The sequence below is a fragment of the Canis aureus genome, chromosome 11, assembly GCF_053574225.1.
Source record: "Canis aureus isolate CA01 chromosome 11, VMU_Caureus_v.1.0, whole genome shotgun sequence".
Classification (NCBI taxonomy): Eukaryota; Metazoa; Chordata; class Mammalia; order Carnivora; family Canidae; genus Canis; species Canis aureus.
The window spans coordinates 12,458,349-12,530,437 of NC_135621.1; the positions used below are offsets into that span (position 1 = coordinate 12,458,349).

Below are 72,089 nucleotides of genomic sequence, written 5' to 3' on the forward strand. Positions count from 1 at the left end.
TGAAACCAAAATAAATATTATGTAGCTATTAAAAGTGTTTTCAGGGGATCCCTGGGTGGCTCAGCGGTTTGGCATCTGCCCTTGGCCCAGGGTGTGATCCTGGAGTCCCGGGATCGAGTCCCACATAGGGCTCCCTGCATGGAGCCTGCTTCTCCCTCTGCCTGTGTCTCTCTGCTTCCCTCCCCCCCGTCTTTCTTATGAATAAGTAAAATAAAATAAAATAAAATAAAATAAAATAAAAATGTTTTCAGAGGAGAGAAGAGAATGAAAAGTTATTGTTTAGTTGACACGGCGTTTGAGTTTTGCAAGAGGAAGAGTTCTGGAGACAGAGGGTGGGGATGGTTGCATAATATTATGAAAGTACCTAGTGCCACTGAGCTATACACACTTAAAAGTGGTTAAGTTGGTCAATTTTATATGTATTTTAACCCAAAAATAATTTTTAAAAGATTAAAAGATGTTCATTATTTGAAATTTTGGAACTCTAGGGTAAAGAGTCCTGGTCCATAAAGGTAGATATTTTACGTTTGGCTTGTAGAATTAAAATGGAATTGGTTTTCTAAAAAATTAATGATATGGGAAAATGTTCACGATGTGATCTTAAAGTGGGGTAAAAAGCAAAATACAAAACCATACAAAATAATACCACGGATTTTTTTTTCTTAAAAATTTGTACAGATACTCAATAGAGATTAGGAAAAAAGATACCTAAAAAAATAATGATTGCTTCTGGATCAAGGGTCAGCAGAAGTTTTTCTGTAAAGAGCTAAATGGTAAATATTTTAGGATTTGTGGGCCACATAAGGCCTCTGCTGCATGTTCCTGTGTGTGTGTGTGTGTGTGTGTGTGTGTGCGTGCGTGCGTGTGTGTGTGTGTGTGTGTGTTATGGTGCTGGTAGTGATTTGCAACTCTTTAAATATGTAAAAACCATTCTTAATTCAAGGGGATACAAAAACAGACCCTGAGCAGGATTTAACTCTCCAGTTGACTCCTCTTATATAGATGGAGTTATGGGTAATTTTTATTTACCTCTTCTATGCTTTTCTCCATTTTCAAAATATTACACTATGGGCATGTAATAGGTTTTTATCATTGGAAATTAAAACAGGAAATTATGTTATGATCTTAAAGACCTCCTCATATTCTGCATGTAGTGTTTTTCTTTTTCCTCCTGAGAAGCTCATAAAATTAGCAGGGTCTGACTATCATCTGTCACCCTTAAGGTAATTACCCAAGATCTGAGTGCCTCTTCTGAGAATACGGACCATAACGAGAGAGGAGAAAATAACAAATTCAGACAGAGTGTCTAGTGCAGATCCCTTTTGGAGACTATATTTGTTTGCTTCCTGTGATTCTGTTAGGAAAAGGGGGTGAGAGGGAGTAGTTAGATGTCACCTTTGAACCGGGATGGAAGCAGGAGGCATAACATCTGGCTTTAGCTTAGCATTGCTTTTATAATAAATAAATGGTCAAGGAAATAAGCCAGAAAAACAAACAAATCCTTTAGTTGCTGTTTCATGGTGTCATAAAACTCCCTTTCATTGTGATTACAATACGGAAAATCATTTCTACCTCACAGAAGGGGGTCATCTCTGATTTGGAGGCTATCTTGTGGGTTAAATTTCATGCTCCCTCTGTCCTCACAGAAGTGAGGTTATACCAGGCTATAGGCAACTCAGCCCTAGTTTGTTTGTTTGTTTGTTTTTTGTCTTCCCAAATCTCCTGCACAAATTTCTGATTCCCAAAAACTTTCTTGCTTCTCTAGATTTTCTATTCTCGATCTTTATTTTCTACTTTTCCTAAGTATCCTGAGGTGAGTGGAAATTTCTGTATCCCAGAACTGAAGTTGTGGTGCTTGCTAATTCATTTTACAAAGGGATGATGCCAACCACCTGAGTCCCATGAAAAGAACATTAGATAGGAATGAAACACGGCATCTTAGCCCCCCCACTCCCCACTCTGAGAACATGAGAGTCCCCGTCATGGCTTCGTGGACACACTAACCAAATGGTGTCCAGGCCTCCTTCTGCTTCTTCTGCAGCAGCACAAGCTTTACTGACAACGAAGACTGCATGAGGAGTCATCTGACTTGGAAGATAACTAAGCATCTTACCCATGGGTTCACAGATTTTTTTGTAATCTAATCACTAATAATAGAGAAGGTACTTAACTTGGTGTCACAGGCTTTGGGGTCATGGCTTGTTAATGGTTTAATTCTCATTTTTCAAGGGATATAGAAAGAACAACCTGACATGGCCCTTCTGTCACCACTCCTGTGAGCTAGATGTTTCTGTTCCCTGCTAATTCATATGTTGAAATCTTAGCCCCCAACATGATGGTATTAGGAAGTGGGGCCTTTGAGAGATACTGAATAAGTCTGGCACCTTATGAAAGAGGCTCCAGAGACATCACCCTTTTTCCGCGACGTGAGAGAGCCATAGCCTTTTTCCACACGATGAGAGGGCACCAGCCAGGAACTAGGAAGAGGGCTGACACCAGAAGCCGACCATGCTGGCACCTTGATTTTGGACTTCTGGCCACCAGCACAGTGAGAAATGAATTTCTGTTGTTCATCAATCCATGGTACTTTGTTAGAACAGCCCAATCAGAGTAAGACGATGCCTTTGTGTGCTTTGGTTGTATAGGATCTGCCCTGAGAAATGACTTTTAGAAATGCTACTGTGATCAGAGATTCTGAAGAGGATTATATTAATATGAATGGAATTAAAGCAATGGCCAACCAAAGATGTTCTGATGTGTCCTCTTCCTTGACCATCCCTTTTCATTCTTTTAAAATCAACACATGATGCTTTCAAAACAGCCTGTTCCTGGCCTGTGCTAAGAGAACATTCCCACTGTCGCTGTATTTAAGAAGAGAGGGAGGTGGTGTTGGAGGCTAACTTCAGCAGATGAATCAGATGTGGGCTCCAGCAGGCATGGGGACAGGAAGGCTCCAAAGCTTACTGGCAACAGACTGTCGTCGGATGGACTGTGCTCAGAATTTTACAGCTCACATTTGGAAGTCACTATCTCCAGTACATCTTTGCTGTCATCTCATTACGTAGCAGCCTTTTTCTCTGTGTTCCTTTTTTTTTTTTAACTGTGCTTTAAAGCTTAAAAGGAAGTCAGTTTTGTCGCAGATATACCTACAGAAAACACAGTGCTTTACTGCTCTTCTTTTCAATTAATTTTTGGTGTGCTCGCCTTGTGGGACTGTGCTCTCTGGCCATGTTCCAGAGGACTCCAAGACTGACCCCATCAACCTGTAGTCGTTTCCTTGGTGGTTTGATTATTCAGCCTCTATTTTCCCCTGGCAGTAGCAGCTCTATTAATTGAAGCCACCTGTTAGGTGGCATGTCCTCTATTCCCCAAGAGGAGCTAAAATTCCGTGTGCTGCTCCATTGTTAGCTCCCCACGGTCTGTGTATAAATTTGATTGCAGAAGAGGAGCACGGGGTCAACCTGAATCCAGATTGAATCTGCTGGGGGTTTGCAAAACTTGCAATTGGAGCAAGTGCATATATATTGCTCTGTATCCCAAGTGTGTCTTGATTTAAACAAATTAAAGTGTGGCAAGGCATAATTGAGAAAACTGAGAAATCTGAGGTGATGATTCTTAGAAGCATAATCTCTGAGACTAAAGGAATTCTAGAAGCCATTTAATTAAATATTTTCCTAATATATGATTCCTTCTTACAAAATCTCTTATAAGTGGCTCTCGATATTTGGAGCATCCAAGGATAAGACACATATTCTCTCAAGTAGTTCCTGTCATTTTCAGAGAAAGATAATGAAGGTTCTCCCCTATATTAAACCAAAATCTATTCCTCTATTTATTCAGCCAATTTGCAGGAATACTCACACTTGCAACTATAGATGGTCCTTGACTTACAATTTTTCAACTTTATGATGATGAAAAACAATATATATTCAATAGAAACTGTACTTTGAATTTTGAACTTTTCCCAGGCTAGCAATATATGTAGGGTACAATATTCTCTCATGATGCTAGGCAGTGGTGCCAAGGTGGCTCCCAGTTAGCCACGTGATCATGAGGGTATACAGCCATCATACTTAAACCATCTGTACCCAATCATTCTGTTTTTCATTTTCAGCACAGTATTCAATATTACATGAGATATTCAACACTTCATTATAAAATAAGCTTTGTGCTAGATTATTTTGCCCAATTGTAGACTAATATAAGCATGCTGAGTATGTTTGAGGTAAGCTAGGCTAAGCTGTGGTGTTTGATAGCTTAGATGCATTAAATGCATTTTTGACTTACAGTACATTGAGTTTACAGTGGATTTATTGGGATGTAACTTCATCATAAGTCAGGAAGATCTGTACATAGAAAAATTAAAATTCTATCCCAAATTTCATATATTTGAAGACAACTATAATGGTCTACAAATACTTTTTTCTCCAGGCAAAATATTCACAGGTTTCAACCTTTCCTTATAATATCATGATTTATATAAATCTTTCTTCAATCATATTGAGCTTTTTTTCCCTCACTGACAAAATTGCTTCTCCTAAGATGTGAATCCCAGAACTAGACTGGTGATCTGAAGGTTAGGTACAGAAGTGAGTTATCACATCCCTTAATCAGAAACTAGAAGAGGGGCAGAAAATAATTTTTTAAATATCTATAATCAGTTATTCCTGTCCACAATTACTTGAAATGTAAATGGATTGAACTCCCCAATCAAAAGACAGAGTGGCTGGCTGGATTTTTTTTTTAAAGCAAAACTATCTGTTATCCATAAGAAACTCATCTTAGATTTAAGGACACACAAAGGCTGAAAGTAAAGAATGGAAAAAGATATTCCATTCAAATACTAACCAAAAAAGAGAAGGGGTGGTCGACAAAATATACTTTAAGTCAAAAACTGTCACAAGAGACAAATATATAATGATAAAAGACTCAAATCACAAGGAAGATGTAACAATTATAAATATATATGCACCCAACATAAGAGCACCTAAATCTATAAAGCTAATTTTGACAAAAGTGAAAGGAGAAATAGCAATGCCATAAGAGTAAATTTCAACACCCTACTTTCAATAATGGATAAAAATCCATATGGAAGGTCAATGAAGAAGCAGAGCACATGAACAACACTATAGACCAAATGGATTTAGCAGACAAATAGAGTACACTTCACTCAACAGAAGCAAAATACACATTACAAGCACAAATAGAACATTTTCCAGGATAGATCACATGTTAGGTCACCAAACAAGTCTAAACAAACTTAAAAAGATTGAAATTATGCCAAGAATCTTTTCCAACCACGGTGGAATGAAACGAATCAATAACAGAAAGAACACTGGAGAAGTCATAAATATGCAAAAATTAGACAACATTCTCTCAAACAATCACTGGGTCAAAGAAGAAATAAAAAAGGAAATTAGAAATTACCTTAAGACAAATGAAAAAGAAAACACAATATATCAAAACTTATGGGGTGCATCAAAAGAGGAAATTTTACCTTGATACTTACATTGACAAAGAAGATTTCAAATAAACAACAATAAATAACTCTACACCTCAAGATACTAGAAAAAGGACAAAATAAGCCCAAAGTTAGCAGAAGGAATAATCAAGATTAGAGCAGAAACAAATGAAATAGAAAATAAAAAAGAACAATAAAGTTAAAAGTTGGCTTACTGAAAACATCAACAAAATTGACAAACCTTGAGCTGAACTAACTACAAAGAGAGAAGACAAATAAATTGGACATAAAAGGAGACACTACAACGATGCTACCTTAAAAAAAAAAGGATTATAAGGGACTACTATGAATAATTATATACCAAAGGATTGGGTAATTGAGAAGAAATGGGTAAATGGATAAATATCTAGGTATATAATCTACCAAGATTGAATCACAAGCAAATAAACTATCTGAACAGATCTACAACTAGTAAAGAAATTGAATCAGTAATCGAAAACAATCCAACAAGGAAAAACCCTAAGACCACGTGGATTCACTGGTGAATTCTACTAAACATTTACAGAATTAACATCAGTCCTTCTCAAAGTTTTCCAAAAAACTGAAGAGGGTGGAATGTTTCCAACCTTAATTTTCTAAGGCCAGCATTACTCTGATATTAAAGCCAGAAGACAATATAAGGAAACCAGTAGAGACCAATGTCCCTGATGAATATAAATGCAAAAATCCTAAACAAAATATTAGTAAATCCAATTCAACAACACTCACAAACTATCATATACCATGACCAAGTGGGTTTTACCCTGGGATGTTAGTTCAATGTACAAAAACTAATCAATGTAGAACCACGTTAACAAAACAAAATTTTAAAAATACAAAGTATCTCAGTAGACAAGAATCATTTGACTAATTCAACACCTTTTTATAATAAAAACACAATAAAAACTGAAATTACATGAAAGCCAACATAAAAGCACCATATATAAACAGCCCTTAGTTATCATCATACCCATAAGTGAAAAACTGAAAGCTTTTTTTTCTAAGATAAAATTCAAGGCAAGGTTGCTCCCTTCTGCCATTTCTATTCAACATAGTCCTAAAAGGCCTAGGCAAAGCAATTAGGCTAGAAAAAGAAATGAGATACGTTTAAATTGGAAAGAAAGAAGGAAAGTTACCTCTGCATATGACATGATCTTATATGTAGAAAATTGTAAAGATTACATACACACAAAAATCTGTTAGAACTAATAAACAAATTCAGCTAAGCTGGATAAAAAATTTAACATATAAAAATCGGTTGCATTTTTATACATTAGTAATGAACAATCCAAAAAGGAAATTAAGAAAATAATTCCATTTACAATAGCATCAAAAAATACATAAATTAAATACTTAGGGAAAAAAAATTAACCAAGGAAGTGAAAGGCTTATACACTGAAAACTATAAAATGCTGCTGGATAAAAATTTAAGAGACATAAATTAATGGCAAAACATCCTGTGTTCATGAACTGGAAGACTTATTGGCAAAATGGCCATGCTACTCTAAGCAATCTACAGATTAAATGCAGTCTTTATTAAAATCCCAGTGGCATCTTTTACAGATATAGAAAAAACACTCCTAAAATTGATATGGAACCAAAAAGGAACCTAAATAGTCAAAATAATCTTGAAAAGGAATGAAGGTGGCATCATGCTTTCTGATTTCAAAACATATTATAAAGCCATGGCAATCAAAACAGTATGGTCCTGGCATAAAGACAGACATATAGAACAAATGAACAGAAGACAGAGCCCAAAAATAAACCTATGCATGTGGTCAACGGGTGCCAAGAGTACACAATAGAGAAAGATAGTCTCAACAAATGGTGTTGAGAAAATTGGACAACCACATGCAAAAGTATGAAACTGGACCACTATCTTATACCATACACAAAGTCAACTCAAAATGGATTAAAGTCTTGAACGTTAGACCCGAAACTGTAAAACTCTTAGAAGAAAACCCTGGGGAAAAGCTCCATGACATTGGTTTTGGCAAGGATTTCTTGGAAATGAAATGAAAAACAAAGGCAAAAGCAGATGAGTGGAATTACATCAAACTAAAAATCTGTTGCACAGAAAAATCAATAAGTGAAAAGATTATCTATCTATCTCTCTCTCTATATATATATATATCCTCCTATATATATAATTAACTCCTACAACTGAATAGCAAAACAAAACAAAAAAACCTCCTAATAATATGGTTAAAAATTGGGCAACAGACTTGAACAGACGTCCTTCGGCAGATGAATGGATAAAGAAGATGTAGTCTATATACACAATGGAATATTACTCACCCATCAGAAAGGATGATTCTCTAACGTTTATGTTGATGTGGATGCAACTGGATGGTATTATGTTGAGTGAAATAAGTCAAAGATAGTCATTATCAAAACAAACAACAGAAAATAACAAGCGTTGGTGAGGATATGGAGAAACTGGAACCTTTGTGCAACTGTTGGTGAGAATGCAAAATGGAAAACAACATGGAAATTCCTCAAAAAAATGAAAATAGAACTACCATATGAATCAGCCCTCCCACTTCTTAGTACATATCCAAAAGAACTGAAATCAGTATCTTGAAGGAGTACCTGCACTCCCATGTACTGCAGCATTATTTGCAATAGCCAAGAAGTGGAAACAACCCAATGAACATTCATTTGTTCATTGGCAGAAAAATGGGTAAAGAAAACATAGTATATAGGCATGATGGAATATTAGCCATAAGAAAAGAAGGAAATCCTGTTATCTGCTACTATATGGATGAACATTGAAGACATTATGCTAAGTGAAAAAAGCCAACCACAGAAGGACAAATACTGCACGATTCCATTTATATGTGTTATCTAAAGGAGTCAAACTCATTGAAGCAGAAAGAACAGTGGTTGCCTGGGGCTGGGGAGTGGAAACTGGGAGCAGCTCTTAAATGGGCATAAAGTTTCAGTCATACAAACAGAAACAGTTCTAGAGATCTGCTCTTCGCCATCCAGTTAACAATACTATACACTCCACTTAAGATTTTGTTAAGAGGGCAGATGCCATATTATGTTTCTACCACAATAACAATCATCTTTTAAGGCTTACTTTAATTTCCAGGCATATCGATATCCCCAGCAAAAAAGGGAAATCTGCATAGGAAAAGAAAAAATAGAAAACCTTTGTATTTCTACCATGCCCATGGATGTGCCAGACTTTCCAAATAATCTTGCCAATTGGAGGCCCACTCTTGGTCTTTAATATACATTAAGGGCTTTGCAAAAGTGCTAGTGGGTGAAAAGGCAGGAAGCATCTACAACCATCTCAAGGGGAGCCTTCTGCTTCCAGGAATAAAGTCACACGTTCACAGGTGCTTCCTGTTTTTTCAAACACCTTGCCCACCTTCTGCACACCACGTTTGCATTCTGCAAAACGTGAGCCCAACAGGAAGTTGCCTGCAAATTCAGGTAGCTTTTCTGACTCTTAACGAGCTCTTGAATCTACTTTCAGAGAAATGCCAGCAAAAACTGTAGTCATTTGTAGCCCAAGAACAAGTCTGGAAGAAAAATACACAGAGGACTAGCACCAAGAGGGTGAGAATATTTTTTCCTGTGAAAATGCTGTTTGCAATTTACATATTTAAACAAATACATGTGTTTTATGTTTTGAGCTCCTGCGGGTGGAATTCGAAGTGACTGCAAGTGGGTGGTGGTTGTCATTTCTCTGTTGTGAGGGAAGGAGTAGAAGAAGGAAGGTGAAGTACAGAGCAGGAAAGAGACCTGTGTGGCTGGAATGCCCCCAGCTAAGCTCAGGGGAAGAATAACTGGAAGGATTTTTCGATTTTGGGATGCTCACAAGGTTGTCCTGAGATTTCAGAGCCATCATCTTGAAATGAGCATGTAGAGCGTTAATTAAACTGTGATAGTGTTCACAGTAAGCTGTGATTAAACTTTGCGGGGTAATGTCTCCTTAACGTGGTCACAAGTGGACTTGGAGTGAAAGTGGCAGGTTCCAACTCAGTTTTCAAATGGGTTCAGAGAAGTTGTTCAAGGCAATAGATGAGAAGTCACATATTATACGTAATGAATAATCTTAGAGAATAGATTGATTTTTTTGTAATTAAAATTCAAAACTGGAGAAATTAGCAATTTCTAGTAACAATATTTATTTAGCTGCCAATTTATATTTTTTTTCATTTTTGTCCAATCCATGTTATCAAATTAAGTTAAACTGCATAAATGTTTTTGTTTATGGACTCTTTGATGCTTTTGTTTTTTTCCCACAATGAAAATAAAATTAGTAACCACAAAGGTAAGCTTCTTCCAGGTAACTGGCAAAAGGGCCAGATGGGAGAATTTTCCTCTGCTGGGATTCAAATACTTATCTGTAACCTACACTGGTTAGAACTGGTCCATGTCCGACCTAGAGGTACCACCCTTAGCAGTAAATTAGAGGAACAAAGCTAAGGTGGATTAACTTCCTTTTCCTTGTAATAACAAAGGTGGGAACACCTGAACATCTTATATAACAAAAACCCTTAAATACATTTTATTTGGAAAACTTTATACATCTAAGAGTTTGAAAAACTGTGATTTTTTTTTTTTTGACTGTAAAATCTGTTCTACACAAGAATGTATAACTCTTTCAGCCATCTCATGTAGTTTGGTAAAGCAACACGTCACTGTGGGAAAATCTCTACTGAAGATCCCAACCTGTAAATGCCATCAATCCGAAGAAGTCCTTGTGCTGAGGAACCGGACTTCCTCTCTGGACATACATACAACACAGTGGAAAATAACAAATGATGACAAAGGTAGGCAGGATTCTAGTGACTCGGTTCGGTCATTTACTAAATGTCTCTGGTTTCAATTTTCTCATGGGCAAAATGAGAACATTGGATTGGGTATTCTCTGAAATCTTTCCTACCTTTAAAATGTGCTGATCCTTAGGTTTTTAAGAAAACCTGGAATAAAAGATAGCACATGCTAAGTATCAGATGGGGTGCTGTGTTGGTTCTGAGAAGGAAGACATTACATAGGGCTGGGAAACCTGAGACGGACTCTGCAGACTAAGAGCATGAGCTGTGTCTGGAAAAGGGCACAAACCTAAGAAGGCAGAGAGGAGAGATAGGAGGCCCTAGGCTCACTCGGCAGAGGAGCAGAGGCTCGAATATGGCTAGATTTAGGGCATGTTCAAATATGGCCAGGCGCACACCCGAGTACTATAGAAAGTCCTGCTTCTTGCTGCCTTCATGTGCAAGGATAATAAAGGTCTCTTGTAGAAAAGGTTTAGTAGCTGAGACAGATGATCAAATAAGCATCCTCAGAAGACAGCCGTGAAGATCGACTGGATTTTCTTAAATTTTATTTTAATTCCAATATCGTTAACATACGGAGTTATTTCACTTGCAGGTGTGCAACACACCGATTCAACAGTTCTATACATCTCCCAGGGTTCATCACAACACGTGCACTTCCTATTCCCCATCGCCTATTTCCCCCATCCCCCCACCCGCCTCCCCTCTGGTCACCACTAGTGTATTCTCTAGTTAAGAGTCTCTTTCTTGGTTTCTCTGTCTCTCTCTTTCCTTTGCTTATCTGTTCTATTTCTTCATTTCCACATGTGAGTGAAATCATACGGTATCTGTCTTTTTCAGACTGACTTATTTCGCTCAGCATTGTACTTTCTAGCTCCATCCAAAACGGGTCAGCTACATGCAAAAGAAGGAAACTGGACCACTTCCTTACACCCCGCACAGACATAAACTCAAAATGGGTTAAAGACCTACATGTGAGACCTGAAACCATTAAAAAAAAAAAAAAATCCTGGAAGAGAGCTCAGGCACTAAGGACTCTGACGTCAGCCATAGCAACATTCCTCAAGACTGGCTGGGTTCTAACACCAGAGCTCTCTTTTAAATAGTTTAGAGTTCCTTAAAGAAGCTCAGAAAATATGTCTTCCCGAACAGAAACTATACAAAATCATAGGCTAACAGGCCCACTGGCTCTAGGGAAGGGAGCAGGTCACTCAGGGTGAAAATGATACTATCCACCAACTAAGAAAGTGGCAGCTTCCTACATTCAAATGGGACCACGTGACTTCTGCTCTTTGCCCTCTGACCCCATTCTGTTCTCTCAATCAGTTCCTCTATGATCTTCCTTGCTTCCAGGACAACTCAGGCTGTATGGCCAACAGGTATTGGTTCTCCCGATCCCCTTTCTTTGTTCATCTGCCATCCAACAATCCCCTTACTTGCTCTCCCCAATTCTACTCCTAAGCGCCTGAGCACTGTTGTAGAAAATCTGAACCGTGCTGCGTGCGGCTTCCATGTATGTGTTCTTGTAAACACTATATTCAACCATTTTTACAAATCCCTCCATAATCACCGTCTTAAAATTTTCACTGCCTTTCATTTTCTTTATCCTCAGATCCTTACTGTGCTTTTACTTCCTGAGGGTATCTCACAGCCTGTCTTGAGAATGTTGATGTTGCCTGATACTTCCTCAACTCTCCCTGTCATTGTATCTCCAGTTTATGCCATATCTTCACCCAGGGACCTACTTAGCTAACATCAAATAAGTAAAATCTTATCTATATAGTATCACCTCATCTTTTCGACAACATTGTGAGATCAACTCTATTTTACAGAGGAATAAGATGTGCACCCAAGATCACTCAGCCAGTAAAAAACAGACAGGATTTAAATTCAGGCAGTTTCAGCTCAGAGCCTGCATTCTTTTCCCTCACCCTGAGAGGAAGTGGAGAGAAAGGGGTGTATGTGTTTGGGTTGGGGGGGCAGGATTTGAACATAGGTATATATATGTTACGTCATATCCAAGACTACTTTGTCTCTTCTGCCCTCTATCCCATCCTTACTCAAAGACTTTGTATCTCCTGTATAACAAATCACCTCCAAATCTGGCGGCCTAAAACAATTGCACAGCACTGCCCACAAGTGTAAAGGTAAGCTGGATGTTTCTGCTCACACGGGTGGGTTTGGCTAAATGTAGCTGTACTTACTCCCATGACCAGCTGGAGGCCTGCCTGGGACTGGACGGTCTAGAATAGCCTTACTCACATGTCTGGAAATCGACCCGATGTCAGCTGGGGAGACAAAAGTGGCTAGGCCACGTGTCACTCATCATCCAAAACATCCAAAGCCTGTTCACATATTAGTCAGTGATTGCTGGATCCCCCCACACACACCCTCCCACAAAGGCCAAAAGAGAACAGCTCTCTGTGTGCAAGCAAGCACTTTACAAGTCTGTTTGCATCACATGCATTATCATCTCATTAGACAAAGTCAAGGTCAGGCCTAGAGCCACCAAAGGGAGACACAACTACAAAAAAGCCTTCAGACTCTGATGCATCAATTATACACTACCCCTTCTCTTTCATCCCACCCTTTCCACTGACCCCTTCCCTTATCTACCAGTTTGATAGAACAAACCCTGTTCTAGAAGAACCTCCCTTCAATCCCATTATCCCCTGAGGTATGAGGTAGCTGAGTCCATGGGGAGTAGGGATTGCCTGCATCACCGAAAGGTCTCTGAATTAACTTCCATGTAGAAAATAATGATAACGAAAGGATGAAGTAATTTAAAAAATATACAATAGCCACAATAATTGTAAAAAAAACTTAGACTTCTATTCAGGGAGGAATATTGTTTAGGAGGTTGGCATAGGGTGACACTAGGAAAGCGGGCTTTTAGTTGGTTATATTTCTGTTTTCACGTTCTCTATAGACCATGCACGCCTCATTACCTGTACCAGAGAAAGATGCCCCTGCTGCTCTGTCCTCGTATTACCAGTGCTCCAGAATCTTTCCTCTGAGCCTTAGCAAGGATGCAAGACACCCGACTTTGAAGTTTCATCTTCATTTGTACCTCATTATGTTAAAAGACAAGACCAAAAAACACCCTAATTTTTCTCTGGCTTTCCCTAAGTTCCACTGAAGGGCATATATACTTTTAGCTTCACAAGATGGTACATAACTGCTCTGTGATTTCCCAGCACTGTGTGAGAGTTTCCATTGCTTCACATCCTTGCTCACACTCATTATTTTAATCCTTTTCAGTTTAACAGTCATAAAATAGCATATATTTTAATTTGTACTCCCATGTTCTAAAAGCCTTGTGTGCTTCATTGTACAGAATATTGAAGAGAAGTTTTTTCTTTTATTTCTCTTGCTACCTCCCACAATCCAATTTCTTTTAGGACTAATCCTAAAAGGATTAGTTTGTGATCTTTTAGCTGACAAATTAGTCACCAGGTTTTTTCTGGGTAAATATATCTCAGAGCAGGTGTTTACTTCACCTAGTAACAGAAAAGGTAAATTATTCACAGAAGTAGAGGTAATACGGCTGGGTCAGTTCGAAGGTTCAGAAAATGTCTCTTGATTTTTGTTCCCTTAAGTCCTCCCACAGGTTGGTAACCACAGGAGCAGCCAAAGCACTGCATGTAAGGTTGCATTTGTGTTATTTGCAGCTTGGCTTACTAAAATGAAGTTACTGTAAATCTGATAAAGATGTGCTCTTGTCATTTTTCTTTTATATATATATATATATATATTTACATATTTTTAAAATTGGAGTTCAATTTGCCAACATATAGCATAACACCCAGTACTCATCCCATCAAGTGCCCCCCTCAGTGCCTGTCACCCAGTCACCCCCACCCCCCGCCTACCTCTCTTTCCACCACCCCTTATTCGTTTTCCAGAGTCTTGTCACTTTTCTATCCTTGCACGGTGGTGAGGGATTTCAGACATGAACAGAGCTCCACTGGACTTAACTCACTTTGAAAAACCCTCAGATAAGCATCTGAGTTCTGGGGCCCTTTACAAAAACAAAAACAAAAACAAAAAAACAAAAAACAACTTCTTTTTCTTTGTTTTAATTTCAGGATTTTATTGGGCAGATGAAGGCTGTTTCCTTTAGAAAATCTCCCTCTGTGTTTATGCAGCTTATAATGGACTTTCCACTCTTACTCAGGCAGGATTTGGAAGCACAAGCTGGTGTTCAACTCAGCGAAAGTATCAAAATAGCCAGCAATGTCAGATCATTAAACAGAACACTATAGAGTTATCAATAGACATTAGAAAGCCTTTTTAAAGGGTCATTGAAGAATCTGAAGTGATCTAAAAAATGTCCATGATATAAGATTGAGTTAGTGGAAACTTATACATAATATGTAATAATTTATAGAGATATATACCAAATATTAGCAGTGGGTATGGTTAAGTGAAGAGATCATGAATTAGTAAACACTTAAAAATGCACTTCTGATTTTCAATAGTTCTACCAAAAACATGTATTCCATGTAACCCAAAATAATTAGAATAAGAAGTACTTATTAATAAAAAGGATAATGTAGCAAAAGTTCTGGGAAGACTTAGGCTTGTAATGTAAAAGCTTTGAGGCCATAATATATACATTTATTTTCCCTTTTGCTTCCTTGAGTTTGACATTGGTGTAAGAGAATAATGGAATTATAACTAACTAGATCTATTCTGTAGATCTATGTCCTCCCAAAACCCAATCCACTATAGCATGGGGGGATATTTTAACCTCCCAAGCATTGGGTGGCATTCCAGTTGAGGAAGTCACTCATCATTACTGTAGAGCTGGAGTACACAAGCTTAGTTGAGGGTGTCCTTGGGGCAAAGAAGAATTTAGTTAGACCTGCCTACAGTAACAACAAGCTTCCTATTCCTTCAGAGAGCAGTTGTGACCCTCAAAAGAGGAAACTGAAAGAGAATGAGTTAAATTAATGCTTTATTAATCAGTGTTGGTACAAAGTAAATCAGTCACAAGGCACTCAGTTTCATTAATATGCATCAAAGTATCATTACACTCATGTAGAAGCCAGATAGGGACGAGAGACAGTCAATGGGTGATTTCATGAGGGTCTTCTCTCCTTCTTCAATTGCTATTGCATCTATTATAATAATAATCATAAACTCATCTCTTAGATCAACAAATTGAGAGATTTAAAAAATACTCTATCTTATCCTAGCTTGTTAAAATCCCTGTATACAATTTCCTAAGACTGGGGGTGAATTTAAATAAATTTTTCAAAGCAACTGAGGATGTGTTTGTGTAATGGTCACACAATGTATCTAGCACTATACAACATTTTATAGAAGCTAGAGAGATAAGACACTCCTTCTAAAGAAATATCTTATTGGGGAGATAACAAGAGACACACATGTAGCACACAAACAACATTAAATATTCCAGGGGGCATAGTAGGGTGAAGTATAGATGAAATGGTCTACTGCAATTTTAGAGTATGAACTCTGGATTTGGTTCCCCTGAAAATCTAATCTCAGTTCCTTTTAATTATTATTGGGCAAGTTTCTTAATCTCTGCATGCCTTAGTTCTTCATCTATAAACTGGTAAAGAATTAAATCTGCTGCATAAAATAATCTTAGGCCATATGTTTAGAAGAGTGTCTAACACATAGATGGAGCTCAATAAAAACTGGCTCTTATCTTTGCCATAGGTAAAGAAAAATAGTTCAGAGAATGCATCTGATACTTGTAAAATATCAGTTGCCAGAGTTGGACCAAGCTTTTGACAGAAAGTGATGCCTCTTAGAAATGGCATGATCAGATTTCAAAGAACATTTTTAGGTTTGCATTTTATAAAAGGCCAGGGATTATTCATCCCAATGACAGCTATAAATCATTCCCAGACAGAAAAGAAAGTGGAAAAAATATGTCAGTTGATTATTTTCCTTAAAAAAAATCTTAGATCACTGATTTGAGGTTTCTCTTTAAAGTTTGAAAAGTTTATGACAGACCACAGCTCATGATGGGGACAATCCTGAGGATATACGAAAAGCATTTCCCATGCAGGAAGAAGAAAATATTCTAAAGAAGAGATAAGAGTGTGCCATGAAATCAAAAAGGTAAGAAAATAATATTTATTCATTCATGAAGGAAAGAGGTTCTTGGTAATGAAAAGTTATTTTCTTCAGTCAACAAACATATTAAGTGCCTACTACGTAAGACATGGTACTAGGATCTAGAATCTAAAATTAAAGTAGCCTGTACCCTCAAGAGTTTGTGACAGACAATTAAGTGGTACAATGCAATGTGACAAAACTTAGAACAAGTCCCTACAGAAGGCATGCAAGGGAGATAGAAGGCAGGGATCAGGAAAGGCCCCCTGGAGAACATGCTGTCTGGATGCATGCAGAAGAATGAAGTACTGTAAGGACTTCACTATGGCCAGAGTACCAGGGTGGTAAAGTAGGGCACGTAGCTGAGCCTGGAGATGGAAGCAGGAGTCATGTGAAGTTCCGCCTTCATTCTGAGACCAAAGTGAATCCATTGAAAGACTTAAGGAATGGAAATGATATTCAACTATTTTCATTTTTGTAAGATCACACTGGTTGCACAGTGGAAACAAATTGGAAAGTGGACCAGGATTGAGCTATCATGAATTTTATAGCCAAAAATCCTGTATAGTTTTCTATCTACATGAAGTCTGCAAAGTGCAATGAAACTCACTTTCTCTTAAATCTGTGTGGCTTGCTGATGCAGGCCAGGGCTATTACCCATTCATCAATCCTCCTCACACTCCCACTCAGTTCCCAATAATTAATAATACAGCTGCCACAGTAGATGAAGAAGAGGAGGATGAGGTATGAACTTGCTTTTTCTCTTTTTCAAATGGAAATCAGCAGACACTCGGGGAGCCATAACTTGAGGAGAGAATATCACGCGGTAGTTAATAGTACAGGATCTTGATTAAAAGGCCAGTTCTGCCCCTTGTTCTTTCTGTGAACTTGGGCAAATTTGTCAATATCTCTGGTCCCAGCTTCTCTATTACAAGATAGGACTAAAATCACTCCTGCCTTGTATTAAAAACTGGCTAACTACTATAAGAAATAAACCAAATCTCAAAGGCTTATCACAATAAAATTTTATTTCTGGCTGAAGTCAAGAAAAGGCATGAACTCAGATGATAAAATAAGTTAAAGGTAGCAGGATAAAAGCGATGGATATAGAAATTACTTTTCATATATACATAGAATAACCAAATAGAAGATATCGTCATTGAAAAACTTCATTTACGTTAACAAAGATTAAGTACTTTGGAATAAATATAAAAGGAAAGCTGCAAGGAAAACATCCCTGAAAGCTATAGAAGGAAAGCTGGACAAATGGAAAGACAGTCTGTTTTTGTTTTTTAAGAGAGAGAGTGTGCAAGCTGGGGGAGGAGGGGCAGAGGAAGAGGGGAAAAAAGAATCTTAAGCAGGCTCCACGCCCAGTGCAGAGCCCAATACGGGGGGCCCAGTCTCATGACCCTGTGATCATGATCTGAGCCAAAATCAGAAGTTGGACGCTTAACCAACTCACCCACCCAGGCACCCTGACACCCCCAGTGTTTGGATAGCATGACTCTGAATCATAAATTGTCAGTTCTTTCCAAGTTAATGTAAAATGTAACACCATCCCAAAAAAGACACAAATAAGCTTTCTTATGGAGGTAGACAAGTTGATATTAAAAAACCATGTGGAAAGACAAACATACAAGAAAATCCAAGAATACACTGAAAAGGAAAGGCTGGGAAGAAGGAATAGCTCTAATCAACATAAAATATGCTATATGATCTTCATAATTAAAATGGTGAGATGCTGGTGCGTGAGTAGACCAACAGACAAAGATAATAGGTTAAGAAAGTCCAGACGTGGACCCAAGTACATACGTAAATGGAGTATATGATATAGGTGGTATCACAAATTACTAAGAAAAATGCTATAATTTTAATAGATTCTTCTGAGACAGCAGGATGGCCATTTGGAATAAAATAAAATTAGATCCACTCTTCACACCATACATGAGCAAAAATTCCAATTGTAACAGGGATCTAAATATTAAAAAAAAAAAACCTGTAATGTATTAGAAGAAAACACAGATGAACAGGTGAATTCCTCCTTAACCTTGGTAAGATTTCCTAACTAGGACTCAAACCCAGGGGCAATTTTTTTAAAATTGGAAACTGGCTATATAAAAATAAAAATTTTTCCGTATGACAAAAGAAATCATAAAGTCAAAGACATCAAAGACTTTGAAAAAGTGTTTACAGCATAGCTCTAACTACAGATAGAATACAAATACCGCTAATATATCAAGAACTGTTAAAAATTGAGGGGGGAAATAATTTTTATAAACTCATTAAAATGCAGAAAAGGCAAGAGAAGGCAATTAACAAACAACTTGTAAAAATGAACTTTGAATATACGAAACGGTATTTAACCTCACTCATAATTAAAGAAATATTAAGTAAAACTATCCCGGTATATAATGATCAGATTGGCAACAATTTAAAAATATGACAACAACAACAACAAAAATATGACAACACGTCCTGCAGAGAAATAGGCAGGCTCATACATTACTAGTAGGAATGCAAAGTGGTACAAGTTTTTTAGAAGGAAATTTGGCAATAACCTGAGAAGCTACATCTGCACTTACCCTCTGACTCAGCAAGGCCACTTTTTAATTTAATTCCCATATAGTTAACATACAATGTTATATTAGTCGTTGTGCAATATAGTGATTCAACAATTCTGTACATTACTCAGTGCTCATCATGGTGAGTGTTCTGTTACTAATCTCCTTCACCTATTTTCCCCATCTCCCCGGCCTCCTCTCCTCTGATAACCATCGGTTTCTTCTCTAGAGTTAAGAATCTGGTTTGGGTTGGTCTCTGTTTCTTTTGTTTCTTAAATTCCACATACGAATGAATTCATATGGTACTCATCTTTCTCTCACTTACTTCACTTAGCATAATACACTTTAGATCCATACACGTTGTTGCAAATGGAAGATTTCATTCTTTTTTTTTTTTATGGCTGAGTTATGTTCTGCTGTTTGCATATACACCACATCTTCTTTATCCATTCATCTATTGGTGGACACTTGGGCTGCTTCCATAATTTGGCTTTAATAGATACAGCATATTAGAACGCTATAATAAACATAAGGATGACTTTTTCAATTAGTGTTTTTGTATTCTTACGGTAAATACTCAGTGGAATTACTGAATCATAGGGTAGTTCTATTCTTAATTTTTTTGAGGAAACTCCATACTGTTTTCCACAGCGGCTGTACCAGTGTGCACAAAGGTTCCTTTTTCTCCACATTTTTTGCAAACCCTTGTTGTTTCTTGTGTTTTTTTTTTTTTTATCTTAGCCATTCTGATAGGCGTGAGGTGATATCCTATTGTGGTTAAATTTGTATTTCCCTGATGATTAGTGCTGTTGAGCACCTTCTCATGTGTCTGTTGGTGATCTGTATTGTCTTCTTTGGAGAAATGTCTGTTCATGTCTTCTCATTTTTTTTTTTTCATTAGCTTCTTTGTGTTTCCAATGTTGACTTTATAAGTTCTTTATATATTTTGAAATCTAACCCTTAACTGGACTTGTCACTTACAAATAACTTCTCCCATTTATAGGTTGTCTTTTAGTTTTGTTGATTGTTTCCTTTGCTCTGCAGAAGCTTTTTGAGGTAGTTCCAATAGTTTTTGTGTTTGTTTCCCTTGCCTCAGGAGACATATCTAGAAAAATGTTCATATGTCTGAAGTCAGAAAAATTACTGCTTGTCCACTCTTCTAGGATTTTTATAGTTTTAGGTCTCACATACAGGTCCTTAGCCCATTTCGAGTTTATTTTTTTTTTAAGATTTTATTTATTTATTCATGAGAAACACAGAGAGAGAAAGAGGCAGAGACACAGGCAGAGGGAGAAGCAGGCTCCATGCAGGGAGTCCAACCCGGGACTCGATCCCGAGTCTTCAGAATCACGTCCTAGGTCGAAGGCCGGTGCTAAACCACTGAGCCACCCAGGAATCCCCGCGTGTTTATTTTTTCATGTGGTGTAAGAAAGTGGTCCAGTTTAATTCTTTGCATGTGGCTGTCCAATTTCCCCAACACTATTTGTTGAAGATAGACTGTCTTCTTTCCATTGCATATTCTTGCCTCCTTTGTTGAAGATTGGCCATATTATCGGCTTCATTAATAATATATAGAAATGCAGATTTCTACATATTGATTTTATATCCTGTGACTTTACTGAATTCATTTATCAGTTCTAGAAGTTATTTGGTGGAGTCTTCAGCGTTTTCTTTTTCTTTTTTTTTTTTCTTCAGCGTTTTCTATTTATAGCATCATGTCATTTGGAAATAGTCAAAGTTTTACTTTTTCCTTACCAATTTGGATGTCTTTTATTTCTTTTTGTGTCTGATTGCTGTGTCTAGGACTTCCAGTACTATGTAGAATAAAGGTGATGAGTGGATATCCTTGTCTTATTCTAGACCTTGGGGGGAAACCTCTTAGTTTTTCACCATTATGATATTTGCTGTGAATTTTTCATAAGTGGCCTTTGTTATATTGAAGTATGTTCCCTCTAAAACCATTGTGTTGAGGGTTTTTATCATGAATGGATGTTGCACATTGTCAAATGCATTTTCTGCATCTACTGAAATGATCATAAGGTTTTTAACCTTTCTCAGATGATCATAAGGTTTTTAACCTTTCTTTTGTTGATGTATCACATCGATTGATTTGCGAATATTGAACCACTCTCTTGCATCCTAGGAATAAATCCCACTTGATCATGGCGAATGATTTTTTTTAATGTATTTTTTTTTTTTTTTTTTTTTAAATATGGAACGCTTCACGAATTTGCGTGTCATCCTTGCGCAGGGGCCATGCTAATCTTCTCTGTATCGTTCCAATTTTTTAGTATATGTGCTGCCGAAGCGAGCACTTTTTTAATGTATTGTTGGATTCAGTTTGCTACTATTTTCTTGAGGGTATTTGCATTTATGTTAATCAGGGATTTGGCCTATAGTTCTCTTTTTTTTTTTTTGTAGTGTCTTTATCTGGCTTTGGTATCAGGATAATGCTGTCCTTACGGAATGAATGTGGAAGTTTCTTCCCTTTTCTATTCTTTGGAATAGTTTGAAAAGAATAGGTATTAACTCTTTATAGTTTGGTAGAATTTACCCGTGAAAACATCTGGTCCTAGACTTTTATTTGTTGGAAGTTTTTGATTACTATTTCAGTTTCATTGCTGATAATTAGTCTGTTCAAATTTTCTATTTCTTCCTGATTCAGTTTTGGGAGGCTGTAGGTTTCTAGGAAATTATTCATTTCTTCTAGGTTATCCAATTTGTTGGCATATAATTTTTCAGAGTATTCTCTTTTAATCCTTTGTATTTCTGTGATGCCAGTTATTATTTCTCCTCTTTCATTTCTGATTTTGAGTTCTCTCTCTCTGTCTGTCTCTCATGAGTCTGGCTAATTGTTTATCAATTTTGTTGATCTTTTCAAAGAACCAGCTCCTGGTTTCATCTGTTCTATTTTTATTTATTTATTTTTTTTCCTATACCATTTATCTCTGCTCTAAAATTTTTTATTTCCTTCCTTCTGCTCATTTGGGGTTTTGTTTGTTCTTCTTTTCCTACCTTCTTTAGATGTAAGTTTAAGTTATTTGGGATTCTTTTTGCTTCCTGAGGTAGGCCTATATTGCTATAAGCTTCCCGCTTAGAACACCTTTTGCTGCATCCCTAAGATTTTAGGTCATTGTTCTTTCTTTTTCATTTCTCTTTATGTATTTTTAAATTTCCACTTTTATTTCTTGTTTGACCCTTTCATTGTTTAGTAGCATGTTATTTATTTAACCTCCATGTATTTATGTTTTCCCAGATTTTTTTTCTTGTGGTTGATTTCTAGTTTCAAACTATTGTGGTTGAAAAAGATACACGGGATGACTTCAATCTTTCTGATTTTGGTGAGAATTGTGTTGTGGACTAATATGTGATCTATTCTGGAGAATGTTCCATGTGCACCTGTGTATACTGCTGTGTTAAGATGGAATGTTCTGAATATATCTGTTAGAGCCATCTGGCCCAATGTGCCATTGAAAGCCACTGTTTCTTTTTTTAAGATTTTATTTATATACTTGAGAGAAAGAGAGAGAGAGGGAACACACACACACATAAGCAAGGGAAGGGGCAGAGGGAGAAGCGGACTCCCCACTGAGCAGGGAGCCTAATGAGGAGCTCAATCCCAGGACCCTGGGGTCATGACCCGAACTGAAGATACCCTGAAAGCCATTGTTTATTGATTTTCTGTTGGGATGATCTCTCCATTGATGTAAGTGGGGTATTAAAGTGCCCTTTTGCTATTGTATTAGTATCAATTACTTTATTTGTTATTAGCTGCTTTATGCATTGGGTGCCCCCATCATGAGTTTATACATATTCACAATTGTTATGTCTTTTTGTTGGATTGTTCCCTTTATGAATATATAATGTCCTTCTTAGTCTCATTACAGTTTTTGTTTTAAAGTCTATTTTGTCCAACATAAGTATTGCTACCCTGGCTTTCTTTTCACTTTTATTTGTATAATAAATGCTTTTTCATCCCTTCACTTTCAACATGCATGTGTCTTTAGGTCTGAAATGATTCTCTTGTAGCCAGCATATAGATGACTCTTACTTTTTTATCCATAGCAAGTCCACTTTTAATAATTTATCCAGAAAATACCCTTCCAATAATACAAAAAATACATTTGCATGGGTTATTAATCACAGCATTGCAAATGTACATCTACACAGCTATAAGAGGAAAAAACTAAAGAGTATTTCTATGAACTAATATGGACCTTTTCGAGGATACATCAAGTAAAAACAAGACAAAGTGCAAGGGAGTACCTATTTATATGCCATCTTTTATAAAAGAAAGAGAAATAAAATATACATGTTTCTAGCAGCAATGGCCACGATAGCCAAACTGTGGAAGGAGCCTCGGTGTCCAACGAAAGATGAATGGATAAAGAAGATGTGGTTTATGTATACAATGGAATATTACTCAGCTATTAGAAATGACAAATACCCACCATTTGCTTCAACGTGGATGGAACTGGAGGGTATTATGCTGAGTGAAGTAAGTCAGTCGGAGAAGGACAAACATTATATGTTCTCATTCATTTGGGGAATATAAATAATAGTGAAAGGGAAAATAAGGGAAGGGAGAAGAAATGTGTGGGAAATATCAGAAAGGGAGACAGAACGTAAAAACTGCTAACTCTGGGAAACGAACTAGGGGTGGTAGAAGGGGAGGAGGGCGGGGGGTGGGAGTGAATGGGTGACGGGCACTGGGTGTTATTCTGTATGTTAGTAAATTGAACACCAATAAAAAAAAATAAATAAATAAAATAAAATATACATGTTTCTACCCATTTCTGCCCCCACCCCAAAAAAGTATAACCTGAAACTAAAGATTACTTACTTAAAGAAGTAAGAGGCAGGGGCATGAGGTGGGAAGGATGATGGGACAGGAGAAGAAACAGCTCCCTGAGTATAATTGTTTGTACAGTTCTGACTCTTTGAAACCATGATGATATGTCATAGACCAAAAATACAAATTAGTGATTCAAATCAAACAGGATGAGAGGAGATCCCAAAATTCATACAAATAATAACAAATGAGCCTAACTCAATTACAAACTATACCACTCTGAAGGGAGTGGGGAAGACAAGAGTAAACCTAAATAAGTTTGAAAACAGTATATTGACTATGTCTCTTAAGACTAAAGACAAAAGGAAATGTACACAACCATTGTATATGAGTTAGTAACTTCCTCCAACCTCCGAAAGAGGCATGAGTTAGTAATTCTGAAACTAGCTTGTGTATCTTATAGGACTGTGCAAATAAGTAAATAAACTTATATAAGAAGCAGATTCTTACAGTCGGAGAAAGGAGTTGCAAATAAGAAAAACCATAAGTAACTATTTTAATTTTTAGAGTTATCCTTGGAAAAATGACCCCAGGTTTGGAGCAGGGAAAGCATAAAATTAGCCTGGAACATCTTGTGGTGCAGGAAAAAGAAGTGCTCAAAAAAATAGCAGGGAATGTTGAAAGGACACAGAAATCAACTTGAAGAGGCTCCCAATGGTCAAATACAGGCCAATGTGGAGAATAAAATAAATGGTGATAGTAATGGATTAGAACATATAGAATAAAATAAATACCTATGACTCCATGCCAATATATATACATAATTGAGTTAACCAATAAATGAGAAAAAAAGGAAAACCTTCTCTTCTTTACAGAATTTTAATTAATAAGTGTCAAAAAATTATGGAAATAAAAAATTCAGTTGGCAATTAGTGGCTTAAGAGAAGATAAGGTACAGGTATTTAGATAGTTTTAAAGCATTTCTTTATAAGATACTAAGTAAAAAGGGAAAAATAGTTACTTTATAGTAGAGAAATCCATCAGACACTACCTTAACCAAGTGATCAAACCTAACATCACCAGGAATAAGCTACATCAACATCACAGACTCCAAATACAATGAATTAGGAAAACTATGATGTCATTTCTGTGGTATTCTTACTATGTATGTATAATATGAATTTAATCGTTATGAATTTAATCTTCATTTAGATCTGGGACCATAAAATGGGCATTTATGGAATAATTGGCAAAAGTGGAATACCGTCTATAGATTAGTTAATACTATAATATCAATGTTCATTTCCTGATTTTGAAAATTATACTGTATTTAAATTATCAATATTTATGGAGATTGAATAAAGGCATATAGAAATTTTATACTATATTTTGTACCATTGTTGCAAGTTTTTATTAACCTGAAACTATTTGAAAATAAAAATTTTAAAAATATATGCTGAAAAGAAAAAAAAGCATTTTAAAATCCTGCCATCTCTGATTACATACAATTTTGTTTTTATTTATTTATTTATTTTTTACAATTTTGTTTTTAAAGGGAAAATTTGACACCCTCTCATTTTTATTTCCTTCTCAAAATAAAAATTTTAATAACATTTTGCTTTATGAAAAGCTAAAAAATATACATGGAAAGATTTTTTATATGTAAATTCTCCCCCAGATTAATATGTTCCCTCTGACTCATTAGTTTATAATTTTCCAACTATTCCTCACATTTTCAGAGGATATGATCCAAGGAATGATGTAATTTTTGTATGAATAAACTCCTAGTGATTGTACCTCCATGGTCATTTTGTCTTACAGTCGAATTTTACGTATATATTGTTCTAGCCAACAGATCTCAGGGAGTTCCTTTTCTACCCAAACTATCAGATGTAATTTAGCAGTAAAGAAAGAGTTGGCTCACGTGTAACAAGTACTCATGTGCGATTATGGAGTTTTCTTCTCTATTTCAAAAAGAAAGGTGGAGAAATGGAGAACAGGATAAAGGCCTGGAATCCCTGCTCCAGAAAGGTGAGAGCAATTTTGCCAACTACAAGACTCTTCACTACTCTGTGCTTACTTCACATTCTTAGCCTTAAGTTATGTTGAAGCCTTCTAGTTTCTTAAAATATATTTATTTACAACCTGCAGCTAATTAGGATGAATACTTTTTCAATTTCATTTTAATGAAATGTTTTGTTTTGGAGAACTCAAACGAAAACACAGCAAGTCTCCCAATTTCTACCACCAGAGGGCATAAGACATTAAGAAATAGGGCGAACAAAGCCCACTTGCTTGTGAGGTTCTCTGATTCTTATGGTTTGAAATCTGCAGTCAGCCACTTCCAGAAATGAACTCATTGGGAAGACAAATGAGGCATGTGCAGAGGAGGACAGGAAGAGCTTCGGAGGGAAAAACTCACTTTTTTGCAAGAATGTAATCCTCAACCTTGTTCTCAAAAGTGCTCACCTACATTCATTTGTTAATTATGTTATTGATTTAGGTTAAACACTCCATTCAACACTGAGAAAGGTTGGCAGTAATAAATTTCCTCTCCTGGTGATGTTTAAAAAAAATATTGGCTGGCTGATGCAATCGAATCTAGAAAATGAAGGATGAGCTTGTCCAGAATCAATGAGGCCAAGGTCTCTGAGTTCAATTTGTGTATGGATCAGTGAACATCTCTGTAAATCAGGTCCACCTCCTCACTGTGACCAGCAGGTGCACATCGTGGGTCGCAGAGGGGATGCAGAGAGAGAGCGTACGTACAAGGACCAGGCCAGCCCCACACTGGAGAACTGAATCAAAATGAGCGCTCATCCTGCTGATGTTGGGTTGATGAGGTCTCCTTACACGTGTATGGTATTTTGAACTTGAAGTTAGAAATTACTTGGAGTAAAATAATTTAAATTTCCCTGTCCCTCCACCATCATGGCTGTATCTCCCCGCTTCTTTATTTCTATTTCCTTTCCCACCTAAGCCCCAACTCCCCCATTTTTTTCTTTGATTGGTATAAACACGGGAAAGGTGATGAATTACTGTTTTTTAATGGTTTTAAAACTTACTTCAATTCTGCCAATAGTTGTGCTGAAACAGTTTGAATGGGCAGGTGATTGATCTTAGGCTTGGACTTGAATCCAACTGGTCTCTTCATGAGATGGCGCCTCACCCACTCATTATTCTGGGGTCATTTCCTCCACCTTGCATAAAAATCCCTTGTGCTCATTTCACAGACAAGCATTTCTGAGGAAAACTGTACATCTTAGTTGGAATCAGTCGGATATTTCTATAATCAAAAACAGTCCATGTTGGTTTGAGGACGGTCATGACTAGTACTGCATCTGTACAACTGGAAATACCAGTGCACCACATTTTTCCCCCATGATGCTTCCAAATCTCTCTAAACAGGTAAAAGCAAACTAAAGAGCTAATTTTGACAGTTTAGCCAAAAACTGTGTTAAGTATTTGCGATATAAAGGCTAAGGGTCTGGAAGGATGGTTGGGCATAATTTGGAATGCTTTATATTATTCTATCATGTTTGAGATAATTGCAATGTTTCCTTTTTATGTTCTCAGAATGGTCCCAGATATAATTACATAAATGTTCTGCACTGCCTAAAATTTACTGAAGTCTGTTTTTTGCTAATGTAGCTCATTATTCATTTCTACTTTACCATCTTTAGCCTTTTAATCGGTCTTTTATTATAAGATTTAGTGTTCCTCTTTAGATGTGAGTGTTACTGAGCCCTAGCTCTAATTAATATATGAAAACTATCTTTTGAATCTGCCAATTCTGACTGTTCTGGTTTGATACCTTTGGGAACCAAATTCTTTTTTAATGAAGTTGAATGGGTTTCAGAAGCAAACTTGCCTTCATCACAATTTAGCCCACCCAGGACCTGCTCAGTGTGAAGCCCGTGGAAGTTGATCCTATTCTTTTGCTTTGAGCATCTGACCAACCTCTGTGAGTCCATATTGGATAGGACACAGAGAAAGAGTCGATACCATGAGCTCAACAGAGTTCACTTTCCCTTCCCCAGCCCCTCCTTCGTGGGCCCATGGGCCCCTCGGGGATTCCAAATCACATTCTTCCCTTCCTGGACTCAGGTCAGATGGAGTTCTTCCTTTATCAAACTTGAATGCCTCCTTTGCTTCAATGCTCATAGAATTATACTGATTCAGAGAATACCCAAGGCTAAGTTAGTTTATATATAGTGACTCTTTATAGGGCAGCCAGATTTTGCTGACATCTGAGAATGGGATGTTAGAATATACTGGAGAGAACCTTGTCCTAAGGATCCAGGTTGAGACTGAGGTTATACTCCGCACACCTGGGTAGGCTTCAATATGTTCCTCAGGTAGCAGGGATGGAAACTCCAAACACTACCTAGATATATGAAGAATATGTGGCTTATTTATTATATATCAAAGATTTACTCTTCCTCATAAACACCCACCTCACTGGGTACCAGGGGATGGAAAACACTCTTTCAAACTTACTAAAATTAGGTATTATTGTCACTTCTCTTTTAAATGGATTTTTCTATGATGCATTTTCTTTTGGATACATGTCGAATCTTTCCACCTTTCTCTCTCTTCCTTTGCTCTTTCCAACGATGGGGAGGATGGGGTTGATATACTCACATGGCAGCAAGGTCAAGGCATGACAGGGCTCTCCTGATTCCCAGTGAATGGTCTGGTCCCCTCCCAGCTGATGCGTCACAGGGTCCACACTGGTGTTTGGAACATTTTGCTGGCACATACTCTGGCCCTATTTGCCTCTGGTGTGTCTTCTCACACTGCAGCAGATCGTGCATTCTCAGGCCTCTCTCTGCCAATTCTCTGGTCTTCTAAGCACCAACACATCTACTCATTGAGGCCTAAGGGACCTTCCAGAATCCCCAGCAGTCAGTTATGTCTCATCCATCTAGTCATTTGCCAATGCCACACTCAATCACTTCACATGTCTGCAAGGCTCTTTCCTCCAGAGTTTCAAGCAGTGATGGGGGAGAAATTGGATTCTTCTTTGAACTTTCTAAGCAGGTTGCATATACTGAAAAAACTACATCCCTGATTCTCCTTCCTTTCTTCCTCAGCACTCCACAGCATGGAAGGGAAAACATCCCATTACCTGTAAGAAACTTCTTTTTATAATTTCTTTGCATACCCTCTCTTTTTATGTCCTTTCTGAGATGGTATTTGTCTCTTTTTCTAAAGTCATAGCAGTAGACAGGCTGCAGAGAGGCAAGCTAATTCATTCCTAAAGAAAAATGCAGCTGGAAAGATCCCAAAAACATTCTCTGACACACCGAACTTGTGTATAAATTTCAGTTTCCTCAGCCAAAAAATGGAGAAAATAATATCTGGACCCAACTCCCAGGATGAGGAGCTCTCTTGAGATCTTTCTGGATAAAATCTCTAGAAAGTGGAATTGTATAGATGTCTATTTAATAGAAGGTTTGCCCTCTCAGAAAGTCTATGCTAGCATATAATCCTGCTAGATTAGCCATAAAATAGCATGTGATGCACACACATGTGCACATGGAATCATTCTCCACTCGTATCCCCCTCTTTGGAAATGTCCTTCAATCTGTGTTAGGCTCAAACAGCAAGAGGCTGTTAAAACTTCAATATAGTTACAAGTTTAATGTGTTGCCTTTTCTTAAATGATTCAAAAACCTTAAAAACACAATTTACAAACACAAACACAAAAGCCTTTAAGAGACAATTACTTATTCATTCAATAAATATTTTCTGAGCATCTACTATGTGACAAGCATTGTGTCGGGTTCTTGGATGCATCAGTGGTCAAAAAAGACCCCAAAACTCACAACAAAACATAGGAGGCAGGGGGAAACTTTTGGAGATGATATAGGAGTTTATGGCATCAATTGTGGCCATGGTTTCATTGGTGTGTACTTATCTCCAAATACATCAAGTTGTATATACTAAACACCTATGGTTTTTTGTATGTCAAACATCTATCAATATAGAGGTTTAAAAAGAAGACTATGACCTTTGCCCTCATATTTGACAAGAACAGAAAAAGGTGAGAAAAAGGGAGGCAGAAAATAAGCAATATACTTAAAGTATACATATATATAAATAAATAAATATTGTACGTTAGGAGCAGACAAGTAGATTAATATAAAAAGAACACAAATTATTACAATGATTAAAGTAGCTATTGTTGTACCCTCATTTAGCATATTAAAAACTGACTCACTTATTCATATCTCTCAATTAGTTTATATCTTCCAGTGTTAAAGAAACCTTTAACCAACAGGGGAAGAAATATTGCCTCTGACCAGCAAACGTTGCAGTTTGCATGTTATGATCCTTAGTCAGGACCTGAGCCCTGAGTGACATTTCCAGAGTGATTCAGACTTAATCCAGTGGCCATGTTTGCCCTCCCCCCTTGCCTGCCTCCTTCCTCTTTCTAGAGTCACAGGGCACTTATCATGTCAGTGGGTCTTTTCAAGATCAGTTTTCATTTCTGGCAACCTGTCATGTTTTCCTGAAATGATACGTTCTTAACTTATGACTGGCAAGACATGCTGTTGTCCTTTCAGTATTATAAACAATTTTGGCAGGATTTGTTAGCACTATGATCAACTTATGATGCCTCATCAGCACCTCTTGATAATTAGACCAATCATCCGAGAGGTTTTGTTTCTGAGAAGATGAGAGATTGAGCTTACTCTGGGTAATGTGGTGAATCTATCTTCTTTCAACCCTCAATGTATTTCAACCCCACATGTATTCCGACACGGCTGGTCACAATCTTTCTTAGTCTTGGTATGCTTCTTACTTTTTCAGAACTCCTGGAATTACTCATAATTCTCTTCACCTTACCTACATACAGGAAAAGTATGTATCTATGTTTAATAAAGGGCCATATATCCAATAAAAGAAACAGAACACTCACATATGTCAACACCACCTTTCTCTTAAAATTAATACAAATTAAGCATACCTATTATGTTTAACCTTCTTCGCATCACAAAGTTCTGTTTTGAATTTCACCTTTTCCTATTTGGTTATCATCACAGATTTGTCAAATCAAGAACTCAATTTGTTTATGAATAATTATTTTTTTATGCTGAAGTGGTTTTGAGTTGGATAGTGGAAATCCCTCAAAGCTGACTATTGTCAGCATTACTCCAGGTATTTTTAAAGCAGCTCTGCATTCAGACAAGAGGAAAAAGGTCCCCCTAATCTTTAATTTGCTCAGGTTCATTTTAGTGGAGAGTTAGAAAAGAACGAAGTTCCAGACACTAGAGAGCACATTTGACATTTTATTTCTCAACCTCTTTAGTGAGAGAACATACTAAGAATCCACGTGTTTATTTTTAGTTTAGCTTTGATTTCCTAGATCCATTTTATTTTCTCCTAAATATTGTTCTTCTCTATGACATAATTAAATCCAGATTGAGACAGGACCCTTCAAAAGGGGTTCATATCAGTATTATCCCCCATTTCTACCCTCCAGCTGAACCTAGAACTCAAATCCTTTTTCTGCAGCTTTTACTCTTATCTTTCAGCTTGGAAATTGGGAAAAGCTTTACAGAAGAAATAACATCTGAGCCAGGTCTTGAAGAATCAGAGAATCTACCAGTTGACAGGTGGTAGAGGATGGAGTGGGAATGAGATATAAAAAGTACCCCAGATAAAACTGAGCATTTATGCAGGTACATCATGTGTGGAGATCCAGAGGCACAAAAAGGACTTGGGAGTGGAATGATGGGAGGAGACGGCAGTGAGAAGAGTTGATGGCAATGTGGTATGTTTGGTTAGTAAGAAAGATCTTAGTTTGCCACACTATGTAGTTTCATTTTTATCCAGTGGGTGATCCTAGTACAAAAGTAACTAGGTAGTTTTAAGAAATGCCCTGGAAAACTAGTCAAAATAAATTAATAATAAACTCAAAAAACTTATTTATGTATACCATCAACCTTCCTTCAGTGTGAATAGAGTTCTTCTAGAAGGGGATTAAAGAAGGAAAATTTTATGTAAAGAACTTTTAACAAACTTCTGATGTTTTTATAAACTGAAGTTGATAAGTCAGTTCTAATGAACATATCATCTCATTGTATGATAGTGCTTATCCATCTCCTTCACCCACAGAAGAAGGGATCAGACATTGCACCACTGTGGTAAAGAGAATCCTAAAATGGCCCCATGATCAATGCCCCTGGTTTACGTGCATGATTCGGTTACATATTTGATTAGGTTACCTTACATATCAAGAATTGAAGGATTTTGCAGGTATAATTAAGATCCCAAATTAGTTGACAAATTCATCAAAAAGGAGGTTATCCTGACTGAACCTGACTTAATCAGTTGGAAGCCCTTTAAAAACATTTTAGACTTTAAGGAGGTCACAAAGACATTCTTTTCTTGGCTTTGAAGAAGCAAGCTGCTGTAATAAGTTCTACAGCTACACGGAAATAAATTCCACCAATAATTATGTGAGCTGGGAAAAGGAATTTGAAACTCAGATGAGATCTGTGATATCCTAAACAAAGACTCACCTAAGCTAAGTCTGGAAGCCTGACCCATGGAAACTGTGAGATATAAGTATATAGTGTTTTAAGTTCTAAAATTTCTGGAAATTTTTTATAAAGCAATAGAAAATTAATATGCCTTTAGAATGGTAAGGGAAATCACACAGAATCAATACTTACCTATTAAAATAGGCAGCGTGGTTATGATTAAAGGCTACATGGGTTCATATTCCAACACTACCACGTACTTGCCATGTAATTTGTGTATCTCCATGCTTCCATACCTTGATGTCCTCATTATGAAAGAAGGATAAAAATAAGGCTTAACCTCATACAACCATTTTGAGGATTAAAGGATTTAATTTATGCAAAGTCCCTACAAGGGCACCTGGCACACAGTAAGCACACTATAAAACGTTAGCTATCTTTACATGATGCTTCTCTACTAATTATCAATGGATCAAGATACATCAAAGGCTTTCTTCAAATACCCCTCTTAATAAATAAGAGTATCACCCTATTAAAAACATTCAAGGCATCCTGATGAAAAGATCAAACTTATCACTGTGTTGAGTTTCCATAGTCAATTTCAGTCAGAAAAAAAGTTAAATAAAGGATAACAGAAGAAAACGTGATCTCAATTTTAAACTACAAAAATAGGTGTGTGTGGGGGCTTACTATATCTGGAACTCTTTATGCTCTCCTAAGATTTGGAAATCAGTCACAGTTCCAAAGTAATCACTAAAACACATGAACAGCTGCTAAATTCTTGTGTTATAATTGCTATATGTTATTTCCAAGGAATTATACAATGCAAATATTCCACATCTATACAATATAATTGAACAAAATACTTTGGGGAAAGCTATTTAGCTACAGTAGGTAGAATAAAAGGTAGGTAGGTAGATGGAAGGGAGGGAGGGAGGGAGGGAGGAAATAGATTACTTGGAATCATGATCATGAGAATATATATCTTGAATTCCCTGGGTTGAATTGATTTAATTTTAAAGAAAACATCAAAAATGTCAGCAGATTAACGCAATAGAAACTAATTTCTTGCTCACAGATGGTTTAAAGTGAGGTCGACAGGGAAATTCCTTTCCATGCAATCACTCACTAACCAAGACTCTCTCCATCTTGTAGGCGACTCTGTATCCTATGGTTTCATTGCTATTTGCTTCCACCTGACAGAGTAGAAATAACATAGAAGAGCACATGTGGGAAGTTGTAATGGACCAGACTGAAAAGTAGAATGAATTTTCCCTTTGCTCTCATTTTATTAAGGACCACTCAGTCACATGGCCATATGTAACTGCAAAGGAGAAAGGGAAACACAGTGGGGCTCTTGTGCCAGTTGGACAAAATGGATTTCAGTGAACAGGAAGCAGTCTCTGCCATAAACAACATGCGGTCCGGATGTGCAACTGGCACATGGTTGAAAATTTACAGGCGAAAACATAACTTTTGAGTCAAGATAATCTAGTTTCCAGGGGCCTGGGTGGGTTAGTCCTTTAAGCATCAGACTCTTGATTTCAGTTCAGGTCATGATCTCAGGGTCCTGAGATTGAGCCCCTTGTCAGGCTCCATGCTCAGCAGGGGGCCTGCTTAAGATTCCCTCTCTCCCTCTGTCCCCATCCCCCCACCCTCACATGCATTTTTTAAAAATATTTTATTTATTTGAGAGAGAGCATGCATGCATAAGGAGAGAGGAGGGGGAGAGAGAGAAGGAGAAGGAGACTCCCCACTGAGCAGGGAGTCCTACCTGGGCTCAATCCCAAGACCCTGAGATCATGACCTGAGCCAAAGGCAGGCACTTAACTGACTGAGCCAGGCACCACTCCACTCTCTCTCTTAAAAAAAAAAAAAAAAAAGAAAAGAAAAAATCTAGTTTCTAAACTTAGCCACTTGACAGTTGTCTGATCTTAGCAAAATATTTCCCTTCTCTGTGCCTTAATCTTATCAGTTCTTCAGCTTTTAAATGAGGATTTGAAAATCCTACAGTTTAAGATTCTTATGAGATTGAAATGAGATAAAATGCCTAAACTCATTTGAATAATGATTGACATTTATTCAATAGGTACAAATATTTCATTCTAACTGTACTGTTGGTTTGGGAAGACAAAGAAGCAAGAGGCTCTACTATTTGAGCTAAGAAATCAAATGCACTACATCAGAATATATTATTCCAGCTGAATTACTGGACTGAGAAAGTTTTAAAAGGGAGAATCTTCACAGAATAGAAATTCATTTCTTGCTCTTATAAAAGTTCCTGTGCAGATGTTCACGTTAGGAAGCACCTCCCATGCAGTCATTCAGAGATCCGATCTTCGTCCATCTGGAGGTTTCCCCAGTCCCAAGGGCTTTATCATAATTTTATCCAATGTATAGAGATGCAATGCAGAAGCAATATGGGATGTAGTTTGAGCTAAGAATTAGGGGTTTCAGTATTAGAATATTTGAAGCTCACAGAGAGAAAACTCTTCTAATTTAAAAATAAAATGAGGAAAAAAAATAAAAATAAAATGAGGGACGCCTGGGTGGCTCAGTAGTTAAGCGTCTGCCTTTGACTCAGGTCATGATCCCAGGGTCCTGGGATCGAGTCCCTCATTGGGCTCCCTGCAGGGAGCCTGCTTCTTCCTCTGCCTGTGTCTCTGCCTCTCCCTCTGTGTCTCTCGTGAATAAATAAATAAAATCTTAAAAAAAATAAAAATAAAATGAAAGCAATCTTAAAATATTAAGGAACTGAAAAATGTTGGTAGTGTAACTCTAGGGCTGAGATTCACAATAATCTGGTTATCACATATTATGATTCAGGTTGTTTGAGATATTTTTAGATTTAACTTTTGCCACATTTAAACCTAGGGAATGCCATGAACACCAGTCTGGAACTGGACCTGGGCTATGCACTGCTTATCATCTGAAGCAAGTGACCCTATCACTGATAAGCTGAATTCTGTATAATTGAATGGATTAATTTATAGAGTGGTCCTGAAGTCTGGATTATGGGGAGGATGCTGCCTCAACACAGAGAGGAGGGAACAACCCTTGTACAGCATTTCTCAAGGTTGAGTTATGCACAGACATTGTTTACAGAAAACTAATTTTCACTAGGCCCCAAGAATATAACCAGAAACCAAGTCTTCTAGTCTTCAGATTCCAGTTTGGGGAATACATCCTTAATCAAAACAACTAAGAGCAAAATATAGCCCTGCATGCTTCATCTTCTTGGTTTCTCCATCATATTCCAACTTCCCTGACTTCAAATCCCACTCCCTGTCCCCCTTTTGCACAATCACACACTTTTTTTGTGCCGTCCTCTCTAAGAAGCATCTCAGAACACATCCGCCTTGTCTGCCTGCCTGGTTCTACCCCTTAGGCCTTGTTCTAGTTTGATGAACTTCCTGCTGACCTGAAAATCCTATCCAAACCTGCGCCCTCCATCCCATGTGCTTCATTCACAATATGGTAGGCAATGTTCTCACTTCAGTAGGTTTCTCTGCTTCTGAGTGCTGACCTTGGCTGGACCACATATACATTAGGGAAGAGGGAGGAAGGACACCTGGGGTACCGTCCATGCACCAAGCCTCACAGCATCATTTCTTACCCTGGTGCCCTCAGGAAATTCCTGGAGCATTTCAGCTTCTGCTCCCACCTCTGCAATGTAGGGATGGTAACACTTTCCCAGCCTCAGACAACAGCCACCGTTGATTTGGGTTCTTACCATGCGCCTGGTTCTCTGTCAAGTGTTAAATGTGTTATCTCATTTAATCCTTATACCATCCCTGGGAGGTATGTTCCTAATATCATGCCCACATTTTTAGACAAAGAAATTGAGACAAAGGAAAGTAAAGCAGCTCAATCAATTTCGGAATAGCCCTTGGAGCCTTCGGGTTTCCAGGTGACATCAACCCAGTTCCTTTACTTGCTTCCTGAAGTACAGTAACAACAGAAACTGTTATGACTAGAGGCACATTTACAATAAATACCATAGTCACACTGTGTGCTCACTTGAGCAGCACTTCTGTGGTGGTGCTTTGCCACATCAGCCCACTTTACCAAAAGTCAAGCAACACAAACTTAAATTTGACCTAGTTTAATCAAAATGTGGGTTGTGGTTTGATTATTTGACAATTGGTTACTAAGAATTTAAAGTGTCTAACCACCACTATAAATGCAGTCTTTCTCTTGCGGTCTCTCTCAGAAACTAAGGTTGCCATTTCTCACTGCCACATATACCCTGTAATTCCTCCCCGGTAACTGAGACACTAAATGCAGAGGGAGCTGCCTCCCCACGGACCCCATATGTCAAGGTATGGATTTAAAGAGGCATCATGGGACAGATATTGAGATGACATTCCACTGACAAGTCCCAAATATTAGCCCTTTACATTTAGTGTCCTTAGTATCATGGCCGTAGCTTTGGAGCCTTTAGTTTCCTCAATAATAATCTCTATTGTTTACTTCCCACTGAAGAAGTAGACAGACTGAAGTGGAGAGGAAGGCGAACTCAACTAGGAGTGCTGGTGTCAAAGGGACAGGCCGACCACAGCAAGCTGACACCCGGTGGCTGTGGTTCCTTCTACCACAGCCCACTATCAGAGGCTGAAGTGAGAGGATCGGACTTGGCCCAACCTTGTGGTAGCCAAGATTCACCCCGGCCTTGCTGGCCACACCCCTTGCTCAGTCTACAAGGCAAGAGGTGTTCTGAACCACAGACACGGATTACACACCAGATTCCAACGCAAGGGTGAGCCGTTGCTTTCCTGTTTCCTGTTTGGGTCACAGGCCTCCTTCAGCTATTCTGGAATGTTAGAACACGTAATCTGTTTTGAGTTTGGAAAGGTCCGATGCTCCTTTATGTGGGGGTGTTCACTTATCAGAAAAGAAAAAAAAAAAAAGCTAGCCTCCTGCTTTCAGCAGTGAAGTGTGGAAATGTAGCACATCCTACTCTGACATTTCTTTTCTGCCTCCTGAGCCCCAGTCGCTAGATTGTGGTTTCCAGGCTGTTTTGCTTTTTATTTCTTTCTAATTGGTTTTACTCTTCATGCCAAGTGTCTTAAGTCACATTAACTAAAGATGTAATGTTTTTGAAGGAACAAGGAAAGCTGGTAGCAGCCTCCTGCCAGGATGGACAGATGGATTTATAAGGGCCTGGGTGAGGCCCTCTTGCTGATACTCCTGGAATGGTGGGTTTTGACAGCGCTGTCCCATACCTCCATGGCTTTCATCCCCTAATCACAGAGGGTTAAATCCACTGCTACCTATTTACCTCTCAGAGAAAGCTTGACACCTCCTCAGATTTCCCAGACTTCTCTTTTCTGACCCTAGCTACAGTGACTATCCTGGGAGCAGCTGGCATACGAGGCTTTGAGCTTCAACTCTGGCCATGTCTCCTGGCAATTACCTCTACCTGGGACCCAAAGCAGTTTGCATGACCACTAAAGGGGTAAGAGAAATTGGTATTTTTGGAAATGTTAGATGTCGAATGTCAATGTTTGTTTAAACAAACACACACACACACACACACACACACACACACTTTTCTGTGTCTGTTTCAGTCTTCTCAATCAAATAACTTTGCTTGACTCATTTAGCATATATCACCTATTTGCTTTGGATGCATCATCACCATAAGAGAATAAAAAGAATGCAGAGTGACAATGGCCAAGGCACTTGACACATCTTAAGTCTTCCCATATTACAAAGGAGGGAACTGAGGCCAGGAAAGGCAAAGAGCTTTACCCAGAGTCACACAGGACTGTCTGGCTCCAGACTCCACACCATAACACATGCTAGATTGCCCCCCAGAATCTCCCAAAGTTAACATACTCTCAATTCTAGGGCTGGACATCAAGTCTTGAATCCTTGCCTTTTGTTCAACTCTAGTGAACTATATGGAATGACCCAGAAGGAAACATACTTTGCCTCCAGCTCTCCCTGAAAGTCCTGATCCAAAAACCTAACAAGCCACAAGCCCTCTACTTCCTCCTTTAGTGCCATATTCTCAAGCTCTGGTGTTGGGGTGTCCTGCTCTTAGCCCTGGCACCAGCCAGCACCAGCCATAGATCTGGCCCAAACCAGTTCCCCAAAGGATCTCTTCACCCCTCAGGAGACTTCCCCCTTCTATTATGTATTATTTAACTCCCATCCTCTAAACAGCTGCAACTACACCATTCCCTTTCTAGCCTGGGGATAGAAATGAGGCAGAGCAAGAGAAGGCATGAGTCTGGTCTTCTTAGCCTGCCGTCAGTGATGGTTTCCACCACATAGAGGATTTTCATTCCAATGTCTCCACTGTAAGTCTTCAACGGTTCTTCCTTCACCTACTCTGGAGAAGGTTGGAATTAGGGAGAATGAAAGACTAGTAATGACCCTCTGGGAACAGCTTGAGGTTTTAAACCACTTAGGAGTATCTACCTTCTTAAGAGAAAAATAAATACAAGAAAAACAATCTATAATAAGTGAGAGGGATTTTAAATTTCTGAGATAGAAGAGTTCCAAGTAGTTTGCAAAGGGTCTGATCACAGGAGTGGGCTGCTATGGTGTACAGATGGGAGCCAGCAGGAACCACAGGGCTGAGTGACTTATCCTCACTGCATAATGAAGCATCCAGGCCAATAGACAGAGCTGGGATAGAGGGTTATTCACAAGACAGACATCAAGGTGCTCTACATTCAGAGGGGTCCACCTTGAGTTCAGTACACGACAGCCATTGGACAGGTAGAGGAAAGGTGTATATGTAGATGTATCCATCTCGACAGAAAAGATTATTTGGGGTAGAAGAGGCTATGCTAAACGAAGGAAATGCTGCTTCCACTTCTCCCTAAAATAAAGGAAAGGGAAGGAATGAGAAGAACATGTGCAACTAGCTTCCTCCAGAAAGTATTTCAAGGTGAGTCATGTCAAAGCCATGGACCTAACCTAGGCCCATGGTTTGAGGAGGTAGAAAGTCTAGATTCCCTAAGTTGGTATAACTTCTACAAACCCCATCAAACTCAAGCATGATATGTTTAACTACATCACTAACAATACCTATTCTTATCACTTCATGTGCACAATACAATTCCAGCGTGTGGGTAATTTAATTAGGGAAAGACAATTACAGGCATGCAGTACAGGGTATAAAAGACTTTGCCACCAAGTACAGAAGGAAAACAGCACACATGAATAAAAACGATGGAAGTTCTGCTTTTTTTGAGCTCATCTGGGTTAGAGCTCCCTCAGGTATAAGGAAGAAACACGCAGTGGCAAAAGAGGGAGGTGAAGTGGCATGGGACAGAAGAGTGCAAACAAAATGGAAAGGTGCTATCAAAGGAGAAAACAACTGTAGAACTGGAACAAACAGGTGCTGCTCCTGACAGCTCAGCCTCACCACAGCACAGACATGGTAAGCATTTGCCTGGGATTTACTGGAAAGCCCATGGACAGCAGAACATAAAATGGTTGTCCTGTTTTACTGGACTAGTTGGTAGCAGATATTTTTAACACCTAGACAAATATTTCTGTGCAATTTAGTTCTGAGCACCAGGGTTCAAAGCCTGGACTTTTAGGGAGACAACGTCCTTCAAATGTGTTGGCGAAGGTGGCAGCTGCCAAGTAAAGCACCACAGAGTTAGGGCTGTCCAGCCTTCCTTGGGCAGTAGTTACAGAAAGTAAGTCATGTTCTTGACCTCAGGAATCCCCAAAGTCTTTAACAGTTGAACGTGCAATAGGACACTCCAAGAGGGAGGTTATAGTAGGCAACATGGCCTCCAAAAGGGAAGTTACAGTATGTGACATGTCCTCCAAGACAGAGGTCACAGTAGGCGACACGTCCTCCAAGATGGAGGTCACCGTAGGCGACGCGTCCTCCAAGAAGGAGGTCACAGTGGGCGACATGTCACAAGTCTATTTAACCACTGAACTCCTTTATTTTTCATGCCAATCTATTAGTATCTGTGATAGGGTTTGTTGACTCTAATTTGAAAAACAATAAGCAAGTTGATTGATGTATGGACTTGGCTGGCCACACAGTGCCCAAGTATTTAGTCAAAAACATAATTCTGGATGTTTTTGTGAGGATGTGTGGAAGAGATTTACATTTAAATCAGTAGACTTCTAGTAAAACAGATTGCCCTCCATAATGTAGGTGGGCCTCATCCAATCAGTTGATAGAACAAAAGGCAAGAACAAACTGCCAGGAGAATGCCTTTTAGATTCCGTCTTCAGTACTGGTTCTTCCTGGCTTGCCAGCAGGCTCCTTTGCACCCGAGCTGCAACCTTTCCCCCCGAGTCTTCAGTTTGTCAACCTTCCCCCTCAGATTTTCAACTCCCAAAGCCTCCACAATCACATGATCCAATTTCTTAAAATGAATCTGTATCTAATTTCTGTATCTATATATCCTATTGGCTCTGTTTTTCTGGAGAACCCTGACTCACACACTAAATTACAGTAAATTTGGAAAATAGACTGGAGTCTATTTCCAGGTAGTAGATTAATTGCCATTCATGCTTAAAAAAAAAAAAAAAGAGAGAGAGAGAGAGCGAGAGGAACGAACATATTTCTGATGCACCATACAGATTTTTGAGATAAAGGGTGGCTAAAAACCCAGGCACTGAGGCCAAATACAAAACATGTCAGAACAAACAAAATGAATCTTAAAAGCAAAAGCACCAATAAAAGAACAAAGAGATAAAAACATCAAATGAAAAAAAAAATCCTGGTCTCTTACTGAGGTCTTATCTAAGGTAAGCCAGACAGACCTAAAGCTTTTAGCTGACTTGCAGGCAGAGGCACCAACTCAGTCTGGCTTATGTGTTCATGCTCTAAAAGCAAAGCCACAGAAGAAGAGATGTGGGGTCACAAGCTTCTGCATGATAAAGGCACAGCCAGAGAAAAACTGAAGAAAAGCCGAGGCATAGAACTGATGTAAGATTTGGGTGGAAAAGGCACAAGACAAGGTCCCAGGGTCCTTACTGACCTTACCCAGCACGAGGCAAAGAGCCAGGAGCAAGTCATTCCACGCTTTTGAGCAAAGGCTTTACCTTATTCTTGCCCATGTGACTTTGAAGCCTCTAGAGTTACTGTAGCTTCATTAACGATTTCTAAGTAACCACACCACGATCCTCCTTAACTGTGCATATGGTCCACCTATTACCTGACACACTGACTGACTTATTTTATTTCAGTACTAAGTGGTCTCCTAAAAAGAATTTGATGTTTATAACAAAAGCACAAAGACACAAACTTAAAAAAAAAAAAGAGAGTGAAAGACAGTAGTCAACAAATAAAGGAGAAAGGGAAGATTATGTTCTAAGAGAAAAGCGATAGAAAGAATAACTAAATTTGAAATTCAATTCAATAAACATTTACTGCAGATTATCTCCAAATCTAATTTCTTCACCAGCATTGGACAGACATTAAGAAGGCTGCCATTTACCTGCTGTGACTTTGGGCACAGTTAGTTAACTCTCCATGACTATACTTCTCTATCTAAAAAATGGAGATACCAGTGAGTAGGGGGGAGGAGGATAAAACTTTCCCAGAAATTAGTACAACTTCAAATTATGCCTATTTCTTTCACTCCTAACCTAGTAAAAGTTCCTGAAAGAAAAGTCTGAGAGAGAGGAGAGGGCCAACACTTATTATGCACCTACTATATGTTAGTATTCTACAAGGCAGCTCATTTAACCACTAAAGCTTGTGAGAAAACATTTTAAGATTTATTTATTTTAGAGAGGGAGTGATTGATTGACAGTGAGCACATGTGGGAGGGGCAGAGGGAGAAGGAGAGAGAATCTCAAGCAAACTCCCTGCTGAGCGTGGAACCCAATACAGGGCTCGATCTCACAATACTGAGATCAGGACATGAGCCAAAATCAAGAGTTGGTCACTCAATTGACTGTGCCACCCAGGTGCCCCAAAAAACATTTTTACCAGTATAAAGATGAAGTCTTAGAGGTCCCAGAACTTAGATCAGAAGCTTCAAGTGACCTAAAATCTACTCTTATGAAGCATAGCACAGACTGATGCTCTACAGAGTAGGATCCCCACATCAACCTGCTTTAGAATCCCTCAAAATGCTTCTTCCTAGACTCTTCCCTGAGACCTGCTTAATTTCACTCTCTTGATAGTAGCAGAATTTCTTGATGACAGTGGTTTTTAATAAGCCACCCACTGCCATGATTGTCCTGCACACTCAAGAGCCATTGGTTTATTGGTCAGGAGCACGGACTCTGAAATTAGGCCTGGTCCTGGTTTTGCTCTGTTCTAGATATGTGACCTTGGGCATATTGCTTAACCTTTCTGAGATTTTTTTTTTTTTACCTCGTTCAAAACATGGAGATAGTAGAAGTTCATAAAGTTACTGCAATGAGGGGGGCCTGGGTGGCTCAGTCGGTTAAGCGGGTGTCTTTGGCTCAGGTCATAATCCCAGGGTCCTGGGATCAAGCTCTGTGACAGGCTCCCTGCTCAGCGGGGAGTCCGCTTCACCTTCTCCCTCTGCCCCAACCACACACACCCCTGCTTGTATTCTTGCTCGGTCTCTCTCTCTCTCTCTCAAATAAACAAAATCTTTTAAAAAGTGGGAGGGAGGGGTTAAATGATGCTGATGATGAACGAATGCTTCGTGCCAAGTTTAAGGTTTAGAACATGGTAATTATTTTTCTTCCACATAACATTAACTTGATTTATTTTCTGCTTCCTCATTCAACTTCAGGATTCATTAGTTTTTATTTCTTCCCCATCTCTTAACTGAAACGAGCCAAGTAAATATTACCAGTGGCCTCCTTTGCTAAATGCAGTGACCTCTTTTCCAATTTCATGCATCTTTGAATTCATTTTGTCCATTATTTATTTATTAAAATTGTACTATACATCTGTTCTGGGCCAGACACTGGGCCAAGTAGAAAGTATACAACGATGGATATAACAGGTGCCATATCTACCCTCATAGACCCTTCAAGCCTGTGCTGAAAACACTGACTTCAGTAAGTAATCCTATGGTGCTATAAAAGTACAGCTTGTCCTAAAAGAAAATGACAGAAGGGATATTTTGTCAAAGAGGGTCAGGGAAGGTCTGAAACCTGAGAAGGAGCCATGTATGAAAATAATAGTGCTCAGGGCGCCTGGATGGCTCAGTCTATTAAGCATCTGACTCTTGATTTAGGCTTAGGTCATGATCTTAGGGTCCTAAATGGAGTCCCATGTTTGGCTTCATGCTGGGTGGGGACCCTGCTTAAGATTCTCTTTCTCAAAAAAAAATAAAATAAAAAAAAAATAAAAATAAAAATAAAAAAAAAAGATTCTCTTTCTCTCATTCCCTCTGCCCCTCCCTCCTGAAAGCTCTTTTTTTAAAAAAATAATAATAAATAAATAAATAAATATTCTCACAGAAGGAACAACAGCATGTGGGAAGACCCTGAGGAAGTAAAAGAACACCCATGTGGCTGGAGAAGAAGGGCAATATGAGGTAAACCAGGTGAACAGGGATGGGCTCACCCTGTAAACCATCATGAAGGAGTGAACTGAATCCCCAGGGCAACTTGAGGCCATTGGAAGACTTTGAGCCAGAGGAGGATATAATCACTGAGGCTATGATGTGGATGGGTTAGATAGGGGACAGAAGAGAAGATGAAAGAACAGTTGGTTTGGACAGCGTGGATTTGGGTGCTGAGAGTGGAGATAGACACAAAAATGGGAGAATTTAAGATAGATTTTCAGTGGAAAATTCAGAAAATCTGATGCTGGATTGAATGTGGAAAATAAAAAAGGAAGAGGCGCCATGAACTCTTCTGAAGCTCAAGGTTGAACAACTGTCAGAATCGTAGAGCCGATTTACCGAGAAGAGGCATGAAATCACCCCCTGGGGGAAGCACCAGGATCTGTACCTTTGTAGAAATCTCCGGTGTGATTCTGACGGCTAGCCCTTGTTGAGAGGAGGCAACCCAGAGAAGCCCTATAGAGAATGGCAGTCAGGTGTAATGGTTCACAATCATATCTTTCTTTGGAGGTGGTTTGTCTTGTTCGAGTCTTGTCACTCCCCCGCTATATTGCTGGGAAAGCTGATTTCTTCACATATAAAATGAAAATAATAATAGAACCTGCCTCAAAGGTGCCATAAGAATGGTTATCCTATAAAACATTTGCAACACTTTGGAGCTACCATTTTTAAATTGGTTGAATAAATCAGGTATGTATTGCCCTGCCCTTTGCTTGATGGATTCACCTCTTTTTCCATGTGATGATTTCCTATATCCCTCCCTAATGGATAGTTTCCCTTGACTCCTCTTCCTACCACCCCTGACCCCAGCTGATCATCTAGGCCATTTCTCCTGCTTGCACAATCGTAGGCCTTAACACACGTTAGAGTTATACTTCTTTGTCTTCTGAATAAGACTTAGGAATCCTGGAAGTAGCTGGCCTTAGCTTACACACATTAATATCCATAGAAATTAGTCTGATGTCATGGCTCGAAGCCCAGAATGAGTTAGCTGGATTTAAATGATTTTAGCTAAATTAAAAGCAGGATAAAAAAAAAAAAAAAAGCAGGATAGTCTTAGGAAATGCATCTCACAAACCAAGTCTCTTATTTAATTGTAGGGTATCATATGGATGCAGACACAGCAAGTTACACCCAAAGGATATAAAAAATTCACCCTAAGTGTCTATTTAGGCCCAGCCTTGAGCTTAAACCAGTCATGCCAAACATAACACCTTTCTTATCTACCTCTCACCTCTGCTTTGTTCTTCCTGAGCGATGTGGGGCCCATGCCTTTCTGTGGAACAGAAGAAAGGGGAAGGGGAGTGCGGAGGAAGACACACTCCTACAACTTGACAAAACTTTCCTTCACCCCTTAATGAGGAAAAGAAGGTAGAGCGAGCTGCTACTGTATGCACCAGAACAGGCGCACTCAGGGGCCTTTGAGTCCTTTCTTCCCGGGTGGTCTGGTGTAGACAGTCCACACATCAGTGGGCAGATAGCAACGTTAGTAGAGTAGCAAACGACCCTGGAACAACCTTCAGGGTAGGATCTGTGGTTTTTGCCATGCTCTTGTTGGGAAGCACAGCTTGGGCTCTTTCACGTTAATGTTTCTGGAGTCTTCATGCCCCAGAGAGTAGGTGTGACATACTGGTTGTGCATTTTAAACCAAAACAATTTCAGAATCTGGTTTCTCTCATGCTAAGGTTGCTAAAGTCTTCTATCTCCAGAAAGCCTGGGGGAGGTACTAGTCATGCCTTTCAAACCACAATAATTTGATGGAGGGTTTGAATTCCTAAGGGAAAAGATGAAAGAGCGTTTCACTCTACCTTGCAGTCTCAAGGCAAATGGGCAAAGCAGGAGGCAGTTTGACATGTACGAGCCGCCAGTTCTGGGAGCCAAACAGACCTGTGTCCAAATCCTGACTCATTCACTTTTTAGTTTTGTGTTCGGTAGAGTGGTTAATACTAAGACTAATACTTACACTTGAATGTGTTTGCCACATCACACACAGTGTTCTGTGCTTTATATACAGTGACTTAATCTTAAGAAAAATAAAACCCACGAGGAAGACACTACTATCATATTTTCCAGTGAAGGAAACTGAGGCACAGAAAGGTTTAGTTAACAAGTACAAGCTGGTTAACAGCAGAGCCAAAGATTCAAACCCAGGCAGTGTAGCTCTAAGCCCATGGAGTCTGGCTCCAGATACCTAGGCCTATATCCACTGTCTTCACCTGCCCTCATGTGCCTCAGGCACACATCATCTGACTCTCAGAATCTGAGTTTCCTCATCTGTAAAAGTTGGTCCTATGAGCCAACCTCAGTGAGGCCTAAGACAAGGTAAGTAGAACCCTAGACACCAAAGGGTCACCCATACTAGGTCAAGTGCCTTTCATTTCCAACTGGTTCATAGTGTGTTATCAGAATTTTAGGTAAATTCTAATAAAATTCAGCATCTAGAGAGCCTATGGACACCAAGTGTAATGGCTGGAATGGACAGATTGGAGGCTTAAAATTCGAGTTTCCCCAAACTCAAATTGGTTCAAAAGGCAGTGAGCCCCTGAAGCCAGGGGCTGTCTCACTATGTGTAAATGAACTGTGGCTTTTACTGACAGAAGCCCACCAATAGGTAACGACCAGCAGGGGGTACAAGTCAAAAGTTTGATGAGCCCAGAGGAGACCAATTACTTGGCTGGGTGGGGGGAGAGCACTGAGAAAAGTCCTTGAAGCATGATCAGAACATTTCCAGAAAGAGAAGAGGAAAGGCCAATGTCAAGAGAGGAATTTGCATGATCAAAGGCACCGAGGCGTGAGAACTCCCTTCACACAGGGTTAGTGAAAGGGGAGCGGGCTCTGAACAACAGCAAGACTGAAGGAGGTGTGGGAAGCTGTCTAAGAAGAAGCTCTGCAGGCCTTGAATGTCACATTTAAAAGGAAAGGACATCCTCGGACCTGTGCTTTAGTGCGAGACAATTTGTGTGCTGTTCTGTGTGTGGATTAAAGTGAAGAGCCTAGGTATTCAGGGAGACTGATTTTGAGGGAGAGAGTATAGGGGAACATTTGGTTTTCTTTTTCACCAACATAATCAAGATACACACCAAAATACATCAATACATTAAAATCTTTAAAAGGGAAGGGCCAAAAGTTATTTGCCACTGGACTGAAAATAGAAATACACCATTACAGCCACTAAGGAAGATCAAACCAAAAACAATGTAGTTGTTAGAAACTACCACATAAAATTGCAGATGTGCGAAGACATGCCATTGTAGAATTACGCACATATTTCCACCGGAGAACGGAACCTGGACAGAGTATGTGAAGTAAGCAAAGAAGTAAACAAAATGTTCAAAGCTCAAGAAGTGCTTTATTTTTCACCAAGTAGGGCCAATGTTGTTTTCTTTGAAATCAGCTTTCATATGCCTTGAAGAGAAGCTGATAGAGTGCTGTGGAAAACTCGACTTCTGAAATCACGATGAAAACTGCAACTCGACATGAGCAACCTGGTACTATGTCAGAGCGACAGGTTCCTGAACTTTTGACCCACACACCCAAAAAAAGTAGACTGAAAGAATGTTTCAGAAGAGTCAAGTGAGAGTAAGAGTAGTAGAAAAGGGCATACGGGGATGGGTGCTGGGCCGTCGAATGCGGTTGTCCACACTGGCCAGTCGTCCTCCCACAAAATCCCAAACTTAAATACTATTTCTTCAAGGTCCTCCCCTTTTTAAGCGATAGGCTCCCTATTAAATGTCTTTCCCCAAATTCATCATCCTCACTACTTGTGTGGGTAATTAGTCTAAATGTTTTTTCTCAAACATGGCCTTTTAACCCTTCTTTAAATATTTTATGTATGCATACTTTATCAATTTAACTGCAAACATTTTTAATATGGGAGTATTTGGGTAGCTTTCTGTAATTTTATCATGATGGCTTGCATGGAATGTAAAAACAAACAAGAGAACAATATTCGCAACAATAGCTAAGACCTGTTGAACGCTAACCATGTGCTCAGCATTGTTGCTGGAGCTGTTCATGTATTAACTCACTTAATCATCACAACAAGTACCTGAAGTAGATACTGTCACTGCCCCCATTTTACACCTGAAAAACCTGAGCCATGAGAAGGTTAATTATCTTTCACACACTCCCATAGCCAGTAAATGTATGATCTCAGGCAGTCAGACACCGGAACTGTGCTTCAACATACCCTACAATATTTTTTTTAATTTAAATTCAAAAAGGAAAACAGGAAAAAAAATGAAAATCAGAGGTCCTAGCTAGGAACTACAGATAAGACGGGAGGATCAAGTAAGGGCTTTTTTTAAATGTGGGAAACGATCTTTCTATGCAGGATTTTGTGGCCCATTCTGATACAGGGTCATCTTTGACATCAAAACTAAAGGCAACGTGATTCCTCAGAGCTCTGCCTCCACGGCGATGCCTCTATCCTCATGTGCTGCCACTTACTGGGATCTAAAGATAAATGTGAATCAATTAGAGACAGTGTTAGTGGGCAAAAAAGCAGCATCCCAAAAGAAAACATATCCATTCCTTACTGAAACAGTGACCTCTTCTCTTACTTTCTAGTTAGCTGATAGCTGTGATTGGCCAGTGAGAAGAGGGAGGAGTAATGACTTCAATGACCCCAGAAGATTCCAGAGCAGAGAACAGCAGCAGTCTGGCTTTGTTCTTTGGTACCAAGTGCCCCCGTCAACCACTGCAGTAAGTACTCGTCTGCCTTTGGGCCCTATTAGCCCACACAGTAAACCCCGCTGGAAAGTAGGGCTGAGCTGTGAGTGCTATTGGTACTGTCTCCATTCTGTGCTGGTTCTTTTAGACTTTGTGTTTCTATGGGGTCTACTCGTTGGTTTCCACTTTGATTTCTCCAATATTGAAGATATATTATATTGGCTTCTCTCCAGCTCTCAGAATACTCTCTTCTTTAGTTCTATTCCTATGATCACTTGCTGTCCACTTGGCCAGCTACCCATATTGTCATGAAAGGAGAGTGTCACAGTAGGTAATATCACATCAGACTACAAACCTGGTACAAACTGGACCTTTAACTCATTCTTACCCTTCCCATACCCATCACATACTGTATCACATGCAAGGCTTATTCTGGGCATGACTGGGGGTAGGAAGATTGTTATGCATCTGATGTCCTCTCCAGTAGGCCTTCGGTAATGACATGAAAAATGTCACACCAGATCATTGACAGTCTTCAAAGATGGCTACAACAATTCTTCCAATTCTTATGCACCTGCCCCTTTGTGATGTAATCTTGTCACCACTCCCATCAAGACACAGAGGCTATTTCCCCTCCCCTAGACTCTATGCCAGCCCCGCAACTTCACTTAAACAGAAGGGGCATCAGATGACTTCAGGCTTTAAAAGGCCTTTCAGCTTTTGCTCTCAGGCCCTTGCTGCCCTAAGAGCACCACGTAAGGAATCCTGGGCCAGCCTCCATGAGAAGACACCAATCCCAGCCGGCAGGTAAACCCAACCTCAAGGCATGGGAAGGAGGCCTTCCAGCCTCTCTTGTGCTGCTAGATGCCTGTGGCCAGATCAGGGACCCCAGGCAGGCCAGCAAAAGAGTCACCAAGCTGAGCCCTGCCCAAACTTCTAGAACACAGCAATTTATGGGCAGAAAAAATAAGTTTTGGCAAAGTTTGCTATGAAGGAACGGCTAATTGATAAAAACTCAAAATGAAAATTGAGACAAGAAACAAATACCTCTTATATTACCATGATACAGCATACTATCTTTTAAACAATCACCACTAAAGTTTTGTATATTGTCTAACTACCCTCCCACTATCACTCCCCCTACACACAACACACACACACACACACACACACACACACACACACACACACTTCAATCTCCCACCTGCCCTGTTCATATACTCTTTTGGGCATTTCATTTCCCAGTGTCCGTGTTTCTGTATTGCCAGCTCAGTTTTTTTAAATTATCCATATTCCCACAGATTCAGATCCTCCAGTCTATGAAGAGTACCTATCGTATACTATGTATCAGAAACTGTTCTTCACCATCACATTACCAGGCACAGCCATCATTATTCTGCTCATTTTATATATGAGAAAGCTGAGAGCCAGTAGGTTAAGTCTCCTCAAAGTCACACAGAGCTAATCACAGGTAAGGAGCTAAGATTTGAATCCAGGTAGGAAGGCCCAAGTCAATGCTCTTAAGATCTACACTGTGCTGCACTACACTTTCTAGTGGCCCCCAGGCACTCCAAGCCTTACATGTTCAAAACAAAAATCACTCTTCTCTCACAGACCCCATATTCTTCATATTCCCTACTTTGATAAGGATTACCATTTACTTACATGCCCAAAGAAACCTCCCCCATTTTTGAGAAGAAACCACATTGTATGGAATCATGCTTTCTTATCCATCTCCTTACCATCATCACCTTCCACCAGGAGACCATGGCCTTGATCTTACACAAATGCAAATAGTCTTGTTGCTCGCATCCTTACCTGTGATTGGATGGGTGAGCCATTCTTCCTTTTCCTTTTTCTTTTCCACCAATCCATGTCTACATCACTACTAAGAATATACATTCAGAGGGGTAGCCTACCTTGAGAGGTGCAAGATAATGAGCCACAGTGGTATGATTATGTGTGTAACTGTGTGTTTGCAGGAGGTATTACTTGAAGACAGGGTAACCAACTCATTCCAGTTAGCCCCAGACTTTTCCTATTTTAGCACTGGAAATCCAACATCTCAGGAAACTGTTCGTTCCCTAGTGTGCAAACCAGAACAACTGGTCACCCTTCTTGAGGGAGCTGTTTAACTAAGTGATTGAATAGAGGAGGCTATGCTTACATCGTTTCCAGTGAAGCCAGCTAGAGTCACAGCTTTTCTCTTCTTTTCACAAAATTAACCAGAAAGACAGGAGATGATCATACCACCAATTTCATAAACTCTCATTTAGATCAACAAACCAACAGCTTTTGAAACAGAGGACTGTCCCTTCCTTCTTAAAATATTTTCTTCACTTGGTTTCCAGTGAAAGCAAGAGGAGAGAGTGTGAGAGGACTCTCCTAGTTTCTTCTAGCTTAACTTCTTAATCTCCTTTAATGATTCCTCTCCCACTATCTTACTCTGGAAAGCCCCAAGTTTCTAAGTTTGGCCCTATGATTTTCTCTATTGGTATCTATCAGATAGGTGACCTTATCTAGTGAACCTTCAAGTTCACAATCAATTTCAGGGTAGATATAGAGTCAAAGAAAGATCAAAATGTCACCTCTGTTATTAGTTTTTGAAATATTTTATATTGCAGAACATAAAGGAAAGAAAGATCAATTCTGTGTTACAACCATTGCATATGGTAGTCCTTGTCCTTCTGCCTGGAACTCCGTAGAACTATTTTTGCCCTGAGTCACAGGGTAACTAGACTTGCTAATATTTTGCTATCTCACTCAGTCGTAGGAACATTTGGATAACCACAGGCCTCTCCCAGTGCAAACTACATCTTGAAAAACTCACAGCATGGAAGATTAGAAAATTTATATTCTCTGAAGGCAGACATCCCAAACAGATACAAGAAAATTAGTGAAACTTGGTTCTTTCTCCCAAACTCACCAGTTATGTCAAACCTCCTCCTGGGGAAGAGGGACTGCGAAAACAGTGAAAAGTCAGGACTGTAACACTGATGGAGGCTCCTCATAGGAACATAGACATTGGGGAATGTGTTCTTCCTATAATAAATATGTTTGTGCTAATACCTTTCCATTATATCTCCAGCTTCCATCTCTCCCCTGAGCTTATATATCCACCTGCCTCTTCAGCTTCTCTGCTTGGAAGTCTAATAGACATTTCAAACTCAACATATCTAGTAGAGAATTTGATTCCCCCCCCCCCCCCCACTATCTTCCTCATTTCTGTATTGTTTGCTAGGTTTTCTAGAGTAACGTTGCTGCCCCAGTGAAATACCACAGGCCGGGAGGCTTAAACAACAGAAATTTGTTTTCTCACAGTTCTGGAGACTAGCAGTCTAAGATCAAAGTGCCAGTATGGTTGGTTTCTCCTGAGATCCATCTTGGCTTTTAAGTGACCACCTTCTTGCTGTTGTCTTACACACCTTTTTCTCTATGTACATACATCCTTCATCTTCCTCCCCTTATAAGGACACAAGGCCTGTTGGATTACAGCCTTATTTTTATTTTTTTTTAAGATTTTACTTATTTATTCATGAGAGACACACACGGGGAGAGAAGCAGGCTCCACACAGGGAGCCTGATGTGGGACTCCAACCTGGGACTTCAGGATCACGCCCTGAGCCGAAGGCAGGCGTTTAACCGCTGAGCCACTCAGGTATCCCAGCCCCGCTTTTTTGACTTAATTTAACCTTAACTTCCTCCTTCAAGCCCCTGTCTCCAAACGCAGTCAAATTGGGATTTGGGTTTCAACACAAGAAGTGGGGTTGAGGAAAGATACAACTCAGCCCGTGACTGATCGTTCCACAGTGCCTTCCATTTCAGGAAGTGGCACCACCATTGACCAGTTGCTTCGGCCAAAACCTAAAGAATCATGTAGGATATCTCCTCCCCTCATACCCTACACCCAGGTCATTAGCAAGTTATGGCAACTCTACCAATTCCACATCCCACCACTTCCACTACAAACTGTCAGGTTCAACCATCATTTTATGCCTGCTTTACTGCAACAGTCTTCTAACTGGTTTTATTGCTTCCTTTCTTGCTCTGCTACAGTCTGTCTTCCATATATCCACCAGAAGTAGGTTTAAAAGTAAGTTAGATATCATTACCTCCCTGATTTCAACACACCCAAATGGCTTCTCATTATATTTAGAACAAAACCCAACTGCAGTTTATGACCCACCATCATCACCCCCTGCTAACCTCTCTGTCCTTATTGCAGATCACCATGCCCTTGTCATTCACTTAACTCCAGTCATTTTGGCTTCCTTGATTTTCTCAAACCAGGCAAAGCTCAATTCTGTGTCATAACCAACATCCACAGTGGTGCTAGTCCTTCTGCTTGAAACTCTGTAGAACTCTTTTTATTTTATGTATGTCTCTGCTCAAATATGACTTCCTTCATAAAATCTTCCCTGACCTTCCTATTTAAAATACACCCACCTCCATCCTAATGACTCCCTTACCCTCCTTTACTTTTCTTCAAAGCATTTACAACAGTCTGAAACTATATTGTATTTTTATTTATTTTTTTTATTGTTAGTCTTTTCTACTAGACTAGCTTCATGATGGATTCTTTTTCTCTGCTATACCACCAGCACTGAGAAGAGTCTTAGACATAAAATGAACACTCAGCAAATATTAGTTCAGCAATAATAATTTATGCAATTTAAATCTTTCTACTTCGAAATTTTTGTCATGCCACTTCCTTTCTTAAGCCCTCCAGTGACTTCTTATTGCTCTCTGGGTAAAATCCAAGTATCCTGCATGGTGTATAAGGCCCTTTCAGGTGCACTTCTAGTTACTCTCAACTGCTCTTAACAAATTTCAAAGGCCAGAATTGTGCCTGTTTATTTTGGAATCCTTGGTCTCCAGCAGGGTACCAGGCACAAAATGGCTACAAAGCAATCAAGTGTCAGGAATTACTATATAAATCAGAGTGCATAGAAAGTCTTGATTTTACTAGTTGGTTACTATGTTGATAAAATGGTGGCAATAAAATCAGCCCCACCTATCTTACAGGTTTATATTTTTAATCAAATTAAGTTAATATTTATAAAGCGATTACTATGTTCTTGGCACTCTCCCATGTGCTAGGAATACATTAGTGATGATTCCAGCCTTCGTGGAACTCATGCTATATTAAAGACGTTTAACTAAATACAGAAACACATATTAAGTACAATTGAGAGAACTAAATCAACAAAAGATGGTGAAGAGTATCTGGTTCATACGAACATCTTGTATTTCGTAGTCAGACAAAGCCTCATGGAGACGATGAGATGTGAACAGAGACTCAGAGGGGTTGAAGGAACAAGCCATGTGGCTATCTGGGGGAAGAACATTTCCGTGAGAGGTTACAAGTACAAAGGCCCTGAGGCAAAAGCACGTCTATAGTGTGTAAGGCCATATTCTGATATTCTGGGTCATAAAAATAAGTCTCAGTAAATTTAAAAGGATTCAAATTGTACAAAGTATACTCTTAGACCATAATGGGAATAAATAAATTTAATAAATAAAGATAAATAACAGAAAGTATCCGTGGATAATCCCTAAGTATTTGAAAACTAATACTTCTAAACAACCCATAAATCAAAGAAGAAATCAAAATGGAATTTAGAAAGTATTTTAAATGGAATGAAACTGAAAATACAAAATACCAAAATTTGTAAGATGCAGTTAAGTTTAGAGAACTAAAATATGTATATCAGAGAAGAACAAAGTTTTGAAATTAACAATTTCAGCTTCTATCTTAAGAAACTGGAAAACAAAGAGCAAATAAAACCCAAGACAAGGAGAAGAAAGTAAATGATAAAGATCAGAGCAAAAAATAATGAAAGAGAAAACAGAAAAATAGAGAAAAATCAATTAAATAAAAAAATGGCTCTTGAGAAAAATCAATAAAACTGATAAACCCCTCATAAAAAAGATCATAAAAAGAGGACAGATACAAACTACCAACATCAGGAATAAGAGAAGTGACAATACAAATTCTACTAATAAAGAGAAAAATAGGGGCGCCTGGGTGGCTCAGGCAGTTAAGTGTCTGACTCTTGCTTTCAGCTCAGGTCATGATCTCAGGGTCGTGAGATGGAGTCCAGCATCGGGCTCCTCACTGGCCGTGAAGCCCGCTTAAGATTGCCTCTCTTCCTCTCTCTCTTCCCTCTCCTGCTTACACATCCACACGCTTGAAAGAAAGAAAGATTATTAATAACTTTATGCCAATACACTCAACAACTTTAATAAAATGCAAAAAAGGTGCTGAATAGCATGAGCTACTTTAGCTCATTCTGAAGGGAAGAAGTAGATTTTGAATATTCCTCTCTCTATTAAGAAATTAAATCTACTTTTAAACTGCAATCTGTTAAAGAAGTTGAATGAAAATCCTTTCCACAAAGAAAATTCACTGGTGAATTTTCAATTCCAATGAGAGAAGAGGCCATCGCAGGGTTTTGAGCAGAAGAGTGATACACCATCATTGACTGTGTTTTAACAGTCTATTTTGATGAGAACATATTTTAATAAAATAAGGTAAGAATCAGGGAGACCAAATAATAATATGGAAAGCAAAGTATTTTGTAAATTATAAACAAGTCAATATGAATAATCAGTACTGCAATAAGAGTCATTTTCTTAGTATGCCATTTCTGATAAGATACTCTACACAGGCCTCTTACAAATAAGTCTTTTGATAAAATACATTTTGGCAGGGAGGGCTCTCAGAAAAATGTGGGGAATGCTGCTTGGATGTGTACTGAAGTACAATGGAGCTAATCAAAACAAAACGTCATGCTTACTGATAGGACCCTAGAATAAATTGTTATTTTTTTAATGTGAGGTGCTTGGTCTTGGCTTATGATGCCAGAAATACACAATATTTAACATTATTCCAAAGAACTAGTCTCCCTTAAACCACCTACCTACAGTCATTGTTCCTCTGACTGATGATCAGAGACCCCTTGTAGGATTTAATTCCAACTTGTGCCAGAATAATCCAGAAGAGGCTCCATCTACATCTACAAAAGCTCCCAGGGCCTAAAGATATTGGATATGATATTTATCTACAATGGCCAGAGGTAATTTAAAGCTTTCAGGAAGTAGAGAACCAGAAAGACTAAGAAAATAGAGCCAAGGCTACAACCAGGTAACTGGAACCAAAAATCAAGTTCAAGACCTGAAGCACCAGTGGGTAACAAGCTCATGTCGAGGAGAAGTTGGAACCAGGATTGTGTTCATGGGTAAGGTTGTGAATATGGAATATGCAACAGTTTCTTTTACAAAGAATCTGGAATAGGTTTGAGGGTGGGGGGGGGTCATTTGTACCAAGTGGCTAAAAAATGTATATAATCCAACACATGCCTAATTTAGTGCTCTACAACATAATGATTTAATTTAACACTCTTAAAAGACAATGCAATGACAAGAGTATCTGGCTCCTTGGTGGGTGGACAGGGATGATTTTTTGGGAGGAAAATAAGTACCCTGTAGAGAATTACCAACCCCATCCACATATAAAGTCAATTCTGCTGACACATAAATGTTTTTCACAGGTAGACACTGCAGTTTCTATTTAGCACATGGGCCTTCCACCTGGGGAAGTCCAGCTTGGCGATGACATTTCGGTCCAGCTCACAAAGTTTACCTATTGGCTGCTGTGTGCTTTATAGCGATGTTTTCTAAAGCTAAGAATTATTTGGAAAACAAAAGTGATGAGCCAACTAACCCACATATGTCATATTGAAATCTTAGGAGGAAATTCTGCCTACAAGACACATACATAGACACACACCAGTTTTTAATATTTGAGTTTCACCAAGCTCTATTAAATGGCTTCAGAATGTTTGAAACTTATCAAAAATTTCTGAGAAATCTTTATTTCAATATTTTTCCGACAAATTTTTTTTTATTCATTTATATACTCACTCAATAAACACACATTGAAGTCCATCCTCAAGAGTTAGCACTCCGTTTATAATGATGAAAAGCAAAGGTTCCTAAACTCAAGGACTTCGGTTTAGTGAAGGACAGAAGAGTATGCAAGTAGCTACAACTCAAAGAGACAAGCTGATCAGAGAAATATAAACGAGTACCTTAAGGTTAAAGAGAAGGAAGTGACTAACTGCCGGTGTCTTAGAAGACCTATACAGAGTTACCTAATGACCTGGATCTTGATGGATTGGAAAGATTTTATGAAAGGGAGAAACAGAAAGAGCAACAGAAGGGACAAAGCCTGGAGGTATTTAAGATCACAGTAAGCCTTCTGCCACCTTGAAGAGGTCTTCTACCTTTTGGTTCCCTCAGTATCTAGCACCTAACCAGTAATGAATTGTAACCTGTAGACCTTGTGGCTGTGGCTGAAAATGATGTATTCATTTTATGCTTATTATGAAATCATGATAGTGATGATAATACTAATAATGACAAAATAGGATCTTGCTATGGAGCCCGACCAAAGTGTCCATGTGGTTGTGCTAACCAATTACTTACCATAGTAATAAACCTGCTTGCATTTTCCATTTCTAAATCTTTCATTATACTCTGATAAGTACTAACATGGATTATGGTTATTTGTTGAGTCTGAAAGATTAAAACTTTTATTCTTTGACTATTATAAAGACACTAGCCCTTCCAAAATAAATCTGCATATTCTAAATAATTTCTGTCAAAATTCCGATAATACATGCACACACACACAACTAAATTATACTAAAATAAATCTGGAAAGTAATAGAAATGAGATAATAAAACTAGTACAAAAACTAAGATTGGACTAATCTTGTCAGATATAACCTATTACAATATGTAGTATAGCCTCTGAAATAAATATGCATTACTGGGTTAAGTGTAAGCAGAATGTATGGCTCAGAACTAGAACCTATTATATATAGCACCATGGTATTCGATAAAGGAGACACCATTATTCAATGAGCAAGTGAAGCTTTAGTCGATAGTGCTGTCTGAGTGATCAGTTAGCAATTTGAGAGAAAAAATCTGTTTAGAACCTCATTTCATCTCACACACCACAACAAATTTTATTTTTTTTTAATTTTTATTTATTTATGATAGTCACACAGAGAGACAGAGAGAGGCAGAGACATAGGCAGAGGGAGAAGCAGGCTCCATGTACTGGGAGCCCGACATGGGATTCGATCCCAGGTCTCCAGGATCGCGCCCTGGGCCAAAGGCAGGCACTAAACCGCTGCGCCACCCAGGGATCCCTACAACAAATTTTAGATAAATTAAGTAAACATGAAAAATCAAACAACAGAAATTAGTTGAAAAAAAGTAAAATGAATATCAAATGTCTGGAAGCAAAGAAGGATTTACTAAGTTTAGAAATGATTAAAGACATAAGGGGAAAAATGAAAGATCACACTATATGAAAATATAAAACTTCAATACAGAAACAGAAAAATCATGAGATTAGGATCAAATTATAGGAACGTCTGCTGAAAAATATTAAAACATTAATATCTTACTGTATCAGGAGCTTATATTACTTGACCAAAAATTCCACAGAAGTAAAGGGAGGAGGGAGATACAAATAAATGTAAATGTATCAGGAGCTTATATTACTTGACCAAAAACTCCACAGAAGTAAAAGGGGGAGGGAGATACAAATAAATGCAAAATTAAGTAAAAGTGAAAGGGAAATTGAAAACAATTATATTATTTAATTATAACTAATCAATAAACGTATACAACTTATATTCATCATTCATAATAGCAACAAAATAAAACAGCACAGATATCACTGTTTTGCTGATACTATTCAATAGTATTTTTTGTAACTAATCATATTTAACACAGATGCAGAGATGGTACAGTGGAGAATCCTGATGCTTGGTAAGGGCACTGTCACTACTTTTATCTTCTTGATTTTTTAAAAATGTCTTTAATAATGTATTATATTTATAATAAAAAATAAAAAGTAGCACATGTCTATAATAATTAAGAAAAAGATCTTATCCAAATTGCTAAAACATAATCCTATACATTCAGAATTCCCACTGTCTGCTGGACAGCAACAGGTCTCTCAGTAAGGAAGGGTGATTTCATCTGCCTGCATATGCTGAGGCAGCACAGTAGAGAAATACCAGTAGTCTATCTGTTCCAAGTGTTTAATAACAGAATAAGTGTTTCTATAGAGCCATTATGAGTCAAAGCCAGAATTTTAAAAATTTATTTATTTATTTACTTTTAGAAAACAACATACAAATAACTAAAACTTGTGTATCCAGCAGAGATATATGCTGTGAACAGTGTGACTGAATCACTAGGAACTTTGCCTAGAGAGGGCTCATTTGTGTAAGTGCTGCAAAAATTTTATCACCTATTTCTCTTTTCTTAAAACAACAACAACAACAACAACAAAAAAAAACCCCAACGTTGATGGAGGCATCTGAGTTTATTTCAATATAGTTTTAAATACTTATAAAATCACTCTACCTCAACACTATTTGTTGGTGGTGCTAGTAGCAGTCGTAGAGGTGTGGCGTGAGGGTGATTCTAGACAGCTCACTGAAATCCGTGTGATGAATGAATAGAACAATAGATGGGAACTACAATGTGCTGATGGGACAAAGGGCCAAGAAGTTCAACACAGAGGTTAGAGGGAGAGAAGTGTCATGAAGGGTCACAGAAATCTCCACATGCTCATTCATTCCTCGAGCCAGAAACCATTTACTGAGTTTCCCCCTTGTCCTTCTACCTTGTATAAAACATGTAAGAAAGTCAAGGCCCTTCTTTTAAAATTAGTTCATAAAATTGTTGAACCAGCTACAGTGAATAAATTTACATTTCTCTTTCTGCAAGACCTATTTAGAAACTATTATCTTGTGAAGCTGTTTTGTAAAATGTAGAACCATCATCAGGACCAGGCCACTATAATCCTCATTTTTTAACCCAGGAGAAAGGAGAATGGGGATGGTTGAGGCTAGCCTCTGGGTACCTAATCTGACCAGGCAAATCAGTCCTATAAAAATGAAATGAACCTACCTTCCTTGGCTTCTATCCACCTGATAGGATACACAGGGAACTTGCAGACTGTGGGTCCTCATGTATCAGCTGCTGGATTTTTCCTCCACTGACCATGGGAGTTTCCAGTTCAGGAGTTTGGTGGTCACCCTGTCCTAGACAGAGTGAGGGCAGGAGGACCTGATCACACAGTGCTTATATGTTGCTTTCCTCTCTTCTTCCCTCAGAGGGTGGAAAGGTGCTTTAGGAATGGTGATTAATAAAGAATAAGAGTGAAACTAATTTGAACTTGATTGTAGGAAGGTTTTTCATTTACTGTATCCTTTCTGTATCTGACAGGGTTAAAAGAAACCACAAACATTTTTCCAACAAAGCTGAAGAAGAATCAACACTTAAAAAAAAAAATCAGAATACAAGTTTAAGTGACTTGATGTAAAATAAATGAAAATCAATACCTTTTCTTTATAGTAGCATCAACTAGTCAGAAAATAAAAGGAGAAATAGCCTATTCCCCTCTTCCCCAAATAGGGTGGGAGTATAAGAAACCTGTTAGATTATACTGAGGGACAATGAACAGAAAGACATTTTTATAAAGTTATCAATTCTTTCCAAATTCATCTTAATGCAATTTCAATCCCACTAAAATATTTTTAGCTTTTTAAAAACCAGATAAAAGTTGTAAGTTAATACAAAAGTAGGTGAGGAAGATTACCCATAAGTTGAACCAGACAGGGTGGGACATTTGCTACATAACTATTAAGATAGTCTAAAAAGGTACTGTGACCAGATTATGGTGATATCACTGAAAAGAAAAACCAGTAGCATCCAGAAAAAGATCCAGTTATCTATGCTAACTTAGATATAAGGCAATATATGGCAAAATTAGTATTTTCAATTTAGTTGGGAAAATTTCATCTATTTAACAAATAGACTGCTGGATTGCTGACCCAGCTAAAAGAAAACAAAGTTTATTCCTGCCTTGTTAATTTTCCCCAGGAGAAGGACAAACATTATATGTTCTCATTCATTTGGGGAATATAAATAATAGTGAAAGGGAAAATAAGGGAAGGGAGGAGAAATGTGTGGGAAATATCAGAAAGGGAGACAGAACGTAAAGACTGCTAACTCTGGGAAACGAACTAGGGGTGGTAGAAGAGGAGGAGGGCGGGGGGTGGGAGTGAATGGGTGACGGGCACTGGGTGTTATTCTGTATGTTAGTAAATTGAACACCAATAAAAAATAAATTAAAAAAAAAAAAAATAAATAAATAAAAGAAAACAAAGTTTAATTTTTTAATCTCTACCTCACAGCTCAATACAAAAATTTTCTATATATATCATATATATGTATACATAAAAATATATATGCAACTGTTTCTTTCACTTGCACCTTGGACTTTTGTCATCAGTACATACATTTATCTCATTCTTGCTTAATGGCTTTTGAATGTGATGATTTAATTATTTTAATGGACATAGAGATTGGTTCCATATTTTTAAGGATACAGTCATAGAAGCATAATCATTAGGCAAAAAGATGTGAGCATATAAAATATTACTAGTTATTGCTAAATTTCTGGCACAAAATTTTAGAAGGAATTCCTCATGTGGTTTCTTTTCTAAGGGATTATTTTCAGTTGACTTATGGATGTCTTAATTTGCCCACTAATCTACTTGATCAAGATAACAAGTATTAATTAAGCATTTTCTTTGCTTCTGACAGTTAACTAAGGGCTAGGGAGAAGGCATTGGATGGTCAATGGATACAATACAAAGTTACCCTTAAGACTGTTTTAAAAAAAAAAGAAAATTTTTTAGATACTTAAGTACCAAACTGGGTGATAGTGTCATGTGTTTTAAAGAATCAGAGATAAAAGAAAGGTTTTAAAAAGATAAAATTTGGCTATTTTCTGCAAATACATTCCCCCCAAATGGTTATAACTCCAAATCCATTTGGATCTTAGTCTTTATGGTGATTGATAATGTCCATGAGAACTGACCAACTACACAACTTCTGCTGTACCTTACAAAAGTTCAAATCACATAAATGATCGTGAGACAAGGCTAATTAAAGGGAAGGAAGGGAATGTACCCAACACTTATTTAACATGTACCATGTGCCATTGCCTTGATGAGAGTCTCTTCTATTTTTTTTTTTTTTCACCTCTGGCATGACTTTGAAGGAGGATACTTTAGCAGTGAGTATCTAAAATGAGAGACAGTTCTAGGGACAAAAAGAGCATAAAAGAAAAGTTGGCATCTCTAGATCCCCTGTCTGCCTAGCACCGTGAAAGAACCTTGAAGCACAGTGTTTGTTTCACACAGAATACTCCAAGGCAGGCTCAAAGATACCTTCTATTTGGATACCAGAGGAGGAAGTACTAAGGACTGAATGGGGTCCTCAGGGACCTAAGTCCTAAGAAATTTCCATTTGAGGAGCAGAGGTTAAAAGTACATGGCCCTCGGCTGATAGAAGTCCTCTTATTTCCCATACCTGCATATGCCTGGGAAGTTACCCTACCACTAACACAACCACCACCTGCCTCCACTGCTCCGCTTCAGCCAATGTCTGACTGTATGGAATATGAAGAGCCAGTCTGCCTCAAATCATGGTAATTCTGCTGTACATTTATGCCTCAGAGTCCCTCGTTGTTCAGGTCAACAACAGAATTTACCTGTGACTATATCCTTGATGAGCAATTTGACTATACCAGTGTCACCTCCCTTTCTCAGGTTTTTCCTAAAGAGCACTCTCTCAGTAAGTCTCTTGGCTTGAATCTGTCTCTGGCTCTGCTTCTAGAGAACCCAACTTAAGACAAAGGGCATTTGGGATTCTGGTCATATTTCCATTTATCACACCTGACAAGTTCTAATCCTCACAATGACTCTACAAAGTAGGTGCTATTATTCCAATTGTATGAATTGATACATTAAGATTGGCCCACTGAGCCAGAGTCAGCAAAGAGGCAGATAGATCCCAGAGAGAACAGAAATCAACTGCTTAAATAGTTTCCCAAAAGAAACCACCAAAGGCTGCCTTTAAGAGGGAGGTATCTGGCTCTCCCACTCTGGGGCCATTCATTCTAACTTTCTACAAATTTACCCATTCAGAGAAAAGTTGTACATGAGGACACAAGATGTAGATTTTTCAATCGATGTTATAAAGTCAGTGTTCTAAAGCTTTAAAATTAATCTTACTCATTTCTAATCTCTGGCACGAAGAACATACTAAATATTTTTCAAATTAATGCATGTCTGAGAACTCCACGATCTAAGTAGGAATTTAATTTCTCCCACCTTGGGTTTGGAGTCTCAATTATTTGTGCCTTCCACAGAGCTTGAATTTTGGTCCCTGTAGTGAGCATGTTGACCTGAATGCTGATAACATTTCTAGCTCCTCTTCCAACTGGGTGGGTCAGATTCATAAACATGCCTGGAAATCTGATGCTAAACTGAGTGGTTTAGCCTTCATTTGACTAAGAACAGCAAGAATGGAAAACAATGTCATGCTTGACCGGGTGGAAGAAAACTTAAGTGAGCACAAAGTAAAATTTTCAAAGTTTGGACCGTGGTGTGTTACAATCCACTGGTTGTCTGACATTGATGAAAGGATCTGCCTATTAATGTTGACAACTAAATCTGAGCTCTGTATAAAGCTACCCAGTTTGGTCTTACCATTCGAACTTCCTAAGCCTCAATGACCCCTTGAAGGATTGCCTTTAAATCACACTCGGTGTCTAGAAGCCCTATGGTCTAAAACAGTGACGTGTAATAGCTGGGAAGTACATTTATGAGTACAGGACAAGTGTCTTTTGAGATAACCCAATACTCTACTCCAGGTAGCGCTCATAGCTGCCTCTCACAGCATCATATTTTCCATTGGTGAGCTACAGATTCATAAATGTAGTGAAACACTGAAAATAATTGTTTTGTTAAGACTTTCGAAAATTCCTCATGATACTACATTCGTAAGATCTTGTCTTCAGCTGATTCAACATTTCAAATTTTCTGAGACTTTCAGTACATGCCTGCTATGCCTTTAATCAGAACATGTATATTTTTGCCCCTTTCAAGTTATTTCCCTACTGATGTCACCACGGAGCAGGGATGTCAGAGGTGGGAGTAATCCTATTGTCACAAAGATAATCACTTTTTTCTTCCAATGATGGAAGGCAGAGGCAGGAATGAGCCATGGCATCGGTCTACACGATAGAAGATTTACAACTACAGGTTTTTAAAGCTCCTAGTTGAAAATGAAGAGGGAGACGTGGCATGGCAGGTGAATGCACAACAGAACAAGAATAAATTACTATGTCTGTCAGGCTAGATGGATCTAGAAATCGTTCAATCCTCAGGGCCAATGTGACCATAGCAATTTTTTTTTCCCCTGCAGGTCTCTTGTTTTGTTTGTTTGTTTGCTTCAGAAAGCAAAGCCAAACAAAATTTGGGAAGAATCCAAATGACCCACATTAAAAGAATAATATGGGAAATAATGTTAATACTACTTAATTTCAATTTCCCTGCTAAACTCATAGGCCAGTGTTGCTTGCATCAGACACTTGCTTCTTAAAACAATGAAAACAAGCAGAAGAAAATCTCCTTAACCATAAGGGAATCTCCATCTACGGATCATCTCCCCCGGTGATCTAAATTCACACTGAAGTTGAAAATGGTGATTTTGCTCTCAGCAACTGGACTGGAAAGACAGGGGCTTGAGAAATGGTATTTTTGTCTAAGAACCCTGAGTATCTTGCTGCCCCCTTTTTTTTTAATTTTTATTTATTTATGATAGTCACAGAGAGAGAGAGGGAGGCAGAGACACAGGCAGAGGGAGAAGCAGGCTCCATGCACTGGGAGCCTGATGTGGGACTCGATCCCGGGTCTCCAGGATCGCGCCCTGGGCCAAAGGCAGGCGCCAAACCGCTGCGCCACCCAGGGATCCCCATCTTGCTGCCTCTTGTAACGGCTCTTTACTTTTCACGTATCAGCTGACAAGTCAGCAGGTGTGCAGCTCTGATCCCAGAACCCCCCCTCCCCCAGAGCACAAACATGATAAGCCACCTCCTTATTGCATCCCCTCTCCCCATTCCCACCCACCAGGCAAGGGAGTTTAAGTCTCAGTCAAGTCTCATCGTGCTCAACATGAAGTGGAAAATGGGAGGAACAAAGCTGGAAGTCTTGGCCGGGAGGTGCCACAGCTCTGAAGTGAGGTCAGAAGGGTGACTGTGTGAATGTCAACGTTTCTCTTTCTCGTTCCGGTGCCATGGAAAACTAGGATGCCTGGAGAGAGAGAGAAAGGAACTGAGACGCTGGAAAGAGTACAAATATTGACTATGGGTTTGGGGTTGGCAACTTCTGGATCTCCACCCCTATTGCTGATAATGGCTCTTTACTGTACATGCTTTCCAGGAGTTTCTGAAGCTCAGCTCAAGAAGTTTCTGTTATGCTTCCAAAGTCTTTGCAAATGGCCCAAACACATACCCCCTACAGTTTACTGCCCCCCTCCCCCGTTCCACTTGAGCAGCTTTATCTGTTTTTACATAGTAACCTGCTATCTCAGATCATACTTAAAGGGCTCTCCTGTACACACCTCATTCAAGTTTTGAAAACCCTTTAGGTGTCAGGAGTCACAGGTCTATTCTAAGTAACAGGGCCAACTCTGTACCACACGGGTCATGCCGCTCTGTCTAAGCCAGAGCCCTGCTAACATTGTCTCATAAAAGAGAGGAGGTGTGCTCTCTTCCTTGTAGGATAAGTGTGATGGTGAACAAGATAGATGCTAAAATTACTCAGAAATAAACCATGTGCATTAAGTGTTATAACCACACATCAATAGATTCCATTTTAGATTGTGGTTTTCAGGGTGTTAGCAGATTTGAACCCCATTTGCTTGGTTGGCTAATCTGCCCCTTTGGTAAGACAGATGCTTCTATTTTTCCTGTATAGAAAGGAGGTAAAAGGAAATGAATGTATGAGTTAAAGAGTAACATCATTTTTTAAAAGATCCTCCAGGCTTCTGTCTGGAGAATAGATTATTAGGTGGGGAAAAGACAACAGGGAAACCAGTAAGGCCTCTTGTGCCATAATCCAAAACAGAGGTAAACACCCACCTTGCAAAGCAAAGTTTATGGGGATAAACAAGTGTCACGTAGATGCCTGGACGGATCTACTTTGCCACGCCAGGAGAGAAAGGGACCAGGGCGGTGCATAGACTGCAGGACAAGACGGCGTTGGTTCAAACGCCAGGGTTGGGCCCAGTTACTGGATTCTTACGTTTCTGCTTTCGTAGGAGACTGAAAGTAGCACCCACCTCAGAAAGTCGTCAGGAATAGAGGAGAAGGTGTATGTGAGATGTCTGGAATAGTTCCCACCAGTCAGGGAGATTTTTTGCCTGGCACGTGAAGGACCTAAATGGGTCCCCTAGAGGGCAGCAGAGGAAAAAGAACAGAAGTGGAAGCGCCAAGTGCCAGATGCACCTTAGTTAGCAAGGTAACTGGACCATCTGGCTAGAAAAACCCAGGGAGAAGCCTTCTCTGAGCCACGCAAGGCAGAGGCTGAGCTCAGGGTCATGGATAGCCTGCTGTCTGTTCTGGCTAATAAAGATCTCAGTAGAGATAAAAGCAGTCACTGGGGCCAGCCTGGTAATGAGAAGGATCCAGGAAGTCCTGTGCAAACACACTTCCTTTTTTTTTTTTTTTTAATTGGAGTTCAATTTGCCAACATATAGCATAACACCCAGTGCTCATCCCATCAAGTGTCTCCAAATGGCCCACTCACACAGCCAGCAGGTGGAGGCTGGCTGCTGGCTGTTCGCTGGGAGCTCCACTGAGGCCCACTGTTTTTGAGCTTTTCAGTGCAACTGGACATGCTTCCCCCATTTGGAGAACCGCCCACCTCCCCTGCAGCTAGAACACACTGGAACACAGGCCCTGACAACCACACACACCCGAGCAAGGTTGTGACCCAGAAGCAGGTGTTGGCAGAGAAACAAGTGCCATCTGGGGTCCATTCGGGTGAGAATGGCTGCAGGTAAATCAGTTTCCAGAAGGAGGGGTGGCCAAGGTCGTGCACCAGCCAAGACCCAGCACCAGCAACGTGTGTGTGCCTGGCAGGAGCAACAGTGCTCCTTCTACCAAAGCGGTTCTTCAGGGTGATTCTGGGCATTGGTCCTATCCCGGGCCTCCCAGCTTGGTTGCTGGCCTTCTGGGAAATCTTATATTCTTCAATAAATTCCTTTTCTGCTCACAGAACATTTCAATTAGTAACAACTGAGGACTCTGACAGAGACAAGCAGCCTGTTTATTCCCAGCCTGCCCCACAGATCGGGTCTGACATCTCTGGAGAAAGGCACTGAAAGCCCAAATGGCAGAAATTATTTTAATAAGCAATTTTGTGGCATTTAGGGTCTGAACAGCAGGACTTTGTTCCCCACGTAACAAAGTTCTACGCTGAGCAGGAAAATGAGCACTTGCCCACTTTTCCCCGGAATGCAGCAGAGTCCTGGCACCAGGGAGGCTCTGGGGAAATGGTCTTCAAACACCTGTTAGAAGTTCAAATTCTTTAGTGAAGTCAACACAGAAAGAGACCCCTTATGAACTGGATAAAAGAGGACTGCCTCGGTTGAAGTGGGATTTGGAGCTCACTGAGGGCACTTGTAGATCTCTGTGCCCACTTTGAGGTCAATCTGTAGGACTCAGTGATGGTGCCCGACAGGGAGGCCCGCTGAGTCTGTGCCAGCCAGGAGACCACAGAGAATCCCCTGAGAGGACTTGGCAGGTGCATGCCAGAAAGGCCGCAGGTCCCGGGTGAGCACACTTATCTTTGAACACATTCTCCGATGGCTCCCAGAAGGCTGGTGAGGAGGAAACTTAGCAGGGACTTCAGGTCTTGGTTCAGAAACTGGGAACAATTAACCAGCGGGATTTGAATATTACACAATTAGTATCTTTTCTGATGCAATCTAATAAGGAAGCCTGGAGAAATTCTGGTTGCACACCTTTTTAGTCAGCTGTGTCTTATTCCTGGTACATTATGCACGTTCAAGGTAAGTTGCCTTAAACCTTAGTCAACTTGTTCATTAATTTCTGTTGTAAACTCAGCCTTGTGAGAGAGCAACTTATGTTAACCAGGATTCCTCTCTGCCTGGATCTTCAAGGGTCATCCATGCCCTTCCATCCACTCTACTGCGAGGACTTCTGACATTTCTCAGAGCCCCAGGCATTTCTTGGCACCACATTCTCCTGATTCAGTCTTTGCCTGCTGGATTGGATGCCCTTACATCACCTTGACTGCCTTTTTAAAATACATCCCTGGGATCCCTGGGTGGCGCAGCGGTTTGGCGCCTGCCTTTGGCCCAGGGCGCGATCCTGGAGACCCGGGATCGAATCCCACGTCGGGCCCCCTGCATGGAGCCTGCTTCTCTCTCTGCCTGTGTCTCTGCCTCTCTGTCTCTCTCTGTGTGACTATCATGAATAAATAAATAAAATCTTAAAAAAAAAAAGATTTAAAATACATCCCTGTGCGTATTAGAATGGAAAGGGATGAGCACGGGAGAAATTTGGGGCTCATACCCTTGCTAGCTATGGGGTTTTTGGATAGCTGCTTAACCTCTGTGAGCATCCAAATGGATATAATAACCTAACTTTGTTATGAGATCAGGTGTCTGAAGTAACAGGGAGCCCTGGACCCTACAGGGGTGATACAGTTAAGTTATACAAAAACATTACCCACTTTTGTGAGGGCATTTACACTCTCAGGAACACACTCACCATCCAAGTTTGGCATTCTCATTGCCTTGGTCTCTCAGTCTGACAGCCAGGACCAGGTGATAACAGATTCCAGACACTTTCAAAGACATTACATTAAGAAGATCTAATGCAAATCCAAAAAGAAGAGTCTAAATGAGGAAGTTTGCTCAACTGAGGAAATGCACAAAATGTAGCCATTAAGACAGAGCTGGGGGATCAGAAGCTTGGTAAATTGCTTGTAGAACACAAACACACAAGAACAAGATAAAGCATTATAGATGAATCTGGGGTGACAATAGGTCACCACTTTCCCCAGAGAGAATCCTTGTTTATCCTATTGCCCAGAATAACTACCAATAGCTCCTTGTTTCACTCTCCACAGAGGCCTAGTTTGGATGAGGAATTGTATGGTCATTGAGTCATAATGCAGGCAGGCTCAGGGAGCACACAGATGATCTGGTTAGGGAAGTGGGTTGGAAACCAGGCAGGGAAGTAGCTGAGGCCAGGGGTACTAAGCTACTGGAAGTATAAAGACCTTATTGCCTCACCCAGGAAGGCTCTTATAGGATTCCTTCAGTAGAAGGAACTAGATGATACCATCACAAGTGTAAGCTGATGAGCCACAGTCAAAAGTAGAGGATGGACCAAATCCCTGGGGAGCCGGGTACAAGTACAAGGCTAGAAATCTGAAGGCCTCGCACTGCCTTATCATAAAGTCCAAACTCCTTAGCACACAGCGTGATTTGGCTCCTGCCTACCACTACAATCTTTCTGTAAGATGAGTAGAAGTTCCCCTATACACCAACCAAGCATTGGCCACAAAGAAAGAATTGCAGTGTCTCAAATGCAGCAACAGGCTCGTCCCTGCCTTTCCATAATTTGTACTCTTGGCTCACAAAGACCTTTTCTGCTGTGCTTGGCCCAAAGACTTTCTATAATTCCTGCTTCTCAAAATTGAGATGTTCAGAGATCCCCTCTTCCAGAAGACTCCCACCAGACTGGATTAGATGACCCTTCTCTGCACTTCTAAGATCCCTTTGTTCTAATTCTCATAATCATGGTGATGACTCTATACTGTAACTGATATAACTTGATATTTCTCTCTTAATTGAAGAAACGGAGTCTGTATTTCATCTTTATGTTCCTGTTGCTTAACTTATCACCTGACATGTACTTGGTTCTCAATATATTTTTACTGTTTGAATAATGAATTCTGTCCCAAGCAAATGATGCTGGAATTATTTTTAATGTTTTTTTTCCCACCTAATAACCAAATACAATGACCAAAATAATTTGTCAACCAGGCCCATTGCTTAACCTCTAAATTGGAATCAATTCAAATTTGGACTATTTCAATAGCTTTCTTATTCAACTTCCAATTTAATCCTTGCCCTAAAACCTTAAGGAAGACAAAGTTCTATAAACAGTGGTGGGACTATAAAATGGTGACAACCCACTTTGGAGAACAATTTTGCATTATCTCATAAAAAGTGAATATCCACATACCCTATATGTGACCCAGAATTTCCACTCTCAGATGTATACCCTGGAGAACTCTTACACAGGGTACAGGAGAGAAGACACAACAGAAAATGCTCCTGTGAGAGTGTTTTTGTACTGTAAAAAAAACAAAAACAAAAAAACCTCAATAGAATAAAAAATGGAATAGTCACAAAAGGATGTATCATACAATGGTCAAAATACACTGGAGCTACATGAACAACATGACAGTATCTTAAAAAGGTATATAAGAAAAGCAAGTTCCAAAAGGTGACAAACAGTAGGACGCCATTTCAATACAGCTCAAAACAAGCAGAACTACACTGTTATATATGTATGTGTGCTAAAATTATCAACAGAATGATAACCACAACTTAACAGAGAAATAGTAGCCTCTTGGGGAGAGGCAGGAGAAGAAAAGCACATGATATAAGTAATGCATTAATCCGTTATTTTTTTAATTGGAAAGAAGGGTCATGGTTTTTTTTTTTTTTAATTTTTATTTATGATAGTCACATACAGAGAGAAAGAGAGAGAGGCAGAGACACAGGCAGAGGGAGAAGCAGGCTCCATGCACCAGGAGCCCGACGTGGGATTCGATCCCGGGTCTCCAGGATCGCGCCCTGGGCCAAAGGCAGGCGCCAAACCACTGCGCCACCCAGGGATCCCGGGTTTTTTTTTTTTTTTTCTTTGTTACTGCATTCTTTTGTATATGCCAAACATGACATAATAAAAATATTTAAAGGGTGACCAATAAAGCCAGAGTAGTTCATTAAAATCAGTAGGAACAGACAACCTTCTGGAAATTGCAAAGATTCTATGTCCTCCCAGGGAAGGCTGGCTGGATCTGGCCTTTCACTTCCAGGCATTGGAGACCTGTCTTGACTAGTCACAGGAGATTTACTCATGCTCGATAAAACATGCATGAACCAGAGGAAGACATCAAAATGTCAATCAATATACATGTTTATAATTTAAAAAAAAACTCACATAACTGAACATACTCATCTAGCATGATTAGCATATCCTATAGCTGTAGTCAAATTGCATAGGTAGTCAAGTTATTGACTTTCCATAAGAATTTTTGTTCGGAAGAATTTTTGTTCACTGATTTAGCAACTGATCATGCAACTGTGAAAATGAACTGCAGCTACAAAGAATATGAATGCCTTAGAAACTTAATACAAAAAATCTAGCTTCATATTTATATCTGCGTCGGCAAACCCACATGGGAATCAAAAGTTCACTCTCTGAGCATTTATCAACATTAAAGAATTGAGCAAAATGGGAATAAAAGAAAGTCAAGTGTTGGCTTCCCACAGTCTTCAGTGGGGTCCAATATATCACACTTGCTACTTTTGCTTCTCACATCCAGGACAGACACCATTCATCAATGACAGTGTTTTTTTCCAAGAACTGCCTCACAATCCCTGTCAAAGCATTCCAGATAGCCACTACTAACTGAGTTGGCATGTGAACTCAATTGTCTGTAATTCTGAACAGCTAAAATTAAATATATATATTTATATATATATTTATATATATATATAAATATATATATAACCTAGAGCACATATACGTGTGTGTGTATATATAAATATATATATAATATATATAATAATATATATAATATATATATTTATATTTATATATTTATATATTTATATATACACACATATATAGCCATAAAAGGCCTTCTACAATCTGACCCCCAAACTACGCAAAATCCCTTCACTCCGTTTGGTCTACTCTCTGCCTCCCCAAAATGTTCTATTAACACATGCTTATTTGTGCTCACTCAAAGTGCTCCCTACACACCCACACACTCACATGTGCCAACTTGGAATGTCCTTTCTTTTGTCTATGTCCTGCTTGAATCTAACTTCTGTAAAGCTTTTCTGACCATTCCTGCCCAGAACTACCATGTCCCCACTTCTGAAGGCCTGATATTTACAGGTTATTTGGCACTCACTGGCTGGCATGGGTAGTTGTATTTTTAAGTATTTCTGTATTATAATCCATGTGGTCTTTAAGCTTCTTGAGGGCAAAACTGAACTTCTTTAAATTCCCTACAAAACTAGCATGACCTCTCACATTGTAGATGCTCAATGAATAACTGTTCATTGATTTTTCCTGCACTTGATACCCAACGTGAAACATTAAAAAACAATAATCATCTCTTGAATTATATGTAGACTTCCATCCCAAAATGAAATGAGTAAAAAAGTAGAACATTTCAGAGGATATATGTTTTCTTTTTTAATATTTGTTCATTCATGAGAGGCAGAGACAGGCAGAGGGAGAAGCAGGCTCCCTTTGGGGAGCCCAGTGTGGGACTCTATCCCAGGACCCTGGGGATCATGCCCTGAGCCAAAGGCAGATGCTCAACTACTGAGCCACCCAAGTGTCACAGAAGATATATGTTCTAATTGCATTTTCAATTGAGTCTTTCATTAGTAAACTGGT

The 72,089-nt window shown here is 39.1% G+C and overlaps 1 long non-coding RNA gene and 1 other non-coding gene across 2 annotated transcripts; one reads left to right on the forward strand and one right to left on the reverse strand.

Annotated features, from left to right (window-relative positions):
• Positions 1-8,903: 8,903 nt before the first annotated feature.
• LOC144323370 (uncharacterized) lies at positions 8,904-60,342 on the forward strand. Its single transcript, XR_013388796.1, has 9 exons — positions 8,904-9,070; positions 10,126-10,290; positions 16,264-16,392; positions 25,588-25,770; positions 26,973-27,147; positions 48,296-49,204; positions 58,211-58,246; positions 58,605-58,708; positions 59,717-60,342. It is a non-coding gene; the product is annotated as an uncharacterized LOC144323370 (long non-coding RNA).
• On the reverse strand, positions 21,154-21,262 carry LOC144324447 (U6 spliceosomal RNA). Its single transcript, XR_013389955.1, has one exon. It is a non-coding gene; the product is annotated as a U6 spliceosomal RNA (small nuclear RNA).
• Positions 60,343-72,089: the final 11,747 nt, after the last annotated feature.